This window comes from Hyperoodon ampullatus (genome assembly GCF_949752795.1).
Source record: "Hyperoodon ampullatus genome assembly, chromosome: X".
Classification (NCBI taxonomy): Eukaryota; Metazoa; Chordata; class Mammalia; order Artiodactyla; family Ziphiidae; genus Hyperoodon; species Hyperoodon ampullatus.
In genome coordinates this window covers 55,251,863-55,323,951 of record NC_136913.1, presented here as the reverse complement: position 1 = coordinate 55,323,951, position 72,089 = coordinate 55,251,863, and the positions used below count along the sequence as shown (strand labels likewise).

The 72,089-nt window shown below is 38.5% G+C and overlaps 1 protein-coding gene across 1 annotated transcript; it reads left to right on the top strand.

Annotated features, from left to right (window-relative positions):
• Positions 1–13,854: 13,854 nt before the first annotated feature.
• Positions 13,855–67,727, top strand: EDA2R (ectodysplasin A2 receptor; the record flags this gene model as incomplete). Its single annotated transcript, XM_079727393.1, has 5 exons — positions 13,855–13,941; positions 61,915–62,093; positions 62,646–62,731; positions 64,367–64,531; positions 67,336–67,727. The coding sequence occupies 5 exons, from the start codon at positions 13,855–13,857 to the stop codon at positions 67,725–67,727; spliced, it is 909 nt and encodes a 302-aa protein (XP_079583519.1).
• Between the last annotated feature and the right edge of the window lie 4,362 nt (positions 67,728–72,089).

The following is a 72,089-nucleotide window of genomic DNA, read 5'->3' as shown; positions in this document are numbered from 1 at the left end:
TTGTAATGAATTTCATCTACTGTGAGTGTAGTATGGAGACTGGGGGCTGAGAGGTGGGGGCTTGGTGGGATGTCTGGCCTGCGCTGAGGTACGTTTGTCCAGGAATTCTGTTACTGGAGCAAGATACATCCATCCATTCATTTACAGGGTAAGTGTGGGAACACCCTCTGGCATGGCAAGGTGGCTTGGACCTGTGGGGCATAGAAATGGGAGTTCAGGATCAGGTTAGGATGACACTGATAAGGTGCTACAAAGTCAGAATGGCTGGGAAAGTGTCCTGTGGCTGTCTGTCTGCTCATCCATCTATATCCAGAGAGTGCTGTGTAAGGTGCCATGGACCTGAGCTAATACCCTGATGGTCTTGGTGAGCCAGTTCCCCTGGGGTAGGCTTGTACTGGACATTTATGGTGTCTGGGAACATGCTTGGACCCGCCCAAACACCCTGAGTATCTCCAGTTAGGAGATAAGGAAGAGAAAAGAGAAGGAGGCTAGGAGCTTAGGGGAGGGAGGGAGGAGTTGGATCAGATTTGTGAAGCATCCTGAGGGACGTTGAGCTGCTGGCCTACCCACTTGGCCCCTGGGCAAGTCGGGGCTTGTGTAAAGAGACTGCAAGTTCTATTTGGGGGCTTTCAGTCTCACCCTCCCAGCTGGGTTTCACTTGATCCCTCACTCCAGGAAACTGAGCCCAGGGCAGTGATATTTTGATCCTGCTTTACATCAAACATTGGCCAAAAGGCCGAGGCAGCTGTGAGAACTGGGGGACAAGTAGAGACCTGCCAGAAACTAGGCTGGGGAAGCAGAGACTGCAAGGTCTTGTTTGGACAGGTGTTGGCAGTGCTGACCAGTATCACACCATTGCAGGGTGGCTAAGGCAGGAGAGTATGGGCATCTTCCCCTACATAACTCTCCTGTCCCCTTTTTCACCCCAACATACCTTCAATTCAACATAACAGACTCACTGTGCACCTACTCTGTGCCACCACTGTGTGAGACAGACAGATGCCTAAGACATAGTCTATGCCCACTGGGACTTCATTATGGGTATAAGAACAAATAAATATAACACAAGATAGCTTTAAATGTCCACTTAAATTATGCTTTGGTATTGTCAGGTAAGGATCACACCTAGTTGAACCAGAGTAAATCAGAAAGTGCTTTTTTGATTGTTTGTGTTTTGACACTGTATCATCTTTCAGGGCTCCAGAGCCAGACTACTTGAGTTCAAATCCCATCCCTACCATTTATTAACTTGTGTGACATTAGACAAGCATAATTACTTTCCCCTGTCTGAATTCTGTTTTAATCTAGTCTAAAATGGAGATAATAATAGAGCTTACTTTATCAAGGTTTCGTGAGGATTAAATTAGATAATCCATGTGAAATACTTGCATACACTTAGCACAGTGTCTTGACCAAAATAAGCACTCAATAAATGTTAACTATTATTATTATTTAAGATGGGCCATGAAACACAGATAGGATTTCAACAGGTGGAGGCAGGAGAGAAGGCAGTCCAAGCCAGAAAAAAAGCAGAAACAACTGTTTGGAGGCAGGGAAGCTCAAGGCATGTGAAAAGAACACCAGCTGAACTGGATTTTAGAGTACAATTACGTGGAAAGTGAAAGTTAAAGTTGCCATGGTAGGTTGATGACAAACTGTGGAAGACTTTTGGATGCTAGATTTTCTGTTCAATTCGTCACACTGTGGAAAATCATTCAAAGTTTCTGAGCTAAAGAGAAAAGATAAATCTGTGTTTCAGGAAGAATAATCTGGTAAACATGAGTTAACTGAATTGGAATAGGAAAACATGAGATGTGGATAAACCAGATGCAGAGAAGAAATGAGACCCTGAACTGAGGTGGTGACTATGGGAATAGAAAGGAGGCAATGAATTTAACAACACATCACAGAAGTTGAATCTGCAGAACTTAGAAGTTGATAAATTATATGAGATTGAAAAGAGAGGAATATGAGAGAATCCCTATCTCTTGGGATTGGTTTAGACTTTAAAATGTTGTGTATTCCAATCCCAATTCCATCCATTTCTGTGGGTGGTACAAATAGAAAGGATATCTACTTTCTGAGTTAGACACAGCTTATTCAAGTCCTGGGTCTGCTACTTACCTGCTGTTTGTGATCCTAAGCATATTATTTATCCATCATTCCCAACCAGGATCAATACGATATCCATAGGGCATTTAGAAATATGTGGTGAGAGTGTGATTTTTTGCACAAAGAATGAAGTACTACTGAATTTAGTACCAACCAGGTTGAGACAGCAAAGTATTGTTCTTCCCACCCACTTTTTTTTTAACATCTTTATTGGAGTATAATTGCTTTGCAATGGTGTGTTAGTTTCTGCTTTACAACATAGTGAATCAGCTATACATTTACATATATCCCCATATCCCCTGCCTCTTGTGTCTCCCTCCCACCCTCCCTATCCCACCCCTCTAGGTCGTCACAAAGCACCGAGCTGATCTCCCTGTGCTATGTGGCTGCTTCCCACTAGCTATCTATTTTACATTTGGTAGTGTATATATGTCCATGCCACTCACTCACTTCGTCCCAGCTTACCCTTCCCCCTCCCCATGTCCTCAAGTCCATTCTCTATGTCAGCATCTTTATTCCTGTCCTGTCCCTAGGTTCTTCATAACCTTTATTTTTTATATTCTGTATATATGTCTTAGCATACGGTATTTGTTTTTCTCATTCTGACCTACTTCACTCTGTATGACAGACTCTAGGTCCATCCACCTCACTACAAATAACTCAATTTTGTTTCCTTTTATGGTTGAGTAATATCCCATTGTATATATGTGCCATATCTTCTTTATTCATTCATCTGTCGATGGACACTTAGGTTGCTTCCATGTCCTGAATATTGTAAATTGAGCTGCAATGTACATTGTGGTACATGACTCTTTTTGAATTATGGTTTTCTCAGGGTATATGCTCAGTAGTGGGATTGCTGTGTCGTATGGTAATTCTATTTTTAGTTTTTTAAGGAACCTCCATACTGTTCTCCATAGTGGCTGTATCAATTTACATCCCCACCAACCGTGCAAGAGAGTTCCCTTTTCTCCACACCCTCTCCAGCATTTATTGTTTGTAGATTTTTTGATGATGGCCATTCTGACTGGTATGAGGTGATACCTCATTTTAGTTTTGATATGCATTTCTCTACTGATTACTGATGTTGAGCCCCACCCACTTATAATACCAGTAGTAACCCCAGTGAGAAATACTGAACGTCTCCAAAACTCAGTCTGAAGGGAGAATAGTAGACATGTCATAGTTTTGTTGGAAGGATTAAAAGAAATAACCCCTGTGAAGTATCTAGCACAATATCTGATGCATATTAGGTAGAAAATTCATAGTAGAAAGTTCATGAATCATAATTTTCTTTCACCCCAATTGACTTCACCTTATAACATCTTTTGTAGTCTCTTCCTGAATATTTTCAAAGGAAATGTACTTACTGATCTCTGAGAGAGTCCATTCCCTTCATAGAAAGCCTTGACTCTGCAAAAGTTCTTCCTTTTGTTAAACTGAACTCAGTCTCCCTTTGGTTTCCAGCGGTTCTAGTCATTCTCCCTGGGGCCACTCAGAGGAGTCTGCTCATTCTCTTCCATGATAGTTCCTCAGAGATCTGAAAACCAAAAAACAGATCCCCATTCATCTTTCATTCCCAGGTCAAACAGCCCAGCTCTTCCATCATTTCCCTTATAGCATGCTGTCAAGTCAAATAAGACTCTGAGGCTTTGAGATATATAAGTTGGGGTGATGGTGGTACCTTCAAAGTGATTGGAAACACTAAAAGTAACAGGATGTGTGAATGTGACAAGTTCCTCTGTAAATTATTTCTTAAGTTCCCACTGTGTGCCAGGTACTTTCAAATCCATAATCCCACTGACTCTTCACCCCAACTAGGGAAGGTCCATGTCCTCTTTTCTTAATTGTACAGGTAGCCAAATAGGCTCAAAGAATATGAAACTTGCTAGAGATCATTTAGTTAGTAAGTGTCTGAACAAAACTAGAAACCAGATTTTTGTTACTCCGAGGTCAGTATTGTTTTGTTTTTTTAATTTTGGCACTGGGCCCTAAATTTGGAGACTTTGGATTCTAGTCCTGGCTCTGTGCCGACCAACTATGTGAATTGGGGGAAATTTTATCCCTTCTAGAGGGGCCTCAGTCTCCCCATATGGATCATCAAGGGAATGAGGTTAGGTTGTCTTGAAGAATCATTTTGGGATTCCATGAGAATATGTTTCCAATTATCTGATGGTTTGAAGTTTTAGCCAGTTACCAAAGAGGAGAAAAAAAAAAATAAACCATAATGAAATGTGCTGTCGTATGAGTACTGAGGTGTCTGTTACTCTACTTGAGGTGAGCTCAAGTAAATATGGATGATATTTCTTTATTGGGCAACAGGCAGCTGGGACTAAGATGAGTTTTAAGCTCCTATCTAAGATTGTACAATTCTGAAAATTGTTTTATAGAATGTGCATTTATGTATGCAATTATAGGCTTCTTGTTGTATCAGTTTCATCCTTTCCCCACTAGCCCGCCACCTTTCTTTTTCTTAGGAAGGCTAAAAATAAAAGGAAAGAAATATTTTGGCATCAATATCTCATCCTGTACAGACAGGCTTCATTCTATGGACTGATTCTCCCATTCAGATTGGAAGGATAAGTAGTCCTGAGCTGTGCTTGCAAATGCTCATCAGTTTGTATGTCTGTTTCTTTAGGATATTTCTGGCCTATGAGGAAGGGATAGTGTACATGATAGAATTTACATTGCTGTGGGAGAAAAGGCACTGTTCTTATTTACATATTCAGAGAGATACAACTATTCCAGATAGTTGGTAAACTGGACAGGGTGGAGAGAATGTGGGGCAAGACCAAAGAACATTAATAAAAATCAGAAATGAGAGCACTTGACTGAGTTTTATCCAGCTCCTAGCCCTGTAAAGAAATCATACCATGAATCCAGTTTTCAGCTGGGAGAACTCAGTCGAAAGCATATCCTCTGTGGAAAATCACCTAGTACTGCTGGCGATGTAACTAATTTTTGATGATACCACTAATTTCATTGTATCTTGTGGTGGTCAGTACATGAATGTGACTCACTTTGGCTAGGGACACTGTGGAACAAAATCGGGGGTTTTGGGTATTGGTTGTTTGGCCTGTAGCCTCTCTCCAATGTCCTTTGCTCCCAAACTCTGGGTGGAATAGAAACAACACTCATAGCAACCCCTCACATGTGTAGCACAATTTGGAGTTTCCAGAGCACTCTCACATACATTATCTCATTTTTCCCTTGAATATCATCCAGCGTAGTTTCTGTACCTTTGCTCCCACTTGGGAAGACTCTTTCAGCAATCATTAAAGTGATATTTTCCTCTCATAATCAGCCCAAAGATTGCTGGTCTTAATTATATCACCATATTCTTGGCTACACAGTTCTTTTCTCCCCTCCCTTTAACAACTTTTTTCAGCAGTGCCAGACACTAACTAAATATTTATATATTTTTTTAGCTTTTTCTCCCCCTCAATTTACAGTCTTTTAAGTTACGTTCATCTATTTTAGATTTGTGCTTTTTTGTTGTGGATGTGTGTGCTTCCACATGTTTTGAAGGAGAAAGATTTTAACTCACATGGTTAACATTTGCTTTTGGCTGAATTGAAATGGTCCAACTGGATATTAATTCTATCTGTACAGTGACAATTGTTTTTAATAAAATTTTCCTTATTTTTCTACTCCAGCATCTTTATTCTTGCTGAGCCATTATCTGTTGCTCTGTACACCAGAATAAAGAACAAGATAAATAGGTGTGACTTCTTTAATTTTGCACAGCTTCCTTCATTCTCGTCTGTTGATATACTAATCCTGACATTACTGGACCAAATGTTGCTATCACTAACAGTTGAATTTCTTCAGCCACTTTGGAAATGGAAAGAGAAGCTTGTTAAAAACTGTAACAACCACCTGTGGTCTCTGAATTATTTCTATTCCATGCACATATTGTGATATACTTGAATATTAAGACAATTTACTTTTGTCGCAAACCAACAAAATAATGTATTTCCAGTCCTGATGCTCCTTCACCTCCCTTTACCAACAGCTGACACTGCTGCTCATCTTTTACTTCTTAAAACTTTGTCCTGTACTGTCCCATCTGAGTTATATTCTTTCTTCTATGGATTCCCCTTCTTGGTTGCTACTGCCTAATCTTCCTCTTCCAGCTTCACATATGGATGTCCCTTAGCGTTTTGTGCTTAGCATTTTTCTTTGCTCATCTAAGCCTCTGCCATGATTTACCTAGGCCAATGGTGCTCTACCTTCCGAAGATTTTATTTAGTTGGTCTAGGGAATAGGTATGTTTTAAAGTACCCCAGACGATTCTGATGTGCATCCATAAGCTGGTATTTTTATGCATTTGACTTATCGCTAGCCCCAACCTATGTTCTACATATTTTAATTGTCTGCTAGACACCACAACTGACGTGGTCCTTTGTCCCCTCAAACATTCCATACTTAAAACAGTTTGAAAAACTGAGTGTATTGTCTCTTTTTTTCCTAACAAGCAACTCCCCTTTCACACATTTTGCACCCTGAGGTTCTCCTGGTTTCCCAGGCAGAAACCCTCAGAATCTTCTCTGACTTATGCCTGTCTCTTGGCTCTCACATCCATGTCATTGTAAGGTCCTATGGACTTACTTCGTAAGATCTGTATCTCCCATCATCACTTCCTTCCTGTTCCTATTGCTACCATCTTTGTCCTGGCCCTTGTCTCCTAGGGCTTGAGCAGAAACCCTGTCTAGCCATTCTTTAAAGCACAGATTAGTATTCAGAAAATACCTTTGTCCCAACCTAAAAGATTGCTGATGAAATAGTAAATTTAAGTGACAGCCTGGGAGGACCTCCATTCCCTATTTTAGAGTTAAATACTGCCTTGGAAAGCATGCCAAACTCATGAGTCTTAAATCACCTGTGAGTTCTGGCTTTATTTAATGATAGTTAAATAAATTTAGAGGCATTTTTTTTTCTTTAAGCCACAGTTTTTAAAATCTATGAATTGGTGATAATAATCCATGGCTTATTCTCAGTGTTACTGGAAGGAAATATTGAGCTAACTGATATGAAACCCTTTCAAACTGTGAAACCTTTCACTCAGACAGAAGACTGTTACCATTATTTTGTAATTTTTTACCAATTACTCATCCAACAAATATTTATTTAGTGCCTATTGTATGCCAGGCACTGTTCTAAGCATGGGGGGTGAAGTAGTGACAACAACAGGGCCATGATTTCATGGTGTTTACATTCTAGTTGGGCTAGAAACAGGCAATAAAGAAGTAAATAAGATATAAAGTGTGTCAGATGGTCACAAGTGCTACTGAGAAGAATGAAACAGGAGAAGGGATAGGAAATATGGAGGGAACTTGCAATTTTGAAACAGTGGTCAAGAAGCCTCACTAAGAAGATAGTTTATGATCAAAGAACTGAAGAAGATGAGGAAGGTAGCCATGTGGATATCTGGGGGAAAACATGCCTGAATAAGGGAACAGCGAGTGTCAAGGCCTTAAGGTGGAAGCATTTCCTGGTTAGTTTGAGGAAGAGCAAAGAGTTTGGCATGGCTGGAGTTAAGGAAACAATAGGAAGAATAGTAGATCATGGAGTCAAAGAGGTGATGGGGCGGTAGGCAGATCATCTAAAACCTCATTGACCATTTTAAGGACTTTATTGAGTGAGGTGGAGAGGCATTGATGGATTTTGAGGTTGGGAATGACATGATCTAACATGTTTTAAAAGAACCATTCCACCCTCAGCCCTTTTAACTCTATCACCCATTCTTTCCAGAAAAAAAAAATGGGTAGGCCCCAGGTTACTCCCTCACCAAGTTCCCTCTGAATATGGGGGAACAGAAAGACTTTTTTCTGACTGCACCTTATATTCAGGTGAAACATATAAGAGTCAAAAAGAGCCCTTAAAACAATGATTTTCAAAGTTGGCCGCACATGAGAATCATCTGGTGAATTTTTAAAATTCCAAATACATCAGTATCTCAAGAATGTGACCCAGGTATAAGTGTTTTTTTGAAGCTCCCAAGGTGCAGCCTATACTGAGAACCACTAGTCAAAGAGATTGACCAAATCCCCATGATATGATTGGGACCTTGAGTTTGGCAATGGGGAGGATCATGCTTCTGATGGCAGAGCTGGACCTGGGACCACTCACCATTCTGAGGAATGCAGAATTCACAAATACTTGGGCAGGAGGAAGATAAGATGTTTGATAGTTTGGAAGCAGATTATGGGCAAGAGAAAGCTGAGATAGGAGATAGGAGCCCTGGGCCAGGCCAGGAAGGAGAAGGCTGAGAGCCAGCACCAAATGATAAAGCAACATCTGAATTATAGGCCAAACATCTGGAAATGATGAGGGCACTGCACAGATTAGAAGCTTGATTTTCAAAGATAGTACTGTTCTCACGGCCAGACTGAGCAACTACTTTGATTTTTGCCAGTCCTCTGCATGTGGGTGACTGGGCAGGCTCACAAGGAGAGGAATGGGCAGGGCATGGACCAGCTGCTGTCTTCCTCATCCTCTTTAATCCCACACCTCCTGCACTTCCCAGGAAAAGCAAATATCTTCCATGAAGTCCTGAGTTCTTAATTTAGACCTGCCATCTTGTTCTGCCCACCCGTCCTAGAGACAGAATGTTTCATCCCACAGGCATGTGCAAGTTGAGAAGAGCAGCAATTGTAAGCTGTGGCCAGAGGCAGCTGCACTGGCAGTAGTCTGAGTACCTAACATCCAGGAGAAACTTAGCCAAAATCAATTTTTAAGACACAATGAGCTTATGTGGGAATTATTATTAATGTCAGCCTCATTACTTCTCCTTTTCCCTGTCAGGTTGAATTCTTATTTTTCTAGTTTATTTTTTTTCGGGGGGGGAGGGGATCAGGACAGGGGGATGGACAGAGTGAGCAGTCACATGACAGAGACAGACAAAATAAACAGATACTCTAGTCATCTTGCCACTTGTCAGCACCTCAGGTTAAACCCAATCAATATACCCAAATAGTACTTACTAGATAAATTTGGGTAAAAAAAAATCATTTGGAGGCATATATAAGAATATTCATAGTAGCTTTTTAAAATTTTAATTTGGGGAATAACTTAAGCAATGTCTATTAGAATGATACAGGGTAGTTCACAGTGTTAAAGAAAAAGCTGAAGAACTAGGTTTTTTAAAAAATTGAAACATAATTCACATACCATAAAATTCACTTTTTAAAGTGTATAATTCACTGTTTTTTAACATATTCACCAAGTTGTACAACCATCACTACTATCTAGTTCCAAACCATTTCATCACCCCGAAATGAAACTCATATCCATTAAGTAGCTATGTCCTATTCTCTCCTTTCCCCAGCCCCTGGCAACTACTAACCTACTTTCTGTCTCTATGAATTGCCTATTCTGAACATTTCATATAAATGGAATCATATAGTTTTCCTTTTGTGTGGCTTCTTTCACTTAGCATAATATTTTCAAGTTTAATCCATGTTGTAGTCCTCATCGAGTATTTCATTCCTTTTCCTGGCTGAATAATATTTAATAGTATTGATAGACCACATTTTGTTTATCCACTTAGTTAATTTACATTTGAGTTGTTTCTACACTTTTGGCTATTATGTGCAATGCTGCTAGGAACATTCATGTACAAATTTTTGTGTAGATATATATTTTCAGTACTTTTGGGTATATACCAAATATTGGAATTGCTGGATCACGTGGTAACTTTATGTTTAATATTTTTAGGAACTGCAAAACCATTTTCCAAAGGGACTGCACCACTTTACATTCTCACCAGCAATGTATGAGGTTTGCAATTTATCCACATCCTTGCCAACACTTAATCATCCCCTTTTTTATTATAGCCACCTTAGTGGGTATGAAGTGGGATTTCATGGTGATTTTGATTTGCAATCCCCTAATTGCTAATGACGTTGAGCATCTTTAAATATCCTTATTGGCCATTTTTATATCTTCTTGGAGCAATGTATATTCAAGTACTTTGCCCATATTTAATTAGGTTATTCGCATTTTTATTGTTGAGTTGTAAGATTTCTCTAATATATATATATATATATATATATATATATATAAATATATATATATATATAAAATCAGTTCTCTATAATTTATAGGTTTTCTTCTCCCATTATGTGGGTTGTCTTTTTCTTTTCTTTTTTTTTTTTTTTTTTTGCGGTACGCGGGCCTCTCACTGTTGTGGCCTCTCCCATTGCGGAGCACAGGCTCCAGATGCGCAGGCTCAGCGGCCATGGCTTACGGGCCCAGCTGCTCCGCGGCATGTGGGATCTTCCCGGACCAGGGCACGAACCCGTGTCCCCTGCATCGGCAGGCGGACTCTCAACCACTGCACCACCAAGGAAGCCCTATTTTCTTGATATTGTCCTTGAAGCACAAAAGTTTTAAATTTTGATTAAGTAAAATTTATCATTTTATTCTGTCTCGTTGCTTTCCTTTTGGTGTTGTATCTAAGAAACCATAGCCTAATCAAAGGTCACAAATATTTATACCTATATTTTCTTATAAGAAAGAAATATTTAATTATAAACATTTTTATGTTTTCTTATAAAGTTCTTTTAAGAGTTTTATAGGTTTATATCTTTCATTTAGAGGTTTGGTCCATTTTTAGTTAATTTTATATATGGTGTGAGGTAAGGGTCCAATTTGATTATTTTTTATGTGGGCACCCAGTTGTCACTATGCCTTTTTTTGAAAAGCCTGTTCCTTTCCCATTGAACTGTCTTGGCACTCTTTTTGAAAATCAATTCACCATAGTATAGCAACTTTATTATAAATGGCTACAAATTAGAAACAGCTCAATGTCCATCAACCAAAAAAAATGCATAAATAAATTGTGGCATATCCATACAATGGGGTACTACACAGCAATGGTAAGGAATGACTATTGCTACATACAGTGTAATGGATAAATCTCACAGACATTACATTGAGCAAAGAAAGCCAGAAACAAAAAAAAGTGCTCTTTTTTTGAAATACTTATTTATGTATTTATTTGGCTGTGCAGGGTCTTAGTTGTGGCACCTGGGATCTTCTTTTGCCACGTGTGGGATCTTTTAGTTGTGGCATGTGGGATATTTAGTTGCAGCATGTGGGATCTAGTTCCCTGACCAGGGATCAAAACCGGGCCCCCTGCATTGGGGGCACAGAGTCTTAGCCACTGGATGACAAGGGAAGTCCCAAGAGTGCTCTTATATGAATCCAATTTATATGAAGTTCAAGGACAGGTTAAACTAATAATTGTGATAGAAGCCAGAATAGAAATTACCTGGGAGAAGGGGATGGCACTGACTGGGAAGGGGCATGAAAGGGTCTACTGAGGTAATGGAAAGGTTTTGTATTTGTATCTTTATCTGGATAGTGTTTGTATGAGTATATACATATGTCAAAATCTTATAGGTCTGTCTATATTGCTGACTTATACAGCAGTTTGGAAGATTCAGATATATCTTCTGTGACATTTTAGAAGAGTGTTAGCTGCAGTTATAGGATGCTTCAGAGTAGCTCTGATTTTATTAAAGCCTAATTATTCTCTCCCACCTTCTCTTAAACTAAAAAGGCAGTACATCTACCACAGGACACTGCTGACCACAGGGAAGAACTTTACATAAGGTCTGAGTTTGTCCCTGGGTAATAATTTAACCATTATTAGACAATTTTACGCATATGCCCTGACTTCTTCAGAACAGATCAGAGTCTATGTGACTTTCTTCTCTTTTAAAAAAGCAATTTGTTAAATTTATAATGAAAGACAGTTTAATTTGTATGCTTTGGATAAACAGTTTGACAAAAGAGGGGGAAAAAGTCCTTTGTTTATCCCCTGGGACCTGATATGGGGATTTGGCAATATGCCTGACTTGCCTAGACACAGGTCTCAAAGCCAAAGTTAGAGGGACATGTTAAAATTCATGCCACATGATGTTTATTGCATGGGAGGGGCTCTGGATACCAAACAGAATAGGGAGTCTCAGACACCCAAAGACCAGAAACAGCTGCTGTGGAGATTTTAGATGCCTATATCAGGAGCTTATCTCAAGGGCAGGACTGCTCTTTGGCTCCTGACAATGTTTTTCTGTTTTTGTGGGCAAGAGAAGGATACAGGGGAGTTGTCCAGACAAGTATGCTGGCCCTGTGCCCATGACACTTAATTCCCTTGTCATGAGGGCTGTGAGACCACTGATGGTTTTTGTTCTTAATGAGAAGATGGGGTAGGGAGGGGAGCGTGCATACTAAGGGTGACATTATGGGCCAGTAATCGAAACAACATAGGAGGGAGCATCTTCAGCTTGTGCAAAAATGGATTTTGTAGCCCACTTTCTTCTGAATGAATGCATGGGAAAGAATGGCCCAGTTGATGGTGGGAAAAGGTGCATTCAAGCAAAAATGCCAGACAGGATGACTTACCCCATCGCTATTGGGGACTTCTGAAGGGAGGAGTGATGGTCTCTCAAGGTGTACATTCACACTCTCCTCTCTTCTGACTGGAAGTACATACTTAGGACTTTCAGTACTTTGAGAAGCCACCTGAAGTTCACCTTGGCATAAGGTCAAGGAGTGCACAAAGAATCTCATCCCACCTTTCTCTTTGAGCAGTGAAAGCCCCATGTATCAGTTACTTACATTAAAATTCACCTTTGTAGAAAACTCTCTCTCTACATACTTAACTCTGTCTTATTTTGTATAGCTTTTCAAATCCTTCAGAATGCTTTGATGGACCTTAGCTCATTTAATCATCCCAAGAGCTATATAAGGTAGGTGAGGAATATACTTCCCCCTTTCTTCAAATTAAGTAACTAAGGCCAGAAAAAATAAAGTGAATCATCCAGGGTCATAGGTTGAAAGAAGAAGAGCCAAGTAAGTTGACCAACCATCCCAATTTACCTGAGACTGTCCCAGTTTTAACACTGAAAGTCCCATGTCCTGAGGAAGCTTCTTAGTCCTAAGTGAACCTGGATGATTGGTTACCCTATATCCAGGATAGAACCCATATCTCCCAACACTCTGACCAATGCTAGTGCCACTGCCCTATGCCATTTTTATTATGAGAACTGTTATCTGACTAGTGTTTCCTTTTCTCTACACCTTAGTGTACCAGCACATTTATTCATGCTGGGCCATTCTCCCTTCTACCCAGACAAGGACAGAACCAATGACAGCTAGTTCTCCTCAAAGTTAAAGACAGTTTTGGCAAAAGGGAACCATGTTTCAGCTTTCTCATCCACAAAAGAAGGATGATAATCTCTATATTGCTTACCTCACATGGATGTTGTATGGATCAAATATAATGGGTATTAAAGTGCTTTCTAAACTGTTAATAGCTGGTAACATGTGAAAGATTGTGGTTATTCTCTACTCCCTAGGCAGAAGCCAGCTCCTTGTCTTATTCTCTTTCCAGTTCAGCAAGTGTTATAGCCACTAACTGTGTGAACTTTGGTGAATCCCTTGGTCTCTGTGCTTCATTTTCCTCATATGCAAAATTAGGCTAATAATTCTTGATATGGTTGTTTTAAAGGTTGAATTATTACTTGTAAACCACTTAAGAGTTCTTGGCACATGGTCAGTGCTATATATGCATTAGCTGTTTTGGGTTGGCTTTCTCAACCCTTATAACCCAGGACCAGAGACTAGATTAAGAGGCCCATAAACCAATTGACATGGAAGCCACAACTTACATTGAAATCCCTTTCCACTAGTTCCCTAATTGTTGTGTGCTGTGCCCATAGCATTCCCACCATGGATTGCCAAGAAAATGAGCACTGGGACCAATCGGGACGGTGTGTCGCTTGCCAACTCTGTGGGCCTGGACAAGAGCTCTCCAAGGTAAGTCCCCCTGGTCAGGATACTTATTTCTGTCACATCTTAGGAACCAGACTGGCAACCAAGAGAGTCCAAGATTAGGAGAGACATCCCCATCCGTGTCTAATCAGTTTAGTAGATAAAACAAACCAAAGATTATGACAGGGGACTTCTCTGGTGGTCCAGTGGTTAAGACTTCACCTTCCAATGCAGGGGGTGCGGGTTCCATCCCTGGTCGGGGAGCTAAGATCCCACATGCCTCAAGGCCAAAAAAAACAAAACATAAATCAGAAGCAATATTGTAATAAATTCAGTAGACTTTAAAAAAAATGGTCCACATCAAAAAAACCAGAAAACAAAGATTATGACAATAGCAGTCACAGCTCCATTAAGAAGTCAACCTGGCAGCATCAGGGGTAGGGGAGGATTCCATAAGACAGTGGGGTATTTCAAGAGTAAATGTGTAATGCAAAGGCCTAGGAAGGCTGTTTGGTATTAGGGACATATTTCAACTAAAGCAGGGCCCACTCGTTTGGGGTTCAGGAGCCAGATATCAGGTCTTGGGAATGGGAAAGAGAGAAGAACTGAGTAGTCTGAAATGTGGCCTCTGTCTAGAGGGACTGGGCCACTGAGGAAACTGCAAGACAGGCTTCATTGATGGGGAACTAGGGAGGGTCTAGAATCCTAATTAGTGGTAAGGGTCAGAACAAAACCACCTACAAAGCAGGGATTTTATACACAGCCCTGTCTTGCAGAGCTGGGGCTGCTTAATTGTTCCTGCTTTACGTCCCTGTTGGTCCCAGAACCTGGGGGTGGTATTAAATTTAGGCTGCAGCTGGGAACACAAAGGCTGGGAACAGACAGCTGGCAGATTTTTTTTTCCACACTCACATATTTTATGAAGTCATTCATTAATTCAACAATCACTTATTGAACACCTACAAAGTAGCAGGCATGGTTGTAGCCACTGTGGGTATGGTAAAACAGACAAAATTATTTGCCTTCATGAACATTACCTTTTAATTAGTGGAGCAAACAATGAACAAGATACATACATAGATATGGAAGTATGGCAAGAATTATTTACAGTGACCTGATACAGAGTAACTGGGTGGCTGCTTAGATCAGGTAGCAAGGGAAGGCCTCTCTAAGGAGGGGCCTTTTGGGGAGAGAATACAGCTAGTGCACAGTTCCAAGGTGAGAATGAGCTAGGCATGTTCAAGAAAGAGGAAGAAGGTAAGTGCAGCTGATGATTGGTGAGTGAGAGGTAGAGTAGTACATAATGAGGTCACAGAGGGAGGTATTGGCCAAACCATGGGAATCTTTAAGTTTATGATGAGAAATATTAATTTTTTAAAAAGCACACTAGGAACACTTTGGATGGTTTTAGTTAGGAGAGTGACATGATACTCTGACTGAAACAAAAGGTATCAATTATTTAGCCCGCCTCCTTCCTACCTCCCTATTTCACAAATGAAGAGACTAAGGCCCAGGGATATTAACAGACAAGCACTAACTCTAATTTTAACTCTTTACACATAGCATTCTATATCACAGTGGGGTGCCCACATGGTTAATAGGGGATCCCAAGACCAAGGAAAAGTCTTCAGAAGTTAGGTCATGGTAGACATTAGGGTGGACCCAATGGAATAAGCTACTTAGCTTGAAAAAATCTATTTTAAATATCACATTCATCTTCATGATCAAAAGTCTCGGCACTCCTATAAGAACAACCTCTGAGAAATGTTCCTGTCATGTACATGGCCATTACCTTTAAAACCATCCATATTTACAAACCTGAACTTCTCCAAGGGAGAAAAATACGTCTTTCTGTTAAAATGCTGTTACCAAATTCTCAAAAAGTGGCTCATGATGAAGTGTGCATTTGTCTAAGCACCTGTTTTGTTGTCATTTATTTCAGCACCACTAGAAAGCTCAGAAAAAATGAATGAACTGCAGTATTGTGTTCCTGCAACTGCTTTATGTAAAAACAGCTTGTACTTGTAGAGCAGTCTGTACTTTGTAAAGAGCTTTCATGTGCATTATCTCATTTGGCTCTCGAGTCTCACCAAGAAGGTATTTTGAGCCCCATTTTAGATGTTGAAACTGAGACTCAGAGAACGTATGCGACTTGCTCAAAGTCACAGTGGTTCAGTGAAAATTGGATATACATTTGTTTGAGTCCCAGATTTGCTGTGGGCAAATTAGTTAATCTTTGATTAAATTAGGATGTACTAAGTTAAAGGTAACATAAAACTTACCAGTGACTTGAACCATAAACACATTTATTTATGTAATGAAATTTGGAAGCAGGGATCCTTGTGGTTGGGTGGGCAGATCAACAATATCGTCAAGGACCCAGGCTCTTTTTATCCTACATCCTGGGCACCTTGCTATTTTTTCCTCATGCTTGTGGCCTCCTGGTTAACATAACTCAAAGCATTACATCTTCACATCAGAGTCAAAGTCAGGAAGAAGGGGCAGAGACAAAGTAGCGTGACATTGTTAGTGAAGAAGTATTTTCCTAGAAGCTCCCCAACAGATTTCCCTTTGTATGTTATGGGCCAGAGTTGTGCATTATAAGTATCTCAAAACTGCTGGGAGTGCTAGGACATGAGTCCTAGCAAACAAAAATGGAATTTCCGTAATGGACTAAGACCAATCAAGAATCACTTCTTGGACTTCCCTGGTGGTGCACTGGTTAAGAATCCGCCTGCCAATGCAGAGGACATGGGTTCCAGCCCTGGTCCGGGAAGATCCCACATGTCACAGAACAACCAAGCCCGTGTGCCACAACTACTGAGCCTGCACTCTAGAGCCCACAAGCCACAACTACCGAAGCCCATGTGCCTAGAGCTCATGCTCTGCAACAACAGAAGCCACCACAATGAGAAGCCCACACACCACAATGAAGAGGAGCCCCACCTCGAGGCAACTAGAGAAAGCCCTCACACAGCAACAAAGACCCAATGCAGCCAGAAAGGAAGGAAGGGAGGGAGGGAGAGTCAGTTCTTAAGGTTGGTCACTTTGCCACCCAGAATGAAATCAGTGTTCTGTTAGTAAGGAAGAAAATGGGCAATGACGTTTGGATAAGGAGTTAACAGCATCTGACACAGTCTTGTTTTTATAATTTATTTTATTTAGTTTTAAAGTTCACTCATATGAACCATAAACATCACTGTAAATAAATATTTAAAGAAAATCAACACTCTTTCCTCAGGACACATTTTTAGATGTATAATTGTCAAGCTAAATAATGCATACAGTTTTAAGATTCCTGTAATATATTAGCAGATAGCAATTGTGATTTTTTTTTTACTAATTTCCACTATAATTACATTTATTTTCAACAGTTCATGGAATTCTTATATCCCAGAAGCCTAACCACACATAAATAATGTGTGTTTCTATAATCTATTAATTTTGTCTTCTTTTGTAACATTAAATTACTAACATATGAGGACTTTATGTTAATTTCTTTTTTACTTTTTTCTATTTGATAGGGGAAAATATCACCTTTTGGTGTTTGTTTATTTGCAGTTTTGTGAACCGTTTCTGTTTGCTTGTTTTTTCTCTTCTATTCATTGTTTATTGTTCATTCTTCACTCATGTAAGGCACCTGAGTAGAAAAACAGACAGAATAATATGGGGTATTTTAAAAATCATTTATATAATGTGTAATACTTTTAAAAATCAGAAATGGTTTTGAATTTTATTTCATTTTATCATTCATTATCTCTTGACTATTTTATGTATGTCCCTTTGATATATAAATTTGATGACATATATTAATAAATTCCAAAATTAATGTATCTTGCATCCCGAGGATAATTTTATTGTGATTTTTGATTAAATGCCCTCTTATGTTTTATAAGTTAACATTTTACTTATAATAAATAAGTACTCAGCACTATCAGCATCAAAACTTATATAACAACTGTGCTAGCTTGGTAAAATTAATTAAGAAGATCAATGTTTTTCTGGTTATAAAACTGGTTAGTAGCAAAAGGGTTTTTGGGGACTTGATCATTTGAACAAATTTTCTTTGCTTCCTCATTAGAAAAGAAAAAAATTTCAATATAAATTTTTCATGATAATTTCTTCCTTTTTAATTTCTTAAGAAATGAAACATCTATTTATTCAAGGAATTCTTGTTGAGGACAATTTGATAGTGTTTATCCACAATGCCAATCTCTGCTTTTAATTGGTGTACTTAAACCATTTATATTTAAAGTAATTGTTGATATGTTAGACCATTTTATCATTTTAGATTTTTCTGTTTCTTGTTCTTCCATTTGTCTTTTCTTGACCCCCTGTGGGTTACTTGAACATTTTTTTTTAGGATTCCATCTTGATATATTTGTAGGGTTTTTGTACAGTTTCCTTGAAATCATTCTGGGTACAGTAAGTCCCCTACAAAGTTTAAGTTGTGAACTTTCAAAGATGTGAAAATGCATTCCATCAACATCAGGCGTGAGTGAAATTGAAGCTTGCCTTCCGTCTCCTATTGCTGACGATCCTTCAGCTCTACCATCTCCCACCTCCTCTCCCTCCTCCAGTCAGTAACTCTTCTTGCCTGTTCACTCAATGCCAGCCCCTGTATGCCAGCTGTTGTACTGTACTACTATACTTTTCAAGGTACTATACTGTAAGATTCAAATTTTTTCTTTATTCTGTGTTTGTTTGTTATGTATTATTTGTGTGAAAAGTATTATAAACCTATTACAGCACAGTACTATATAGTCGATTGTATTAGTTGGGTACCTAGGCTAACTTTGTTGGACTTACAAAAAAACTGGACTTAATGAACACGCTCTCAGAGTGGAACTCGTTTGTATATAGAGGACTTACTGTATTACAATATACACATGAGACTTACCACTCTCCAATGTTATCAACATTTTACCATTTTTAGTACAGTATGGAAACAGTACTTCTACTTTGGTTCCTTTACTTTCCTTACTTCCAAATATCATTGCTTTGACTATTAGACAATTTTATGTTTTTTTTTTGTGTGTGTGGTATGCGGACCTCTTACTGTTGTGGTCTCTCCCATTGTGGAGCACAGGCTCTGGACGCACAGGCCCAGCGGCCATGGCTCACAGGCCCAGCTGCTCCACGGCATGTGGGATCTTCCCGGACCGGGGCACGAACCCGTGTCCCCTTCATCGGCAGGCGGACTCTCAACCACTGCGCCACCAGGGAAGCCCTATGATTTTTCTTTTAATCATTAAAAAATATATAAAACTGATGAGAAGTACAGTTTATTGTATATAGCCATATTTTTGTTCTTCCAATGTTCTTTTTTTCCTTCCTGATGCTCCAAAATTCCTTCTTCTATCATTTTATCATCTCCTTTCTGTTTGGAATTTTCTTTCTTTTGAAGAACTCCTTTTAGCCATTCTTTAAGGGTACATCTACTAGCAACAAATTCTTTTAGTTTTCCTTTGCCTTAGAATGTCTTTATTTCATGTTAATTCCTGAAGGATGGTTTCAACGGATATAGAATTTGAACTTGTGGCAGTTCTTTTCTTTCAGCACTTGAAAAACATTGACCACTTCATTCTGGCCTCCATGGCTTCAGATAGAAACCTGCTGTCATTCCTATTGGTATGGTCTTTAATTAATGTCAATTATTTTGTAGCTACTTCCAAGATTTTTTCTTTGTCTTTAGTTTTTAGAACTTTCATTACAATGTGTACTGGTGTTCATTTCTTTGACTTTCTTCTATTTGAGAATTTCTCATCCTCTTGAATCTGTAGATCTTTTGCCAAATTTGTGAAGTATTCAACATTTATTTCTTTGAAAGTATTTTTAGACACATATTTTCCTTTTCTTTTCATGAGACTCTGATAATATAATTGTTTGATCTTTCATTGTTGTCCCACAGGTCCATGATAGCATACATTCTATTTTTGTGTCCTCAAGTTCAGTGATTCTATTATCTGTCATCTCCTCCCTACTATTGAGTTCATACAGTGAGATTTATATTTTATTTTTATAATTTCTATCTAAAATTACATATTTTTATAATTCCTATTTCTTTTTCGAGATTTTTTATTTCTTCTTTTGTTTCAAGATGATGTGTGATTGCTTGTTGAAACATTTTATGATGCCTGCCTTAAAATCCTTGTCAGATCATTCCAACATCTGTTTCATCTAAGTGTTGGTGTCAGTTGATTGCTTTTTCTTAGTCATGTTGTAGTTCCCTGATTCTTGTTATGACAGGATATTTTTCTTTCATATTTTGGACATTTTTGTCAATTATATTAGGAAACTCAGGGTTCCAGTTAAATCTTTTATGTTAGCAGGCAGTTACCTGTTTAGGTTTATCACACAGGTCCTTGCCTACTTTTGTGAGTCTGGTTCTAACAACAATTTAATTTTCAGGGTCTTTGTGGTTGTGATTTTGGTCTGTGTGGTTTATCTGGTGCTGCTATGGCTCTCACTACTCTCTGCTGGTGCTGCCTAAGGGGTGTAAGGAATTGGGCCAGGTCACTGGTGCATCTAGATTAGAGGAAGGAAGTCTCTGAGTTGTGGGAGAAAGGATATTTCTCAGGCCAGACCACTTCTTGTGGTAGGATACCACTGCAATGCACCATGGCCACATGTCTCTAGATGAGGGAGAAGTCTCAGAACCACAGGACAAAGAGGCCTCTTGGACTGGATATGTGTTGTTTTGAAATCCCCCTTTCACCCACTGCAGCCTGGTGTCTCTGGTTATGGAAGAAGTTTCCCAGAATGGGTCACTTGTTGTGATACATCATTATACCTCAAGCCTGCTTATATGTGAAACATAGATGATAATGCACAGTTTACAGAGTTTTGTGAAGAATAAACAAGAATATAAGACCATGAGAGCAGGAATTTGTCTGGTTGATTCAATTTAGTCACAACATCCAGAATAGCATCCTGACACATAGTAGTCACTCATTAAGTATTTTCTGAATTAATGAATTGATGAATAAAATAAAAAGGCATGGCTGACACATGGTTATTCTCAATAAATGCTAGCTAGCTAGTTCTCATCATTCTCTTCTCTAGCAAGTGAACAAGGGAAGAGTGAGGCTCATGTCTTTTTACTCCAATGATCTTTTTCTTTTTTTATGATTGGAGTAGGGGCCCATCCAACTCCAATATAACCTCATGTTAACTAATACATCTGCAGTGACCTATTTCCAAATAAAGTCACATTCTTAGCTACTGGGGTTTAGAATTTTAACTTTTGAATTTTGGGAGGGACACAATTTAACCTGTAGCACTACCTCACTAAAGTGCTGTGTGAGGATTTGCTGTAATTATTACTAGTAAGTAGACATATGAAAGAATTACAATATAAATAATTATTATTACTATTTGAGGCCCTACTATGTGTCAGGGACTATATTGTTATACTTCCTTTTTTTTTTTTTTTTTTTTTTTTTTTTTGCTGTACACGGACCCCTCACTGTTGTGGCCTCTCCCGTTGCAGAGCACAGGCTCTGGACATGCAGGCTCAGTGGCCATGGCTCACGGGCCCAGCCACTCCGCGGCATGTGGGATCTTCCTGGACCGGGGCACAAACCCGTGTCGCCTGCATCGGCAGGCGGACTCTCAACCACTGCACCACCAGGGAAGCCCTGTATGACAGTCTTTAGATTCATCCACGTCTCTACAAATAATCCAATTTCGTTCCTCTTTATGGCTGAGTAATATTCCATTATATATATGTACCACATCTTCTTTATCCAGTCCTCTGTTGATGAATGTTTAGGTTGCTTCCATGTCCTGGCTATTGTAAATAGAGCTGCAGTGAATATTGTGGTACATGAGTCTTTTTGAATTATGACTTTCTCAGGTTACATGCCCAGGAGTGGGATTGCTGGGTCATATGGTAGTTCTATTTTTAATCTTTAAGGAACCTCCATACTGTTCTCCATAGATACTGTACCAATGTACATTCCTATCAACAGTGTAGGAGTGTTCCCTTTTCTTTACATCCTCTTCAGCATTTATTGTTTATAGATTTTCTGATGATGTACATTCTGACCAGTGTGAGATGATACTTCATTGTAGTTTTGATTCACATTTCTCTAATAATTAATGATGTTGAGCAGCTTCTCATGTGTTTGTTGGCCATCTGTATGTCTCCTTGGGAAAAATGTCATTTTAGGCATTCCATCCACTTTTGGACTGGGTTCTTTGTTTTCATGATAGTGAGCTGCATGACCTGTTTGTATACTTTGGCAATTAATCCATTTTCAATTCTTTCATTTGCAAATATTTGGTTGGCCAAAATGTTCATTCGTGGTTTTCTGTACCATCTTATGGAAATCCCTGAACTGACATTTTGGCCAATCCAATTTTTTTTGTCCCATTCTGAGGGTTGTCTTTTCATTTTGTCTATGGTTACCTTTGGGGTACAAAAACTTTTAAGTTTAATTAGGTCCCGTTTGTTTTTGTCCTTTTTTTCATTACTCTATGTGGTAGGTCAAAAAAGATCTTACTGTGATTTACAACAAGCAGTGTTCTGCCTGTTTTCCTCTAAGAGTTTTACAGGGTCTAGCCTTACATTCAGGTCTTTAATCCATTTTGAGTTTATTTTTGTGTATGGTGTTAGGGAGTGTTCTAATTTTATTCTTTTACATGTAGCTATTCAGTTTTCTCAGCACCACTCTTTGAAGAGACTCCCTTCTCTCCATTGAATATTCTTGCTGCTTTGTCATCTATTAGGTGACCATAGGTGTGTGGGTTTAACTCTGGGCTGCCTATCCTGCTCCACTCATCTATAGTTTTGTTTTTGTGCCAGAACCATACTGTCTTGATGACCATGGCTCTATAGCATGCTCTGAAGTCAGGGAACCTGTTTCCTCCAACTTCGTTTTTCCTTCTGAAGATTGATTTGGCTCTTCGGGGTATTTTGTGTTTCCATACAAATTGTAAAATTTTTGAGCTAATTCAGTAAAAAATGCCATCGGTTATTTGATAGGAAATGTGCTGAATGTGTAGATTGCTTTGTGTAGTATAGTTATTTTCACAGTATTGATTCTTCAAATCAAAGAACATGGTATATCTCTCCATCTGTTTGTGTTGTCTTGGATTACTTTCATCAGTATCTTATAGATTTCTGAGTACAGGTCTTTTGCCTCCTTAGGTAGGTTTATTCCTAGTTATTTTATTATATTTGTTGTGACGGTAAATGAGATTGTTTCCTTAATTCCTCTTTCTGATCTTTTATTGTTAGTGTATAGGAAAGCAAGAGATTTCTGTGTATTAATTTTGTATCCTACAACTTTACCAAATTCATTGATGAGCTGTAGTAGTTTTCCTGTAGCATATTTATGAGTTTCAATGCATAGTATCATGTCATCAGCAAACAGGGACAGTTTTAATTCTTATTCTCCAATTTGGATTCCTTTTACTTCTTTCTTCTATGATTGCAATGGTTAGGGCTTCCCAAACTATGTTGAATAATAGTGGCATAAGTGGACATCTCCGTCTTGTTCCTGATCCTGGAGGAAATGTTACAGTTTTTAACCACTGAAAATAAGGTTTGCTGTGGGTTTTTTTGTATATGGCCTTTATTATGTTGAATTAGGTTCCCTCTTTGCCAACTTTCCGGAAAGTTTTTATATAAATGGGTGTTGAGGAGGACCTTCAAGATGGCAGAGGAGTAAGAAGTGGAGATCACCTTCCTCCCAACAAATACATCAAAAATACATCTACATGTGGAAAAACTCCTACAGAACACCTACTGGATGCTGGCAGAAGTCCTCAGACTTCCCAAAAGGCAAGAAACTCCCCACGTACCTGGGTAAGGCAAAAGGTAAAAGGAAAAACAGAGACAAAAGAATAGGGATGGGACCTGCATTTCTGGGAGGGAGTTGTGAAGGAGCAAAAGTTTCCACACACAAGGAAACCCCTTCACCGGTGGAGACGAGAGGTGGAGGGGTGTGAGTGTCGAGGCATGGAGGAGAGCACAATAACAGGGGTGCAGAGGGCAAAGCAGAGAGATTCCCACACAGAAGATTGGAACTGACAAGCACTCACCAGCCTGCAAGGCTTGTCTGCTCACCCAGCAGGGCTGGTGGGGGCTGGGAGCTGAGGCACAGAGTTCGGATTTCAGACCCCAGGGAGTGGACTGGGGTTGGCTACATGAACACAGCCTGAAGGGGGCTAGTGCACCACAGCTAGCTGGGAGGGAGTCCAGGAAAAAGTCTGGAACTGCCTAAGAGGCAAGAGACCATTGTTTTTGGGTGTACAAGGAGAGGGGATTCAGAGCACATCCTAAAAGAGCTCCAGAGACAGGCGCGAGTTGCAGCTATCAGCACCAGATATCAAACACCGGAGAAGGGCATGAAATGCTAAGGCTGCTGTTGCAGCCACCAATTAGCCTGTGTGCAAGCACAGGTCACTATCCACAACTCCATTCCCAGAGCCTGTGCAGCCCGACATGCCATGGTCCCATGATCCAGGGACAACTTCCCTGGGAGAACACATGGCGTGCCTCAGGCTGTTGCAATATCATACTGGCCTCTGCTTCCCCAGGCTCGTACCGCATTCCATACCCCTCCCTCCACCCAGCTCAAGTGAGTCAGAGCCCCCTAATCAGCTGCTACTTTTACCCCTTCCTGTCTTGGGGGGAGAACAAACACCCTCAGGTGATCTTCACACAGAGGTGGGGAGAAATCCAAAGCTGAAACCCAAGATATGTGCAAACAAAGAAGAGAAAGGGAAATTTCTCCCAGAAGCTTCAGGAACACCAGAGTAAATCTCCACAATCAACTTCATGTACCCAGTTTCTCTGGAATACCAGAATAAACATTGAAGCATCCCAAAATTCAGGGGGTGGACTTTGGGAGCAAATGTAGACTGGGGGTTTGCATTCTGCTTCTAATTTGTTTCTGGTTTTATGTTTATCTTAGTTTAATACTTAGAGCTTATTATTACTTGTACATTTGTTTATTGATTTCTTTGCTCTCTATCTTTATATATATATATATATATAAATATATATAAATATATATATATATATATAAATATATATTATTTTTCTTTTTCCCTTTCGGTGAGGTGTATGTGCATGCTTCTTTGTATGATTTTGTCTATACAGCTTTATTTTGCCATTTCTCCTAGGGTTCTCTCTTTCCTTTTGTTTGTTTAGTATTTTTTGTTCATATAGTCTTTAGCACTTGTTGTCACTGGTGGATTTGCTTTTTGGTTTGGTTGCTCTGTTTCTTTTTTTAATTAGTTTTTTTTAATATTGTTTGAATTTTAATAATTTTATTTCTTTTCTTTTCTTTCTTTCCTTCTTTCTTTTTTCTTCTCCATTTTCTTCTGAGCCATGTGGCTGACAGGGTCTTGATGGTCCAAATGGGTGTCAGGGCTGAGCTTCAGAGGTTGGAGAGATAAGTTCAGGATACTGGTCCACAAGCGAACTCTGGCCCCATGTAATATCAAATGGCAAGAGCTTTCCCAGAGATCTCCATCTCAACACTAAAACTCAGCTCCAGTCGTTGACCAGCAAACTACAGTGATGGACACCCTATGCCAAACAACTAGCAAGACAAGAACACAACACCACCCAATAGCAGAGAGGATGCCTAAAATCACAGTGCACAGACACACCAAAACACACCACCAGACGTGGTCATACCCACCAGAAAGACAAGATCCAGTCTCATCCACCAGAAAACAGGCACCTGTCCCCTCCACCAGGAAGGGTACACAACACACTAAACCAATATTAGCCACTGGGGACAGACACCAAGACCAACGGGAACTATGAATGCACAGCCTGTGAAAAGGAGACCCCAAACACGGTAAGTTAAATAAAAGGAGAAGATAAATATGCAGCAGATGAAGGAGCAATGTAAAAACCCACCAGAACAAACAAATGAATAAGAAATAGGCAGTCTACCTGAAACAGAATATAGAGTAATGATAGTAAAGATGATCCAAAATCTTGGAAATAGATGGAGAAAATACATGAAACGTTTAACAAGGACCTAGAAGAACTAAAGAGCAAACAAACAATAAAGAATGACAAAATAAATGAAATTAAATATTCTCCAGAAGGAATCAATAGAAGAATAACTGAGGCAGAAGAACAGATAAGTGACCTGGAAGATAAGATGGTGGAAATAACTACTGTAGAGCAGAATAAAGGAAAGAGAATGAAAATAATTGAGGAAAGTCTCAGAGACTGCTGGAACAAGATTAAACACACACAGGTTTGAATTATAGGGGTCCTGGAAGAAGAAGAGAAAAAAAACAGGACTGAGAAAGTATTTGAAGAGATTATAGTTGAAACCTTCCCTAATATGGGAAAGGAAATAGTCAAATCCAGGAAGCGCAGAGAGTCCCATACAGGATAAATCCAAGGAGAAACAAGCCAAGACACATATTAATCAAACTATAAAAAATTAAATATAAAGAAAAGAATATTTAAAGCAGCAAGGAAAAGGCAACAATTAACATACAAGGGAATTCCCATAAGGTTAACAGCTGATCTTTCACCAGAAACTCTGCCAGCCAGAAGGGAGTGGCAGGACATATTTAAAGTGATAAAAGGGAAATGCCCACCACCAAGATTACTCTAACCAGCAAGGATCTCACTCAGATTCGATGGAGAAATTAAAAGCTTTTCAAACAAGCCAAAGCTAAGGGAATTCATCATCACCAATCCAGCCTTACATCAAATGCTAAAGGAACTTCTCTAGGCAGGAAACACAAGTAAAGTGAAAGACTTACAATAACAAACCTAAAACAATTAAGAAAATGGTAATAGCATATGTATATGTATAGCTGATTCACTTTGTTATAAAGCAGAAATTAACACACAATTGTAAAGCAATTATGCTTCAATAAAGATGTTTTAAAAAAAAAGAAAATGGTAATAGGAACATACATTGATAATTACTTTAAATGTAAATGGATTAAATGCTCCAACCAAAAGACCTAGACTAGCTGAATGGATAAAAAAACAAGACCTATACATATGCTATCTACAAGAGACCCACTTTTATCCTAGGGACACATACAGCCTGAAAGTGAGAGGATGGAAAAAGATATTCCATGAAAATGGAAATCAAAAGACAGGTGGAGGAGCAATTCTCATATCAGACAAAATAGACTTTAAAATAAAGACTATTACAAGAGACAAACAAGGACACTACATAATGATCAAGGGATCAATCCAAGAAGAAGATATAACAATTGTAAATATTTATGCATCCAACACAGGAGCACTTCACTACATAAGGCAAATGCTAACAGCCATAAAAGGGGAAATCAAAAGTAACACAATGATAGTAGGGGACTTTAAGTTCCCACTTTCACCAAAAGACAGATCATCCAAAATGAAAATAAATAAGGAAACACGAGCTTTAAATGATACATTAAGCAAGATGGGCTTAATTGATGATTATAGGACATTCCATCCAAAAACAGGAGATTACACTTTCTTCTCAAGTGCTCATGGAACATTCTCCAGGATAGATCATATAGTGGATTACAAATCAAGCCTTGGTAAATTTAACAAAATTGAAATCATATCAAATATATTTTCTGAACCACAACTCTATGAGACTAGATATCAATTACCGGAAAAAAAAAAACTTTAAAAGATACAAACATGTGGAGGTTAAACAATACACTACTTAATAACCAACAGGTCACTGAAGAAATAAAAGAGGAAATCAAAAAAATAAGTACAAACAAATGACAATGAAAACACGAAGACCCAAAACCTATGGGATGCACCGAAAGCAGTTCTAAGAGGGAAGTTTACAGCATTAAAAACCTACCTCAAGAAAAAGAAACATCTCAAGTAAACAAGCTGACTTTACACCTAAAACAATTAGAGAATAACAAAAAAAAAAAACCCAATGTTAGCAGAAGAAAAGAAATCATAAATATCAGATCAGAAATAAATGATAAAGAAATGAAGGAAATGATAGCAAAGATCAATAAAACTAAAAGCTGGTTCTTTGAGAAGATAACCAAAATTGATAAACCCTTACCCAGACTCATCACGAAAAAAAGAGAGAAGACTCAAATCAACAGAATTAGAAAAGAAAAAGGAGAAGTAACAACTAACACTGCAGAAATACAAAGGACCATGAGAGATTACTACAAGTAACTCTATGCCAATAAAATGGACAACCGGGAAGAAATGGACAAATTCTTAGAAAAGCACAACCTTCCGAGACTGAACCAGGAAGAAATAGAAAATATAAACAGACCAATCACAAGCACTGAAATTGAGACTGTGACTAAAAATCTTCCAACAAACAAAAGCCCAGGATCAGGTGGCTTCATAGGCGAATTCTATCAAACAATAAGAGAAGAGCTGACAATCCTTCTCAAACTCTTCCAAAATATACAAGAGGGAGGAACACTCCGAAACTCATTTTGTGAGGCCACCATCACCCTGATACCAAAACCAGACAATGATGCCACAAAAAAAGAAAACCACAAGCCAATATCCCTGATGAACATAGATGCAAAAATCATCAACAAAATACTAGCAAACAGAATCCAACAGCACATTAATGGATCATACACCATGATCAAGTGGGGTTTATTCCAGGAATGCAAGGATTCTTCAATATACACAAATCAGTCAAAGTGATAAACCATATTAACAAATTGAAGGAGAAGAACCCTATTACCCTCTCAATAGATGCAGAAAAAGCTTTTGACATAATTCAACACCTAGGTATGATAAAGACCTTGCAGAAAGTAGGCATAGAGGGAACTTACCTCAATATAATAAAGGCCATATATGACAAACCCACAGCCAATATCGTCCTCAATGGTGAAAAACTGAAACCATTTCCACTAAGATCAGGAACAAGACAAGGCTGCCCACTCTCGCCACTCTTATTCAACATACTTTTGGAAGTTTTAGCCACAGCAATCAGAGAAGAAAAGGAAATAAAAGGAATCCAAATTGGAAAAGAAGAAGTAAAGCTGTCACTGTTTGCAGATGACATGATACTATACATAGAGAATCCTAAAGATGCTACCAGAAAACTACTAGAGCTAATCAATGAATTTGGTAAAGTAGCAGGATACAAAATTAATGCACAGAAATCTCTGGCATTCCTGTACACTAATGATGAAAAATCTGAAAATGAAATCAAGAAAACACTCCCATTTACCATTGCAACAAAAAGAATAAAATATCTAGGGGTAAACCTACCTAAGGAGACAAAAGACCTGTATGCAGAAAATTATAAGACACTGATGAAAGAAATTAAAGAGGATACAAATAGATGGAGAGATATACCATGTTCCTGGATTGGAAGAATCAATATTGTGAAAATGACTCTACTACCGAAAGCAATCTACAGATTCAATGCAATCCCTATCAAACTACCACTGGCATTTTTCACAGAACTAGAACAAAAAATTTCAAAATTTGTTTGGAAAAACAAAAGACCCCGAATAGCCAAAGCAATCTTGAGAACGAAAAATGGAGCTGGAGGAATCAAGCTCCCTGACTTCAGACTATACTACAAAGCTACAGTAATTAAGACAGTGTGGTACTGGCACAAAAACAGAAAGATAGATCAATGGAACAGGATAGAAAGCCCAGAGATAAACCCACGCACATATGGCCAACTTATCTTTGATAAAGGAGACAGGAATGTACAGTGGAGAAAGGACAGGCTCTTCAATAAGTGGTGCTGGGAAAGCTAGACAGGGACATGTAAAAGTATGAGATTAGATCATTCCCTAACACCATACATAAAAATAAGCTCAAAATGGATTAAAGACCTAAATGAAAGGCCAGAAACTATCAAACTCTTAGAGGAAAACATAGGCAGAACACTCTATGACATAAATCACAGCAAGATCCTTTTGGACCCACCTCTTAGAGAAATGGAAATAAAAACAAACAAAAAAAAACAAAACAAATGGGACCTAATGGAACTTCAAAGCTTTTGCACAGCAAAGGAAACCATAAACAAGACCACAAGACAACCCTCAGAATGGGAGAAAATATTTGCAAATGAAGCAACAGCCAAAGATTAATCTCCAAAATTTATAAACAGCTCATGCAGCTCAATAGCAAAAAAACAAACAACCCAATCCAAAAATGGGCAGAAGACCTAAATAGACATTTCTCCAAAGAAGATATGCAGACTGCCAACAAACACATGAAAGAATGCTCAACATTAATCATTAGAGAAATGCAAATCAAAACTACAATGAGATATCATCTCACACCAGTCAGAATGGCCATCATCAAGAAATCTAGAAACAATAAATGCTGGAGAGGGTGTGGAGAAAAGGGAACACTCTTGCACTGCTGGTGGGAATGTGAATTGGTACAGCCACTATGGAGAATAGTATGGAGGTTCCTTAAAAAACTAAAAATAGAACTACCATATGACCCAGCAATCCCACTACTAGGTATATACCCTGAGAAAACCATAATTCAAAAAGAGACATGTACCAAAATGTCCATTGCAGCTCTATTCAAAATAGCCCAGAGATGGAAACAACCTAAGTGTCCATCATCAGATGAATGGATAAAGAAGATGTGGCACATATATACAATGGAATATTACTCAGCCATAAAAAGAAACAAAATTGAGCTATTTGTAATGAGGTGGATAGACCTAGAGTCTGTCATACAGAGTGAAGTAAGTCAGAAAGAGAAAGACAAATACCGTATGCTAATACATATATATGGAATTTAAGAAAAAAAATGTCATGAAGAACCTAGGGGTAAGACGGGAATAAAGACACAGACCTACTTGAGAATGGACTTGAGGATATGGGGAGGGTGAAGGGTAAGCTGTGACAAAGCAAGAGAGAGGCATGGACATATATACAGTACCAAACGTAAGGTAGATAGATAGTGGGAAGCAGCCACATAGCACAGGGAGATCAGCTCGGTGCTTTGTGACCGCCTGGAGGGGTGGGATAGCGAGGGTGGGAGGGAGGGAGACGCAAGAGGGAAGGGGTGTGGGAGCAGATGTATATGTATGACTGATTCACATTGTTATAAAGCAGAAACTAATAACAAAAATAAAGGCCATATATGATAAACCCACAGCCACCATTGTTCTCAATGGTGAAAAACTGAAACCCTTTCCACTAAAGCTCCCATTCTGAGGGTTGTCTTTTTGTCTTCTTTATGGTATCCTATGCTGTGCAAAATCTTTTAAGTTTCCTTGTGTCCTGTTTATTTATTTTTGTTATTTCCATTTCTCTAGGAGGTGGGTCAAAAATATCTTGCCGTGATTTATGTCATGGAGTGTTCTGCGTATGTTTTCCTCTAAGAGTTTTTTAGTGTGTGTCCTTACATTTATGTCTTTAATCCATTTTGAGTTTATTTTTGTGTATGGTGTTAGGGAGTGTTCTAATTTCATTCTTTTATATGTAGCTGTCAAGTTTTCCGAGCACCGCTTATTGAAGAAGCTGTCTTTTCTCCATTGTATATTCTTGCCTCCTTTATCAAAGAAAAGGTGACCATAGGTGTGTGGGTTCATCTCTGGGATTTCTTTCCTGTTCCATTTTTGTTTTTCTGTCAGTACCAAACTGTCTTCATTACTATAGCTTTTTAGTATAGTCTGAAGTCCAGGAGCCTGATTTCTCCAGCTCCATTTTTATTTCTCAACTTTGCTTTGTCTATTTGGGGTCTTTTGTGTTTCCATACAAATTGTGAACTTTTTTGTTCTAGTTCTCTGAAAAATGGCATTGGTAGTTTGATAGGCATTGCATTGAATCTGTAGATTGCTTTGGGTAGTATAGTCATTTTCCCAATGTTGATTCTACCAATCAAAGAACATGGTATGTCTCTCCATCTGTTTGCATCATCTTATTTCTTTCATCAGTGTCTTATAATTTTCTGCATATAGGTCTTTTGTCTCCTTGGGTAGGTTTATTCCAATGTGTTTTATTCTTTTTTGTTGCAATGGCAAATGGGAGTGTTTCCTTAATTTCTCTTTCAGATTTTTCATCACATTAGTGTATATGCATGCAAGAGACTTATGTGCATTAATTTTGTGTCCTGCTACTTTGCCAAATTCACTGATTATCTCTAGTAGTTTTCTGGTAGCGTCTTTCGGATTCTCTATGTATAATGTCATGTCATCTGCAAACAGAGTTTTTCTTCTTTTCGGACTTGGATTCCTTTTATTTATTTTTCTTCTCTGATTGCTATGATTAAAACTTCCAAAAGTATGTTGAATAATAGTGGTGAGAGTGGACAACCTTGTCTTGTTCCTGATCTCAGTGGAAATGGTTTCAATTTTTTACCATTGACATCGATGTTGGCTGTGGGTTTGTCACATATGGCCTTTATTATGGTGAGCTAAGTTCCCTCTGTGCCTACTTCCTGGAGTGTTTTTTATAAAAATTGAGTGTTGAATTTTGTGGAAGGATTTTTCTGCATCTACTGCAATGGTCTTGTGGTTTTTCTCCTTCAATTTGTTAATATGGTTTATCACATTGGTTGATTTGGTATATTGCAGAATCCTTGCATTCCTGGGATAAAACCCACATGATCATGGTGTATTATCCTTTTGATGTGCTGTTGGATTCTGTTTGCTAGTATTTTGTTGAGGATTTTTGCATCTATGTTCATCAGTAATATTGGCCTGTAGTTTCTTTTTTGGGTCATCTTTGTCTGGTTTTGGTATCAAGGTGATGGTGGCCTCGTAGAATGAGTTTGGGAGTGTTCCTCCCTCTGCTACATTTTGGAAGAGTTTGAGAATTATAGGTGTGAGCTCTTCTCTAAGTGTTTGGTAGAATTCACCTGTCAAGTCAACTGGTGCTCTGCTTTTGTTTGCTGGAATATTTTTAATCAGTTTCAATTTCAGTGCTTGTGATTGGTCTTTTTATATTTTCTATTTCTTACTGGCTCAGTCTCAGAAGGCTGTGCTTTTTTAAAAATTAGTGCATTTTTTCCAGGTCATCTATTTTATTGGCATATAGTTGCTAGTAATAATCTTTCATGATCCTTTGTATTTCTGCAATGACAGTTGTTGCCTCTCCTTTTTCATTTCTACTTCTATTGATTTGAGTCTTCTCACTTTTATTCATAATGATTCTGGCTAATGGTTTATCAGTTTTGTTTATCTTCTCAAAGAACCAGCTATTAGTTTTATTGGTCTTTGCTATCCTTCCCTTCATTTCTTTTTCATTTCTTTCTGATCTGATCTTTATGATTTCTTTCCTTCTGCTAACTTTGGGTTTTTTATTTTTTGTTCTTCTTTCTCTATTTCCTTTATGTGTATGGTTAGGTTGTTTATTTGTGATGTTTCTTGTTTCTTGAGGTAAGATTTTATTGTATAACCTTCCCTCTTAGAACTGCTTCTGCTGCATCCCATAGGTTTGGGACCGTTGTGTTTTCATTGTCATTTGTTGCTAGGTATTTTCTGATTTCCTCATTGATTTCTTCAGTGATCTCTTGGTTATTTAGTAAAGTATTGTTTAGCCTCCATGTTTTTGTATTTTTTACATATGTTTTTTCCTGTAATTGATATCTAGGCTCATAGCGTTGTGGTCAGAAAAGATACTTTATACAATTTCAAATTTCCTAAAATTACCAAGGCTTCTTTTGTGACCCAGGATATAATCTGTCCTGGAGAATGTTCTATGAGCCCTTGACAAGAAAGTTTAATCTTCAGTTTCTGGTTGGAATGTCCTATAAACATCAACTAAGTCCATTTTGTTTAATGTATCATTTAAGGCTTGTGTTTCCTTATTTATTTTCCTTTTGGATGATCTGTCCATTGGTGAATTTGGTGTGTTAATATCCCCTACTATTATTGTGTTACTGTCATTTTCCCCTTTTATGGCTGTTAGCACTTGTCTTATGTATTGAGGTGCTTCTATGTTTGGTGCATAAATATTTACAATTTTTATATCTTTTTCTTGGATTGATCCCTTGGTCATTATATAGTTTCCTTCTTTACCTCTTGTAATAGTCTTTATTTTAAAGTCTATTTTGTCTGATATGAGATTTGCTACTCCAGCTGTCTTTTGATTTCCATTTTCATGGAATATCTTTTTCCATCCCCTCAGTTTCAGTGTGTATGTGTCCCTAGGACTAAAGTGGGTCTCTTGTAGACAGCATATGTACAGGTCTTGTTTTTGTATCCATTCAGCCAGTCTATCTATTTCTGTGGGACCATTTAATCTATTTATATTTATGGTAGTTATCAATATATATGCTCCTATTACCATTTTCTTAATTGTTTTGTGTTTGTTATTGTAATTCATTTCCTTCCCTTGTGTTTCCTGCCTAGAGAAGTTCCTTTAGCATTTGTTGTAGAGCTCGTTTGGTGTTGCTGAATTCTCTTAGCTTTTGCTTGTCTCTAAATTTTTTAATTTTTCCTTCAAATCTGAATGATATCCTTGCTGTTTTGAGAAATCTTGGCTGTAGGTTGTTCTCTTTCATCTCTTTAAATATGTCCTACCACTCCTTTCTAGCTTGCATAGTTTTTGCTGAAAGTTTCTCTGTTTACCTTATGGGAATTCCCTTGTATGTTAATTGTTGCTTTTCCCTTGCTGCTAGTAATATTTTTTCTTTGTATTTAATTTTTGATAGTTTGATTAATATGCATCTTGGTTTGGTTCTCCTTGGATTTATCCTGTATTGACTCTCTCCACTTCCTGGACTTGACTGACTATTTCCTTACCTATACTGGGGAATTTTTCAAGAATAATCTCCTCAAATATTTTCTCAGTCCCTTTTTTTTTCTCTTCTTCTTCTGGGACCCCTATAATTCGAATATTGGCATATTTCATGTTGTCACAAAAGTCTCTGTGCTTGTCATCAATTCTTTTTATTCCTTTTTCTTTATTCTGCTCTGCAGTAGTTATTTCCACTATTTTATCTTCCAAGTCACTTACCCGTTCTTTTACCTCAGTTATTCTGCTATTGATTCCTTCTAGAGAATTTTTAATTTCATTTATTGTGTTGTTCCTCTTTGTTTGTTTGCTCTTTAGTTCTTCTCCATCCTTGTTAAATGTTTCTGTATTTTCTCCATTCTATTTACAAGATTTTGGATCATCTTTTTTACCATTATTCTGAATTCTTTTTCTGGTAGACTGCCTATTTCCTGTTTATTTGTTTGGTCTATTGGGTTTTTACCTTGCTCCTTCATCTGCTGTGAATTTCTCTGTCTTCTCATTTTGCATAACTTACTGCGTTTGGGGTCTCCGTTTTGCAGGCTGCAGGTTCATTACTTCCCATTGTTTTTGGTGTCTACTCCTAGTGGGTAAAGTTGGTTCACTGGGTTGTGTAGGCTTTCTGGTGGAGGGGAGTGGTGCCTGTGTTCTGGTGGATGAATCTGGATCTTTTCTTTCTGGTGGGCAGGAACACGTCCTGTGGTGTGTTTGGGGGAGTTTGTGACCTTTTTATGATTTTAGGCAGCCTCTCTTTTAATGGGTGGGTTTGTGTTCCAGTCTTGCTAGTTGTTTGGAATAGGGTGTCCTGCACTGTACCTTGCTGGTTATTGAGTGGAGCTGGGTTTTAGCGTTGAGAAGGAGATCTCTTGGAGAGCTTTCACCATTTTATATTATGTGGGGCCACGTGGTCTCTGGTGGACCAGTGTCCTGAACTCGCCTCTTCCACCTCAGAGGCTCAGGCCTGACCCCCTACCAGAGCACCAAGACACTGTCAGCCACACAGGTCAGAAGAAAAAGGAGAAAAAAAGAAAGAAAGAAAGAAAGAAAGAAAGAAAGAAAGAAAGAAAGAAAGAAAGAAAGAAAGAAAAGAAAATAAAGTTATTAAAATATAAAATAATTATTAAAAATAAAAAAGAGGGCTTCCCTGGTGGTGCAGTGGTTGAGAGTCCATCTGCCGATGCAGGGGACATGGGTTCGTGCCCCGGTCTGGGAAGATCCCACGTGCCGTTGAGTGGCTGGGCCCGTGAGCCATGGCCGCTGCTCCTGGGTATCCAGAGCCTGTGCTCCACAACGGGAGAGGACACAACAGTGATAAGCCCGTGTACCACAAAAAAAAATAAAAAATAAAAAATAATAATAATAAATAAATAAATAAAAAAGAAAGAGAAAGAAAGAAGAGAGCAACCACAACAAAGAAACAAATCCTCCAATGATAACAAGCGCTAGAAACTACACTAAAAAGAAAAAAAATAAATAAAAATAATGGACAGTCAGAACCCTAGTACAAATGTCAAAAGAAAAGCTTTTGGGAAGTCTGAGGTCTTCTGCCAGCATTAATTCGGTGTTCTATAGGAGTTGTTCCACATGTAGTTGTAATTTTTATGTATTTGTGGGGAGGAAGGTGATCTCCATGTCTTACTCCTCTGCCATATTGAAGGCTCCTTCTTCAAATCCAAACACAGCCTCTCTGCACATTCCGAGCTTGTATACTGCAGAGAGGCATTCCCTGTTCCTGGTATCTGTGCCCCTTTTCATGTTTTCTCTTTTTTAATAAAGCAGATAAATGCTGGGTGATAAGAAAAAAAAATATTTGGAATTCAATTTTAACAGTAGCCAGCTAACCCAATAAAACCTTATAACTTACACTTAGTTTTAGGTTTTGGGAATCTCAGGATTCCATAAAGCCTACATAGATCTAAATGTAGTCCTTGTTCAGAGATCAGGTGCCCTAAATATCCAACCTGAGTTTAAGCAAACTGATATTTTTCTTTGGAGACTTTATGGTTCCTTTAAGACCAAAAGTTTTAACAGATGGGTGCTGTCTTCGTGTGAAGAGGTTTGAGCAGGAGAGCATAGAAGCAAATCATCTATATATTGTAACAACTTTGAACCTGTAGAAAACTTTGTATAATCCACATCAGTTTTCAAGATTTGTGAAAATTAAGAGGGACTTACTGGGAATTCCCTGGTTGTCCAGTGGTTAGGACTCCATGCTTTCACTGCTGAGGGCATGGGTTCAATCACTGGTCCAGGAAATAAGATTCCACAAGCCACATGGTGTGGCCACAAAAAGAAAAACAAACAAACAAAAAAAGGAAACCCTGGGGCATTACTGTCCAGATGTATTGTCATCCTTCCCAGGTGAAGGCAGAAACATATTGGCTAGCCTTATCAACTGGAATACTGAAAAATGTACTGCATAGATCAATTATGGTGAAAAATTTGCCTTCTGTTAGAATGGATGTTAGTAATGTATGGGGGTAGGAACAACAGGGTGTTGAGCGATAATGTTGTTTATTGCTCAGAGATCCTGGACATACCTCCTTGGGTTTTCTCAAAAGCAAAATATGAGTATTACAGAAACTAGTACAAGGGATAATGAGGCCCCGAGCCTTGCAATCTTCTTTTATGGGCTTTATACCTTGAAGTGCTTCTTTACTTATAGGGTATTAATTAATCCTGGGGAGAGGTTTTGAGGGATCTATGTGAGTCTTGATGGGAGGTACACTGTGTATTTTGGCAATATCAGTTGGATATTTTGCCCATAAGAAGGGTTGGAATTGGCTCAATAAAGACAAATTATCAATATTTCCAGAACCAGCTCAAGTACTACCAGAGAAAGAGAAAATGAAAGATGTTGAAGGGTCATTTAATTTATCTGGTTGGGTATTTTCATTGCTACTGTCAAATTCTAGAATTATTTCCCCCTTCTGGTAGAAAGAAATTCCAGCATGATACTTTTCTAAGAAGTCTCACCTGATAAATGGATAAGGGTGGGGGGACTAAGTAAACAGTGGTTATCTCTCAATGGGCCTAATCAAGATGGAATGAGTTCAGAGACAGGAACATTTTGTGGTTCACTAGAAATCTTCCTTATTTGAACTATTTTAGTATTATGAGGGAGGAGCTGCTTTATAGCAGCGTGGTTGAACACTGACAGTGTGACTCCAGTTTCAATAAGGACAGTAAGAGATTCATTCCCAATATGGAGAGTTGTTTATCTGAGCCAAGTAAGAGGAAGGATTGGGAGGAGCTCCTGTAGATCCGTGGAGCCCCAATTTTTCAGAAATGGGAGGGCACTGGAAATTCTGGTTAGAGGGCTGAAGACACCTAAAGTGCTAAATTTTGTGATAATCTTTTTGCCAATGTCCTGGCTCTTTGCAGTAATAGCTGAAACTAAGAGGTTTTTTTGTTTGTTTGTTTGTTTTGTTTTGTTTAGGGTCCTTCATTTGTCAGAGTTGAAAATTAAGAATTTTAGCAGTTTTTCATTTAGTGACACATCTAGGGTGCAAGCAAGCTGATTTGCCAGATTAACCTAATCTAAGGTAGACATAGTTTCCCATTCCACCCTGATCCTTTTAACTAAAAGTGAAAGATCCTGTTTCAGCCCTTAGTAAACACACAGTTAAAGCCTACCCAACTATATTTAACACCTGAAAGAAGCCCAGAATTTCCTTTGAAAATAGTCTTAAGTAAATTGTAATAGTCATGAACACGTTCACTAGATTTTTGTCTGCAACCCTGAATTTTGTTTCAGTCAATAGGCTTAGGGAAAGCTACTGTAATTGCTCACTGGAGTTCTCCAGCAAATATTTTAGCCTCTTGCCAAAAGTTAAGGGCTTACTTTTCTAAATCCTTTTCAAGATTTTACGATCCGGCAAGTTTATCCAGTGTTTGGTTTGACCCTCACCAACAAGCATGTGGACTAACTGATACAAATCTGAAAAACCAGGTTAGTAAGTTTGAATAACTATGTTAAATTCATCAGCAAACCTGGGGGGTTTTTTGGATCAGAAAACTTAGGAAAAGTATGTTTGGGGAGTTCAAAAATCCCCCATAATGGCCATCGGTGTTCTAAATTAAGTTGATCCATTTAGTTAGAAATGCACATGAGGAGGGACTGCAGTTTTTAAACATTAAACTGGCTAGGATCCCTGGAGTAGGGGCATACTCAAAGCATTATATGAATGGAATCCCATTTCGTAGAGATGTTTTTTTCTCTAAAGCAAAGGGGAAAAAATCCTAAACAGCACAGTTCTAATAGGAAAAACAGCCCAGTTCCAAAGGAACTGGACCAAAGGTTTAGCAGCACAGTTCCAATAGGAACAGACTGGTTCCAAAAGGAATTAGAACAAAAGCTAGCACAGTTCCATTATGGACAGCCTGATTTCAAATAGTCAATCCAAAGTGCCAAACAAGTGCTAACAGAATGGCCAAAACCTTTAACAGAAAAATCAGAGCTTTCAACAAATATTTCTGTATAGTAATTTTGTATCCTGCAACTTTACTGAATTTATTGATGAGCTCTAATAGTTTTTTGGCGGCATATTTAATATTATATATATATATATATATATATATATATATATATGTTATCATGTCATTTGTATGCAGTGATAGTTTTACTTCTTCCTTTCCAGTTTTATTTCTTTTTCTTTTCTGATTGCTGTGTATAGGACTTCCAATACTATGTTGAATAAAAGGAGTGAGAGTGAGCATCCCTGTGTTGTTCCTGATCTTAGAGGAAAAGTTTTCAGTTTTCACCACTGAGTATGATGTTAGCTGTGGGCTTATCATATATCACCTTAATTGTGTTGAGGTATGTTCCCTCTCTACTCATCTTGTTGATTTTTTTTCATAAATGGATGTTTAATTTGTCAAAATGTTCTTCTGCATCTATTGAGATGATCATATGATTTTTATTCAATTTGTTACAGTGTTGTATCACAGTGATTGATTTGTGGATACTGAACAATCCTTGCATCTTGGAATAAATCCCACTTTATCACAGAGTATGATCCTTTGAATGTATTATTGGATTCAGCTTACTAATATTTTGTTGATGATTTTTGCATCTATGTTCACCAGTGATATTGGCCTGTGATTTTCTTATTTTGTGTGATATCTTTGTCAAGTTTTTGTATCAGGGTGAGTTTGGCAGCGTTCCTTCTTCTACAGTTTTTTTTTATTTTTTTTAATTTCATTACTGGTAATTGGTCTGCTCATATTTTCTATTTCTTCCTGGTTTGGTCTTGAGGGATTGTAAATTTCTAAGAATTTGTCCATTTCTACTAGGTTGTCCATTTTATTGGGATATAGTTTTTCATAGTCATCTCTTATGATTCTTTATATTTTTATAGTGTGGGTTGTAAATTCTGCTACTCCATTTCTGATTTTATTGATTTAGGCCTTTTCTCTTTTTTCTTGATGAGTCTGGTTTATCAATTTCGTTTATCTTTTCAAACAACCATCTCTTAGTTTCATTGATCTTGTCTAATAGTTTAGTCTCTATTTCGTTTATTTCTGCTCTGATCTTTATGATTTCTTTCCTTCTACTAACACTGTTTTTTTAAATTAATTAATTAATTAATTTTATTTTTGGCTGCATTGGGTCTTCGTTGCTGTGCATGGGCTTTCTCTAGTTGCAGCGAGCAGGGACTACTCTTCATTGTGGTGCAGAAGCTTCTCATTGTGGTGGCTTCTCTTTGTTGTGGAGCACAGGCTCTAGGCACATGGGCTTCAGTAGTTGTGGCTCACAGGCTCTAGAGAAGAGGCTCAGTAGTTGTGGTGCACGGGCTTAGTTGCTCCACAGCATGTGGGATCATCCCAGACCAGGGCTCAAACACTTGTCCCCTGCATTGGCAGGTGGATTCTTAACCACTGTACCACCAGGGAAGTCCCAACATTGGGTTTTGTTTGTTTTTCTTTTTCTAGTTCCTTTAGGTGTAAAGTTAAGTTGTTTACTTGAGATTTTTCTTGTTCCCTGAGGTAAGCTTGTATCACTATAAACTTCCTCCTGAGAACTGATTTTGCCACATCCTGTAGATTTTGGATCATTGTGTTTCTGTTTTTATTTGTCTCCAGGTATTTTTTGATTTCCTCTGATTTCTTCAGTGGCCCATTGGTTGTTTAGTAGCATATTGTTTATCCTCCACACATTTGTGGGTTTTGCAGTTTTTATCTTGTAGTTGTTTTCTAGTCTCATAGTGTTGTGGTTGGAAAAGTTGCTTGATATGATTTTAATTTTCTTAAATTTACCAGGGCTTGTTTAGTAGCCTAGCATGTGATCAGCCCTAGAGAATGTTCCATATGCACTTGAAAAGGATGTGCACTCTGTTGCTTTTGGGTGGAATGTTCTATATAGATTTATTACATTCATTTGGTGTAATGTGTTGTTTAGGCCCAGTGTTTCCTTATTGATTTTCTCTCTGGATGATATGTCCATATATGTATGTTGGGTGTTGAAGTGCCCTACTCTTTCTTTGTTACTGTCGATTTTTCTCTGTACTTCTGTTAATATTTCCATTATGTATTTAGTGTCTCCTATGTTAGGTTCATATATATTTTCATTATATCTCTTGGATTGATCCCTTAATCATTTTGTAATGTCCTTCTTCATCTGTGCTATAGTCTTTGTTTTAAAGTCTATTTTGTGTGATATAAGTATCACTACCCTGGCTTTCTTTTCATTTCCCTTTTCATGGAATACTTTTTTCTATCCCCTCACTTACAGTCTCTGTGTGTCTTTAGATCTGAAATGAGTGTTGTGAAACCAGCATATATATGGGTATTTTTGTATTCATTCAGCCACTCTATGTCTTTCAAATAGAGCATTTAGTCAATTTAAATTTGAAGGGTAAGCTGTGACAAAGTGAGAGAGTGACATGGACATATATATACTACCAAAGGTAAAATAGATAGCTAGTGGGAAGCAGCTGCATAGCACAGGGAGACCAGCTCGGTAGTTTGTGACCACCTAGAGGGGTGGGATAGGGAGGGTGGGAGGGAGGGAGATGCAAGAGGGAAGAGATATGGGAACATATGTATATGTATAACTGATTCACTTTGTTATAAAACAGAAACTAACACACCATTGTAAAGCAATTATACTCCAATAAAGATGTTTAAAAAATAAATAAATTTGCAGTAACTACTGACAAGTGTATAATTATTTTCATTTTGTTAATTGATTTGGTGTTCTTTTCATATTTCTTTTTTTTCCCTTTCTTCTTCTTTTGCACTCTTCCCTTGTGATTTGATGACTATCTTTAGTGTTATGTTTGGATTCCTTTCTCTCTTTTTCTGTCTGTGTTCTATTATAGATTTTTGGTTTGTGGTTACCATGAGGTTAACAGATAGAATTTGCTATATATACATAATTATTTTAAGCTACTGATCTCTTAATTTCAAATGCTTTTAAACAACACTGCATTTTTACTACACTCCTCCCACATCAACTATTTTTCACATATTTTACATTTCTTTTTGTTTGTGTCTCTTAATTACTCATTGTGAATATAGTTGATTTTACTCTTTAATCTTTCTACTAGCTTTTTGTGTTGTTGATTTACTACTACATTTACAGTATATTTGCCTTTACCAATGAGATTTTTCTGTTCCTGTTTTTCATATTTCTAGTTGTGGCCTTTTTTGTTTAAAATTAGAGAATGCCCTTTAACATTTCTTGTAAAGCTGGCTTGCTGTGGATGAACTTTTAGCTTTTGCTTGTCTGTAAAAGTTTTGGTAACCCTATTAAATTTGAATTAAATCCTTACCAGGTATAACATTCTTAGTTATAGTTTTTTTTTTTTCCTTTCATCATTTTAAATATATTTTGTCACTCCCTTCTGGCCTGCAGTTTCTGCTTAAAAGGCAGCTGATAGCCTTGTGGGATTTCCCTTGTACACAACTTGTTGATTTCCATCTCTGCTTTTAATATTCTCTCTGTACATTGAATTTTTGCTACTTTAATTGAAGAGTGTCGTGGTGTGGTCCTCTTTGGATTGAACTTCTTGGGAACTCTCTGTGCTTCATGGACCTAGATGTCTGTTATATATTACCTCTTCATATTTTCTCAGGTCCTTTCTCTCTCGCTCTCTTTTCCTTCTGGGAGCCGTATAATGAGAATGTTAGTGTGTTTAATATCATCCCAGAGGTCTCTTAGACTGTCCTAATTTCTTTTCATTCTTCTTTCTTTATTCTTTTCCATGGCAGTGATTTCCACCATCTGTCTTCCAGGTCACTTATCCATTCTGTTCTTCTGCCTCAGTTACTCTACTATTGATTTCTTCTAGTGTATTTTTTATTTCAGTTATTGTATTATTTATCTCTGTTTGTTTGTTCTTTAGTTCTTCGAGGTCTTTCTTAAACACTTCTTGCATCTTCTCAATCCTTCCCTCCATTCTTTTTCTGAGGTCTTTGATCATCTTCACTACTATTATTCTGAACTCTTTTTCTGGCAGGTTGCCTATCTCCACTTCAGTTAATGGTTCTTCTGGAGTTTTATCTAGTTCCTTCATCTGGGACATGTTTGTCTGCAATCTCATTTTACCTGACTTTCTGTGATTGTGGTTTCTGTTCCATAGGCTGTAGGATTGTAATTCTTCTTGCTTCTGCTGTTTGCCCTCTGATGGATGAGGCAGTGGAGGGACTCCACTAGTGGGTGGAGCTGGGTTTTCTCCCTCTGGTGGGCAGGGCCATGCTCAGGAAAACTTTAAGCAGCTTATGCTGATGGGTGCAGCTGTCTTCCCACCTTGCTGGTTGTTTGCCCTGAAGCATCCCAGCACTGGAGCCAACAGGCTGTTGGGTGGGACTAATGGCAGCCTCTGGGAGGGCTCACACCAATGAGTACTTCCTAGAACTGCTGCTGCCATTTTCGTTGTCCCCACAGTGAGCCACAGCCAGCCCCCACCTCTTCAGGAGACCCTCTAATGCTAGCAGGTAGGTCTTGCCCAGTTTCTTATGAGGTCACTGCTTTTTTCCCCTGGATTCTGGTGCTCATGGGACCTTGTGTGCACCCTCCAAGAGTGGGTCTCTGTTTCCCCCAGTCCCATGGATTTCCTGTGATCAAACACTGCTGGCTTTAAAGCCAGATTCTCTGGGGGCTTCTCCTCCCAATGCTGGACCCCTGGCTGGGAAGCCTGACATGGGGCTCATGACCTTCACTCCTTTGGGAGGGCCTCTGTGGTACAATTGCTCTCCAGTCCATGGGTTGCCCTCCTGGCAGGTATGAGGTTTGATCTTATCATGATTGCACCCCTCATACTGTCTCATTTTGGCTTCTTCTTTGTCTTTGGCTGTAGGGTATCTTTTTTGATAGGTTTCAGTGTTTTTCTGTCATTGTTTGTTCAGAATTTACTAGTAATTTATTTTTTTCTGTAAGAAGGGGTGAGCCTACGTCCTTCTACTCCACCATCTCGAGCTCAAGCTTGTCTCCTTTTTTCTTTTTAATTCTTTTTTTTTTCTTTTTTCTGTTCAGTTTCAGTGATTTCCACTGCTTTGTCTTCCAGGTCACTGATCTGTTCTTCTGTGTCATGTAATCTACTGTTCACCCCTTCTATTGTATTTTTCACTTTGGTTGTTTCATTTTTCATCTCCTTTGTTGTTCTTTATATTTTCTAACTCTCTTTTAAAAACTTTTTAACTTCTCACTCTGTTTATACCATTTTCTCCTGAGTTCTTTGAGCATCTTTATGAACATTACCTCAAACTCTTTATTGGGTAGATTGTCTATGTCCACTTCACTTAGTTCTTCTGTAGTTTTATCTTGTTCCTTCATTTGGAACATATTTATTTTGCCTAATTTTCTCTTCATTTCTATGTGTTTGGTAGGTTGTTTATGTTGGAGAAATGACCTTTTGTGGGAAATGTCCTATGCAGCCCAGCATTGCACTCCTTTCTGGATATCAGAGCTAGGGTTGTCCCCCATGTGGGTTTGGTGGGACCTTCTGTAGTGGCAAGATGACTACTGTGGGTGGTCTGGGGGGGCTGTCTCACCCCCATTCCAGTAGGTGGCTAGGCCCTCCCTTGTGAAGAGGCTGACTGCCACTGATGGGTAGGGCCAGGTCACCAGGTATCTGGCTGCAGAGGCCCCCTTTTTCCCAAGGCTAGTGCTGGCCCCCTGGTGGGTGGAGTCAGGTTCTGCATTGGGTGACTGCAGGGCGAGGGTTCAAGATCTATTGTTGTTCTGCTGCCAGGCCAGACCAGATCCTGACATAACTGGGTGTTGCGTCTGGCATGTCCGAAAGCTGGTGCTGGCCCACTGGTGAGTGGATCTACCTCATGGGTCACCTGGCTAAGGGTCCAAGGTATCTGGGCAGTTTCCCACCTACTGGTGGGTGAACTTATGTCCTGGGGCTAGTGCTGGCCCACTGGTGGACAGAACTGTGTCCTGAGGCCTCTGGCTACAGGGCCCAGCCATCCCAGAACTGGTGTTAGCCTTCTGGTGGGCATGGCTGAGGCGCAGGAGTTCTCAGGGCTAGTGTCAGCTCAATGGTGGTGGAGCTGGGCACCAGGTTCTCTGGCTGCAGGACACTAGGGATCCTAGTGTTGGTGTTTCAGATTGCTGGTGGGCAGGGCTGGGACTCAGTGGGTCCTGGGACTGGTTTCTGTCAACTGGTGGGTGAAGCTGATCTCAGAGCTAATGTCGGTCCAGTGGTGAACATAGACAGATTCCAGCATCTTTGGCTGCAAGGTCCTTGGGTTCCCAGGTCTAATGCTGGTGCACTGGTGTGCAGGCCAGAGTCCTAGGCCCTCTGGTGGACTGAGTTGGGTTTCAGGTTGTCTGTGGGCTCAAGGGATCTTAAGGCAGCCATCCTGCTCATCAGTGGGTCTGTGTCTCTCCCTGGTGGGTAGTTGCTTGGCTGTAGGTGTCCCAATACTGGTGCTGACAGCCTGACAGGCAGGGCTGGCTCCCTGCACTAATAAGCTAGAAGGAGGATTCCAAAATGTCACTTACCAGCATCAGCATCTTCATGGTAGAAGCAGCTCACAAAAAATTACTGCAACTAGTGTCTATATCCCCAGGGTGAGCTCCAGTTGCCTGTGGTCTCTCCAGCAGACTATCCAAGACCAGCAGGTGGGCCTGACCCAGGCTCCTATCAAATTACTGCTTCTGCCCTGGGTCCTGGAGTGTGTAAGATTTTGTGTGCACCCTTTAAGAGTGGTGTCTTTATTTTTCACAACCCTCTAGCTCTCTTGAAATTAAGCCCAGCTGGCCTTCAAAGCCAAACGTTCTGGGGACACATGTTTCCAGTTTAGGACCCCCAGGCTGGAGACCCCATCGTGGGGCTCTGTCCCCTCGCTCCTTGGGGAGAACCTCTGCAATTGTAATCATCCTCCCACTTGTGCATCACCCACGTTGGGGTATGGGTCTTGATGATACCCATTTCAGTCCCTCCTACCTGTTTGTTGTGGTTCCTTCTTTATCTTTAGCTGTTGAAGGTCTTTTCTTCTAATCTTCCAGCCTTTCTCATCTATAGTTGCTCTGTAAATAACTGTAATATTGATGTGCCCATGGCAGAAGATGAGCTCATATTCTTCTTATTCTACCATTTTGGACACTCCCCTCTTCAGTTAAATTTATTTCCAGATATTTTATGAATTTAGGTACTATGAAATATAATGGATTTTTAATCTCCTTTTTGGATTGTTTCTTGCTGGTATATGGAAACACACCAGACTTTTGTGTGTTTACCTTGTATCCTGAAACTTTTCTGACTTTGTATATGTATTACTTTGCTAGGGCTGCTATAACTATAACTACAGGTATAACTATAACTATAAATATAAATATAAATATATGTATATATATATACATACATATATATATATATATATATATACATATATATAGTGAAATTTTACTTTCTAAAAGTTCTTGAGGTTAGAATACTGAGATCAAGGTGTAGACTGTCTTTTGTTCCTTCTGAGGCCCTCTTTGGCTTGCATATGTCTGCCTTCTTGCTGTGTGTTCACATGGTTGTCTCTCTATGCATGTATAAGCACGTGTCTGGTCTTCCCCTTTCTCTATGTCCTAATCTCTTCTTCTTGTAAGGATACTGTCATATTGGATTAGGACCCACCCTAACTATCCCATTTTAATTTAATTACCTTTGTAATGATTCTGTCTCTGAAATACAGCCACTTTCTGAGGTACCAAGAGTTATGGCTTCAACATATGATTTAGGGGTGGGAGATAATTCAGCCCATAAAAATTTATTTCCTCTACTAGCTTTCATGTGGAGTAATTAGGATATTTTCTACATAAGAATATGTTATCTATGAATATAGTTTTACTTGTTTGTTTTTTTGGCCATGCTTTGCAGCATGTGAGATCTTAGTTCCCCAACTAGGGATCAAACCTGCACCCACTGTATTGGAAGTGCAGCGTCTTAACTACTGATCTGCCAGGGAAGTCCCTAGTTTTACTTCTTTATTTCCAATTTGTATCCGTTTTATTTCTTTGCCTTCTGTAATAGCTCTGGCTAGGATTTCCAGTAAGATGTTGAATTGCAGTGGTGAAAGTGGCCATGCTTTTTTTTTTTTTTTCCTAATCATAGGGGGAAAGGTGTCAGTCTTTTACCATTAAGTATGATGTTAGCTGTGGATTTTTCCTATATGTTTTTTACCATGTCATAGAAGTTCCCTTTTATTCCTAGATTTCTTTGACAATTGATATGAGCATGTGTTTTTTTCCCTTTATTCTATCAGTGAGCTATATTAACATTGAATTTCTTATGTTAAATCATCCTTGCATTCTTATGATAAACTCCTCTTGGTGTAAAATCCTTTTAATATGCTATAGGATTCATTATGTTTGTATTTTGTTGAAGAATTTTACATGAATATACATGAGGGATATTGGTGTGTAATTTTCTTTTCTTGTGATGTATTTTTTATCAGGTTATTGCTGACCTCATAACATGAGTTAGGTATTAAATAATTTTTTTTTGGTAAATTTTGAAAAGATTAGGAGTAATTATTTTAAGGTTTGTTAGAATTCACCAGAGAAGCCATCTCTTCCTGGATTTTTCTTCATTGAGAGATTTATGATTACTGATTCAATCTCTTTACTTGGTATAAGTCTGCTGATATTGTCTATTTCTTCTTGACTCAGCTTAGGTAATTTGTGGATTTATAGGAATTTATCCATTTCATCTAGATTATCTAATTTGTTGTTATATAATTGTTCAAACATTCTTTTATAATTTTATTTAATTTCTGTAAGGTTGTTAGTAATATCCCCACATTCATTTCTTTTTTATTAATATTTATTTTATATTGGAGTATAGTTGATTTACAATGTTGTGTTAGTTTCATGTGTACAGGAAAGTGGTTCAGTTATACATATACATACATACATATATATATATATATATATATATATATATATATATATATATATATATATATTCTGTTTTAGATAATTTTCCCAAATAGGTTATTACAGATTACTGAGTAGAGTTCCCTGTGCTATACAGTAGGTTCTTGTTGATTATCTATTTTATATATACTAGTGTGTATCTGTTAATCCCAACCTCCTAATTTATCCCTCCACCCACCATCCCCCTTTGGTAACCATAAGTTTGTTTTCTAAGTCTGTGAGTCTCTTTCTGTTTTGTGAATAAGTTCATTTATATCATTTTTTAGATTCCACATATAAATGATATCATATGATATTTGTCTTTCTCTGTCTGATTTACCTCACTTAGTATGATAATCTCTAGGTCCCTCCATGTTGCTGCAAATGGCATTATTTCAATCTTTTTATGGCTGAGCAATATTTCATTATATACATGTACCACATCTTCTTTATACTTTCATCTGTCAGTGGACATTTAGGCTGCTTCCATGTCTTGGCAATTGTAAATAGTGCTGCAGTGAATACTGGGGTGCAGGTATCTTTCCAAGGTATGGTTTTCTCCAGATACATGCCCGGTATTGGGATTGCTGGATCATATGTTAGCTGTACTTTTAGGTATTTTAAAGAACTTACATTCTGCTCTCCATAGTGTTCTGTACTAATTTATATATCCACCAATAGTGTAGGAAGTTTCCCTTTTCTCCACATCCTCTCCAGCATTTATTGTTTCTAAATTTTTCGATGATAGCCATTCTGACTGGTGTGAGGTGATACCTCATTTTAGTTTTGACTTGCAATTTTGTAATAAATAGTGATGTTGAGTTAATGTGCTTTATGGCCATCTGTATGTCTTCTTTGGAGAAATGTCTACTTTGATTGGGTTGCTAGGGATTTTTTGATACTGAGCTATTTGTATATTTTGGAGATAATCCCTTGTCCACTGCATCATTTGCAAATATTTTCTCCCATTCTGTGGGTTGCCTTTTCTTTTTGTTTATAGTTTCCATTGCTGTGCAAAAGCTTTTACGTTTAATTAGGTCCCATTTGTTTATATTTGTTTCTATTTTATTACTCTAGGATGTGGATCTAAAAAGATATTGCTACAATTTATGTCAAACTGTGTCCTGCTTATGTTTTCCTCTAAGTTTTATAGTATCTGATCTTACATTTAGGTCCTTAATCCATTTTGAGTTTATTTTTGTGTATCGTGTAAGAGAAGGTTGTAATTCTATTTTTTTTTACATGCAGTTGGACAGTTTTCCCAGCACCATTTATTGAAGAGACTGTCTTTTCTCTATTGTATATTTTTGTCTCATTTGTCATAGATTAATTGACCACACGTGTATGGGTTTATTTCTAAGCTTTCTATCCTGTTCCATTAATCTATAAGTCTATCTTTGTGCCAGTACCATATGTTTTTGATTACTGTAGCTTTATAGTATAGTCTGAAGTCAGAGAACTTGACTCCTTCAGCTCCGTTTTCTTTCTCTCAAGATTGCTTTGACTATTCAGGGACTTTTGTGTTTCCATACAAATTTTAAGATTTTGGTTCTAGATCTGAAAAAAATAAAGCCATTGGCAATTTGATAGGGATTGCATTGGATCTGTATATCATCTTGGTTAGTATAGTCATTTTGACAGTATTTTTTCTTCCAATCCAAGAACATGGTATATCTTTCCATTTGTTTGTGTCATCTTTGATTTCTTTCATCACCGTCTTATAATTTTCAAAGTACATGTCTTTTGTCTCCTTAGGTAGATTTATTGCTAGGTATTTTATTCTTTTTGATGCAATGGTAAATGTTATTGTTTCCTTAATTTCTCTTTCTGATCTTTCTTTGTTAGCATATTGGGATGCAACAAATTACTGCATATTCATTTTGTATCCTGTAACTTCACCAAATTCATTGGTGACCTGTAATAGTTTTCTGGTGGCATCTTTAGGACTTTCTATGTATAGTGTCATGTCATCTGCAGACATTGACAGTTTTACTTCTTCTTTTTCATTTTGGATTCCTTTTATTACTTTTTCTTCTCTGATTTCCATAGCTAGGACTTCCAAAACTATATTGAGTAAAAGTATTGAGAGTGGACATCCTTGTCTTGTTCCTGATCTTAGAGAAAATTATTTCAGCTTTTCACTGTTGAGTATGATGTTAGTTGTGGGATTGTCATATATGGCCTTCATTATGTCAAGCTAGGTTCCCTCTATGCCCACCTTCTGGAGAGCTTTTATCCTAAGTATGTGTTGAACTTTATCAAAAGCTTTTTCTGCATCTATTGAGATGATCATATGGTTTTATTCTTCAATTTGTTAACGTGATGTATCACACTGATTGATTTGTGGATATTGAAAACTCCTTGCATCCCTGGGATAAATCCCACTTGATCATGTATGTATGATTTTTAAAAATATATTCTTTGACTTGGTTGCTAGTACTGTGTTGAGGATTTTTGTCCCTATATTCGTCAGTGACATTGGCCTGTAATTTTCTTTTTTGTGTGCTATCTTTGTCTGGTTTTGGTATCAGGGTGATGGTGACCTCATAGAATGAATTCTGAAGTGTTCCTGCCTCTGCAATTTTTTGGAAGAGTTTCAGAAGGATAGGTATTAGAAGGATAGTTGTTAACTCTTCTCTAAATGTTTGATAGAATTCACTTGTGAAGTCATATGGTCCTGGCTTTTGTTTATTGTGTTTCTTTAATCACACTTTCAATTTCAGTACTCGTGATTGGTCTGTTCATATTTTCTTTTTCTTCCTGGTTCAGTCTTGGGAGATCGTACGTTTCTAAGAATTTGTCCATTTCTTCTTGGTTGTCCGTTTTTTGGCATATAGTTGCTTGTAGTAGTCTCTTATGATCTTTTGTATTTCTGTGGCATCAGTCTTAACTTCTTTTTCACTTCTAATTTCATTGACTTGGACCCTCTCCCTTTTTATCTTGATGTGCCTGTTTAAAGGTTTATCAATTTTGCTTATCTTTCAAATAACCAGCTTTCATCTTCATTGACCTTTTTCTACTTTTTTTTAGTCTTTTGCATTTATTACTGCTCTGATCATTATTTCTTTCCTTCTACTAACTTTGGGGTTTGTTTGTTCTTCTTTCTCTAGTTGCTTTAGGTGTAAGATTAGGTTGTTTACTTGTGATTTTAATTGTTTCCTGAGGTATGATTGCATTGCTGTAAACTTCCCTCTTAGCATTGCATATGCTGCATCCCATAATTTTTGGATCATCATGTTTTCATTTTCATTTGTCTCTAGGTACTTTTTGATTTGCTTGTTGGTTTCTTCAGTGATACATTGTTTAGTACCATGTTGTTTAGCCTCCAATTTTTTTTTACAACTTTTTTTCTTGTAGTTGATTTCTAATTTCACAGCATTGTGGTTGAAAAATATGCTTGATATGATTTCAGTTTACTGAAATTTATATTGAAGCTTCTTTATGGCCCAGCATGCTATCCATCCTGGGAAATATTCCATGTGCACTTGAGAAGAATGTGTGTTCTGCTACTTTTTGTTGGAATGCCCTATAGATATCAGTTAAGTCCACCTAGTCTAACGTGTCATTTAAAGCCTGTGTTTCCTTATTGATTTTCTGTCTGGATGCTCACTGATGTAATTGAGGTGTTAAATTGCCCCAATATTATTGTGTTACTATTTCTCCTTTTACGGCTGTTAGCATACACTTTATATATACGGGTGCTCCTATGTTGGGTGCATATATATTTACAATTGTTATATCTTCTTCTTGGATTGATACCTTTTTTTAAATTTTATTTTATTTTTAACATTTTTATTGGAGTATAACTGCTTTACAATGGTGTGTTAGTTTCTGCTTTATAACATAGTGAATCAGCTATACATATACATATATATGTATACATATATATATCCCCAAATCTCCTTCCTCTTGCATCTTCCTCCCACCCTCCCTATCCCACACATCTAGGTGGTCACCAAGCACCGTGCTGATGTCCCCGTGCTATGTGGCTGCTTCCCACTAGCTATCTGTTTTACATTTGGTAGTATATATAAGTCCATGTCACTCTCTCAGTTCATCCCAGCTTACCCTTACCCTTCCCTGTGTCCTCAAGTCCATTTTCTACATCTTCATCTTTATTCATGTCCTGCCCTGAGGTTCATCATAACCGTTTTTTTTTTAGATTCCATATATATGTGTTAGCATACAGTATTTGTTTTTCTCTTTCTGACTTACTTCGCTCTGTATGACAGATTATAGGTCCATCCACCTCACTACAAATAACTCAATTTCGCTTCTGTTTATGGCTGAGTAATATTCCATTGTATATATGTGCCACATCTTCTTTATCCATTCATCTGTCGATGGACACTTAGGTTGCTTCCATGCCCTGGCTATTGTAAATAGAGCTGCAATGAACATTGTGGTACATGACTCTTTTTGAATTATGGTTTTCTCAGGGTATATGCCTAGTCGTGAGATTGCTGGGTCATATGGTAGTTCTACTTTTGGTTTTTTAAGGAACCTCCATTCTGTTCTCCATAGTGGCTGTATCAATTTACATTCCCACCAACAGTGCAAGAGGGTTCCCTTTTGTCCACACACTCTCCAGCAGTTCTAAGAGGGAAGTTCATAGCAGTACAATCCTACCTCAAGAAACAAGAAACATCTCAAATAAACCACCTAACCTTACACCTAAAGCAATTAGAGAAAGAAGAAAAAAAAAAACAAAGTTAGCAGAAGGAAAGAAATCATAAAGATCAGATCAGAAATAAATGAAAAATAAATGAAGGAAACAGTAGCAACTATCAATAAAACTAAAAGCTGGTTCTTTGGGAAGATAAACAAAATTTATAAACCATTAGCCAGACTCATCACAAAAAAAAAACGGAGAAAACTCAAATCAATAGAATTAGAAATGGATTGTTACCTTGATCATTATGTAGTGTCCTTCTTTGTCTCTTGTAACAGTCTTTATTTTAAAATATATTTTTCTGATGTAAGTATTGCTACTCCAACTTTCTTTTGATTTCCATTGGCATGGAATAACTTTTTCTATCCCCTCACTTTCTGTATGTGTCCCTAGATTTGAATTGGGTCTCTTGTAGACAGCATATATATAGGTCTTGTTTTTGTATCCATTCAGCCAGTCTATGTCTTTTGCTTGGAGCATTTAATCCTTTTACATTTAACATACTCACTGATATTTATGTATTAATGCTATATTGTTAATTTTTTGGATTTGCTTTTTAGGTCTTTTTTCTTTCCTTCCACTTTTGTTCTCTTCTCTAGGTATTTGATATGTATCTTTAAAGTTCTCTTTGGATTACTTTTTCCCTTTTTTCTGTATATCTATTGCAGATTTTTGTTTTGTGGTTCCCATGAAGTGTTGGCATGCACCCTATATATATACAAGATTGTTGTAAGTTGCTGGTCTATTAATTTCAAATGCATTTCCAATATCCTACATTTGTATTCTCCTCTTCTCATCATTGCTGGTTTTGATAATATGTTTGTGTGTGCATGATTTCCTTCCTTTTCTGTATGTTTACATTTACCATTGAGCTTTCCCATTTCATAATTTTCTTGTTTCTAATTGTGGCCTTTTATTTTCTGCCTATAGAAGCTCCTTCAGCATCTGTTGTAAAGCTCATTTGGTGGTATTCAATTCTCTTAGCCTTTGCTTGTCTGTCAAGCTTTTGATTTCTCCCTCAAATCTGAATGAGAGCCTTGGTGTGTAGAGTATTCTTTGTTGTAAGTTTCTCCCTTTCATCACTTTAAATATACAGTATACTGCTACTCCTTTCTGGCCTGCAGAGTTTCTGGTGAAAACTCAACTGATAACCTTATTGGGATTTACTTGTATGTTATTTGTTGCTTTTAATATTTTCTCTTTGTGATTTTTGTCAGTTTTATTACTGTGTGTTTCAGTGTGTTCCTCCTTGGGTTTATCATGTATGAGACTCTCTGTGATTCCTGGACTTGGGTGATTGTTTAATTTCCCCTGTTAGGGTAGGGAATTTTTCAGCTATTATGTCTTCAATTATTTTCTCATGCCTTTTATCTCTCTCTTCTCTTTCTGGGACACCTATAATGTGAATGTTCGTGTGTCTCAGAGGTCTCTGAGATTGTCTTCATTTCTTTTCATTCTTTTTTCTTTATTCTGTTCCTTGGCAATAATTTCCACCATTCTTTCTTCAGGTCACTTATCCGTTCTTCTGCCTCATTTATTCTGCTATTGGTTCCTTCTAGTGTATTTTTCATTTTCGCTATTTTATTCTTCAACTCTGTTTGGTTATTCTTTGTATTTTCTAACTTTGTTAAAAACTTCTTGTAATTTCTCACTCTGTGCATTCATTCTTTTCATATCTTCTTGGATCATCTCTACAGTCATTACTCTGAATTCTTTGTTGGGTAGATTGCCTATTTCCACTTCACTTAGTTGTTCTGGGGTTTTATCTTGTTTCTTCATCTACATATTGTTCTGCTATCTCATTTTGCCTAACTTTCAGTGTTTGTGATCCCACAGGCTGCAGGATTTTAGTTCCTCTTGTTTCTTGTGTCTGCCCTCTGTTGGGTGAGTCTGGTCTAAGGGGCTTGTGCAGGCTTCCTTGTTAGAGTGACTGGTGCCTGCCCACTGGTGAGTAGAGCTGGGTCATGTCCCTCTGGCTGGCAGGGCTGTGTCAAGGGGTGTATTTAAAGGTGGCTGTGTTCTCAGGAAAACTTTAAGCAGTCTGTCTTCTGATGGTTGGTGCTGTGTTCCCGCCCTGTTTGTTTTTTGGCCTTAGGCATCCTAGCACTGGAGTCTAAGGGCTATTGTGTGGGACCAAGTCTTTGTGTCAAAATGGCAGCCTCAGACAGCTCAAACTAATGAGTACTCCCTAGTACGTCTTCCACCAGTGTCCTTGTCCCTGAAGTGAGCCACAGCCAGCCCCCTCCACAGGAGATCCTCCAGGACCAGCAGGTAGGTCTGACCCAGGCTGCTATGAAGTCACTTCTTTTCCCCCTAAGTCCCAGTTTGTACGAACCTTGTGTGTGTCCTCTAAGAATATTCCTTCTATTTCCCCAAGTCTTGTGGAGTTCGTGCCATCAAGCCCCACTGGTCTTCAAAGCCAAATGCTCTGGGGGCTCCTCCTCCTGATACCAGACCAGCAGACTAGGGAGCCTGATGTGGGGCTCAGAACTCTCACTCCTGTGGGAGAACCTCTGCAGTATAATTATTTTAAAGTTTGTTGGTTGCCCGCCTGGCGGGTACAGGATCCTATCATCTCATTGTGACTTCTTTGTCTTTGGATGTAAAATATATTTTTTGGTAGTTTCCAGTCCTTTTTTGTCAATGGTTGTTCAGAAGGTACTCGTGATTTTGTTGTTTTTGTGAGAAGAGGTGAGCTCAGGTCCTCCTACTCTGCCATTCTGTCAGGAATCCCCCACTTTCCTTTCTGATTTTAGTCATCTTCATCTTCTCTCTTTTTTCTTTGTCAGTATAGCTGAAGGATTAGAAGGATTGCCAATTTTGTTCATCTTTTCAAAGAATCTACTTTTTATTGATTTTACTGTTTTACTAGTCTATTTATCTCCACTCTAATCTATTATTTCCTCCCTTCTGCTAGCTTTGGGCTTACTTTGTTATGTTTTTTCTAGTTCCTTGTGGTATAAATTTAGATTATTTATTTGAAATATCTTTTCTTTTTTAATATAGGCATTTACAGGTATAAATTTTCCTCAGACTCCTACTGCCTTGCTGTATCCCATACATTTTGGTATGTGGTGTTTTTATTTTCATTCAGCTTTAAGTAATTTACAGTTTCACTTAACATTTTTTCTTTGGCCCACTAGTTTTTTAAGAATGTGGTATTTAATTCCACATGTTTGTGTATTTTCCAATTTTCTTTCTGTTATTGATTTATATCATCATTGTCTTGTGGTCAGAAAAGACACTTTGTATGATTTCAGTCTTTTAAAATTTATTGAAACTCGTTTAATAACCTAATGTATGTGGTCTAACTTACAGAATGTTTCATATGTAATGGAGAAGAATGTATATTCTTCTTTTATTAGGTGTAGTGTTCTATAAATGTCAGTTATGTCTAGTTGTTTTATAGTGTTGTTAAAGCTCTCTACATTGTTATTGACATTCTGTCTAGATATCCAATCTCTTGTTGAAGTTGGTATTCAAGTCTCCAACTATTTTTTAGAACCATTATTACTCACTTAAATTTTGTCAATGCTGCATAGATTTGGGGGGATTTGTTATTGGGTGTATGTATGTTCAGAGTTGTTATATCTTCTTGATGTATTGACCATTTATAAATATATAATATCCTTCCCTTTCCCTTGTAAAAGTTTTAACTTAAAGTCTATTTTGTCTGATATCAGTATAGACACCCCAATTCTCTTCTCAGTACTATTTGCATGGAATATGTTTACTTTCTTTTACTTTCAACCCATTTGTGTCTTTGGATATAAATGAATCTTTTCATATAGTATATAAGTGGATTATGTTCCTTTTATCCAATCCATCAATCTGTACCTTTGGAGAGTTTAATCCATATACATAAAGATTAGTACTGATAAGAGAGTATTTCTGACATTGTATTATTAGTTTTATGTATTTCTTATGCCATTTTTGTTCATTTTCTTCCACATTGCCATTTTTGTGTTAGTTGATCTTTTGCAGTGAAAAGTTTTAATTCCCTTATCATTTATTTTGTGTGTGGGGTTTTCTTTTAATATATTTTCTTTGAGGTTACCATGTGGATTCCCTTTAACATACTAAATTTTATTTATTTTTTTTTTTAAATATTGGAGTATAGTTGATTTACTATGTTGTGCTAGTTTCAGGTGTACAGCAAAATGAATCAGTTATATATATACATATATCCACTCTTTTATAGATTCTTTTCCCACATAGGCCATTACAGAGTATTGAGTAGAGTTCCCTGTGCTATACAGTAGGTCCTTACCAATTATCTATTTTATATATTACATACTAAATTTTAACAATATATTTTGAATTAATACCAAGTTAATTTCAATAACATACAAAAACTCGACAGTTATACAGTTTGATATCACCTTCCTCTATGTTATTTTTGTCACTTTGGTTTTTATCTTAATCATTGTATGTGCAATAACATAGATTTATTATTATTTTTGTTACTATTTTATTAATTTTTCTTTTAAATAATATAGGAAATAAAAGGCAGAGTACCAAACCAAATATTCAATAATGCTGTCTTCTGTATTTGCCCATGTATTTAACTTCACCAGAGATATTGACTTCTTTTTATGGCTTTGAGTTACTATCTAGGGTCCTTTCATTTTAACCTGAAGGACTCCCTTTAACGTTTACTGAAGTACAAGTCTAATAGTACCAAACTCCTTTAGCTTCTTTTATTTATCTAGGAATATTTTAATTTCTCCCTCATTTTTGAAGGATTTTTTGCTGGGTATAAAATTCTTGGTTAATAGTTTATTTCTTTTGACACTTAAATATGTTATCTTATTGCCTTCCAGCTTCCAGGTTCTGAAGAGAAATCAACTTTGCATCTTATTGAGAATCACTTGTACTTGACAGATTTTTTCTCTCCTTCTGCTTCAAGATTTTCATTTTGTCTTTGGCTATCCACATCTTGTTTATGTCTCATATGAGTCTTTTTGAGTTTTTCCAACTCGAAGTTTGTTGAGCATCATGGATGTGTTATTCATGTCTTTTGTCAATTTTGAGAAATTTCAGCCATTATTTATTCAAATATTCTTTCTGCTTCTTTATCTTTCTCTCTCTCTTACTTCTGTGACTCACATAATGTGTATATTGGTCCATTTGATGGTGTCTCTTAGGTTTTGTTTACTTACTTCATTCTTTTTAAATTTCTGCTCCTCAGACTTAATAATTTCAACTGTCATGTTTCAAGTTTCATCATTTGTTCTTCCACCTGCTCAGATCTGCTGTTGAACTCTTCTAGTGATTTTTAATTTCAGTTATTTTACTTTTCAATTCTAGTATTTCTGTTTAGTTCCTTTTTACAATTTTTCTTTTTTTATATCCCTTTTTTTAATACATTTATTTTCTTATATTCTTTATATTCTTTAGTTCTTTGTCTATGTTTTTCTTTGAACATATTTAATACAGTACTTTTTTGTCTTTGTCTAGTAAGTCTGATGTCTGGACTTCCTCAGGAACAGTTTGTCAATTTTACTTGTTACTTTAAGTGGGCCATACATTCCTGTTTATTTTTATGTCTTGTGTTTTTGTTGTTATTGTTTTTGAAAACTGTTTTAATTATAATGTGGTAACTGGAAATCAGATTCTCCCCCTTCCCCATATTTAGCTGTTTTCTGTTGTTGTTACTTTATTTGATGATGGCTATAGTAGTCCATTTGTTTAGGTGTTTTAACCAAACTATTTGTGCAAAGACTGTATTCTTTGTCATATTGATCACTGAAGTCTGTGTGGATCTTGTTCAGCTAATATTTTGACAGGAATTTCCTTGAGTGCCAGCAGTTAAAAGTAAACAACAACAGTAGCAACCAAGAAACCCACATATCTCTCCCAATCTTTGAACATTGGCTCTGTGCTGAAGCACTCCTTTTTTTTTTTTTTTTTTAACACTTAACCAAACTGGCACTTAGCCTATGTATCAGTCCGGTGTGTTAGCTTTGGATCTTCTCCATATTTTTCTAGTCATGTGTCTTGCCCTGGACATACATGGGCCTTTCTAAACTGCCCGCATATATATTGGTGCTTTTGAATGTCCTAATTTCCCAAAGAATCTTCTCCAGCTTTTGCTCCAGACTTAAGCAGTCTATTATATGTCTCCGGCCATAATTTATTGTCCCAGGCATCTCTAGTTTATTAGTTTGCTTTGCAAAATTTTTAACAAGTGCCCACCCATTTTCCAGCCTGCATTCTGAATTGAGTGAAACAGAGATGAGCACCTGGTATCTGTCCTTCAGATAACAGGTTAAAATAGACATACACAATAATTTTTGAATAAGTTTTGCTTAGCTCACTCTGGAACTAGGGGTGAGGGTTTCACACTAGGAACTCAGGCTGCTGCTACTTTAAGACTGCCTTCACTTTAGGACTGTTGCTTGGGAGAGGGGTGCAGTAAGGGCTAGTAAAAATGGCACAAAACTTTCCTATCATTTTCAAGATGCCTTTTTCTTGGTTCAGCATTTGCTTCATTGTTGTAAATGTTTGACTGTTTCCCAGAGTTCTGACAACATTGATTCTGACAGTTTCTGTTTGTGTTGCTACACTTCTGTGAGAGAATGAAAGCTCAGAGCTGCTGCCTCCTCCATATCCCTGATGTCCTCTGTCGTTTTTAATATATTGATTCCAATATCTCTCTGGGTGTCCCTGTGCACCAGAAGATCAAAGCATAAAGAAAATTAAGGATATTTTAATTATAAAATAAGTATAAAGAAAAAAATACAGTTTTTTTTTTGTTGTTGAGCCAGGCCTGAGAGATGCATACATCATTTTATCCATATTCCATTGGCTAGAAATTAGGCAAATGTCCCTACAGACTTGTGTTGGGTTAGAAAATGTTGACAAGTGGTATTCCCAGGAAGAAAGGTGAATGAGTTTAGTGAACAACCAGCCAACTTCTTCCACAGCAAACAAATAATTAATATCCCTTGTTAAGTAGAATTGTGTCTTTGACAAAGAGCTATGCTATAACAGGCAGGAGCTTTGTTCCTAGGTTAGAATGCCAGAGCTGGAAGAATATTTAGAGACCATTTATTTTAATATCCTCAGGTGTTGGGGACTCTGATGTTTGGAAATGGAGAGGGGCTAGCTAGAGTCACACTGAGTCAATACCAGACCTGAGACAATATTCAGCTGGATCACTCATCTCTCCTCTATACCATCTTTATTCAAACATGTTTGAGCATTTCCAAGAGTAAGATTCAATCTTAAAAGATTGTATATTTCTAGAAATTTATCCATTTTTTCTAGGTTGTCCAATTTGTTGGCATATAATTGTTCACAGTATTCTCATGATTATTTGTATTTCTGTGATATTGTCTGTAACTTGCACAGCAAAGCACATCGACAAAATAAAAAGGTAACTTACTGAATAGAAGAATATATTTGCAAATGACATATCCACTAAGAGGTTAATATCCAAAATATACAAATAACTCATAACAGTTAACATCAAAATAACACAAACAACCCAATTAAAAATGGGCAGAGGACCAGAATAGACATTTTTCCAAAGAAGACATATAGATGGCCAACAGACACATGAAAAGATTTTCAACATCACTAATCATCAGGGAAATGCAAATCAAAGTCACAATGAGGTATCACCTCACACCTGTCAGAATGGCTATCATCAAAAAGACAAGAAATAACAAATGTTGGAGAGGATGTGGAGAAAAGGGAACCCTCATGCACTGTTGGTAGGAATACAATTTGGTAAAACCATTATGGAAAACAATATAAAGGTTCCTCAAAAACTTAAAAATATTACTACCATTTGAAACAGCAATTCCACTCCTGGGTATTTATCTAAAGAAAATGAAAACACTAATTCAAAAAGTTATATGCATCCCAGTGTTCATTGAAGCATTATTTATAGTAGCAAAGATGTAGAAGCAACCTAAGTGTCCATCAACAGATGAATGGATAAAGAAGATGTGGTATATATATATATATATATATATATATATATATATATATATATATATACATACATACATACATACATACACACACAATGAAATATTACTCAGCCATAAACAATAATGTAATCTTGTCATTTACAACAACATGGATGTGTCTAGATGGTATTATGATAAGTGAAATAAGTCAGAGAGAAAGACAAATACAGTATGTCTTCACTTATATGTGGAATCTAAAAATACAAAACAAACAAATAAATGTAACAAAACAGAGACAATCACAGATGTAGAGACCAAACTAATAGTTGCCAGAGAGGAGAGGGGTGGAGTAATAGGTGAAATCAGACAGGGAAAAACAAATGCTGTATGTTTTCACTTATATGTGGAATCTGAAAAACAAATAAACAAATAAAACCAAACAGAAACAGGCTCACAGATACAGAGAACAAACTAGTGGTTGGCAGAGGAGAGGAGGGTACGGGTAGGGGCAAAATATTGGATTGGCCAAAAAGTTCGTTCAAGTTTTTCCTAACATCCTGCAGAAAAACCCAAGCGAACTTTTTGGACAGCCCAATAGGTGAAGAAAATTAAGAGGTACAAACTGCCAGTTATAAAAATGAATACACCACAGAGATGTAGTGTATATCACAGGGATTACAGTCAATAATATACTTTGTATGATGTGTTATCTATAAAATTTTTGAATCACCGTGTTGTACTCTGAAACTAATATAATGTTGTGGGTCAATTATAGTTCAGTAAAATGTAAGAAATAAATTTTTCATCACAACCCAACACATACTTACATATTTCATCTGTAAAAGTTCTACAAAACAATACTAAGATAGGTAGTGATTAGTGTTCATTGTCAAATATTTCCAGTTCCTCAGCTCTGGCACACTATAGAATTATACTTTCTTTTACTTCTGTAGTTACTAATGATCAGGTGATGTGTGTGGTGAAGGACGTGAGCAAAATGAAATGAGTTATTTCTGGGGGAAGAATTTAAGAGCCAGTGCACAGATCACAATATTCTCTTTTCTCTGATGCTCCAATCATGGTAGCACAAAGATGAAGCCTCCATCACTCTGGGTAACCCAGCAAGTATAATGTAAAACAGAGCCCCCAGGAAATCTCTGGTAAGCAAAATAGTGTGAGTGAGAAATACATTTTTGTTCTTTTAAGACACTGAGGTTTGGAGTTTACTTTTTTACCATAGCATAACCTAACCTATGCTGACTGTAAATTGATGTCATGACTCAGTAATGTGTTGCAACTTGCAGTTTGTAAAATGCTACTCTGTACAATGTCCACTTGTCCCATAGCTAATCTTCTCTCCAAGTTTCTGTAGAGTAATGTTAGTGACTCCCATTTCACTGAAGGATTGTGGTTATGGAGAAGGTGGAGATGCATACTGCACAGCCTGCCCTCCCCGCAGATACAAAAGCAGCTGGGGCCACCATAGATGTCAGACTTGCATCACCTGTGCTGTCATCAATCGTATCCAGAAGGAGAACTGTACAGCTACCTCTAATGCCGTCTGTGGGGACTGTCTGCCCAGGTGAGCCTGCTATATAAGGCCAAGCTCTTCTGGGCATTCTCTAGCCCTTGGAGATCTCCCTCATCCTTACCTCTCAGGGCCTAGTTGAAGTATTCTAACTGTCCATATCATGATGAGTTTAAGCTCCCATGAGGGAGAAGCAGTATTTTTTCAAGATCCTCTTATAAAGTACTTAGCACACAGTCAATTACAGATGAGTACTAACAGCTGTTTTATCATGCTGGCATGCTTAGCTCAGGCCCAAGTTTCAAGGTAAATCTCACTGTAGACCTAGAAGAGATTAGGAAGCGGTTGGTGTCAAAGCAGTGTTTCCTTCTCTTGTGAGACTAGTTCCCCTTTTGGTTATAGGGTTTGGTGAATGGGGGAAGAGGTGGAGCATCTGGGACTCTGAGTCAGAGTCAGACATAGAGGCAGAGAACTCACGAGGGGTCAGAGTGAGTGATGGCTTCCTGGAGGACAAGACTCTTAGAAGTTGCCTATGGTTCAAGAAGGACCAATCCAAGTACATTGCTTGTTTGATCATCTTGCCATTTCTTATTGCTCTGACTACAGGTTCTACCAAAAGACACGTATTGGAGGCCTGCAGGATCAAGAGTGTATCCCGTGCACGAAGCAGACCCCCACCTCTGAGGTTCAGTGTGTGTATCCAGTTCTCTTCTCCCCTTTCTTCCCCAATCCATTGAGTGACAGCAAGACAGCATAGTAAAGACTTCCCCTACTCCCTCATACTCCCTCCTATAGGGTAGATTGGCAAGGGAATTGGTTAGATTTGAGTAATAGTTTTGCAATATATTATCTGTGTAACCTTCTATAAATTATTGAATCTCATTGAACGTCATTTCCCTCACCTGAAAAAAATGTAAGTCATGAAAATCATTGTTCTTCATACCTTATGGGATGCTGCCTAGTTCTAGTGAAATAAGAGGTTAGAAAGCATTTTGTAAATTATAACATTTGTACACTTGTGGATTATTTATTTGAAGTTTATAGGAGTCCCTAATGCTTAGGACTAGTAAAAGGCTAAATGAAGTACTAGGATCTAGTCTATGCCCATATCACTATGCATTTATCTGTCTATCATTTTTGTCTATCTACCAACTATATGTCTACTCACTTATTATTTTTTTAATTTATTGATATCTTTTTAAAACATGAAGTATTTCAAATATGTAGAAATTTTTAAATGCAGAAAAATATAAAAATAAAAATGCTCAGTTACACAGCATCAATAATTAATAAATCTTAAAATTTTGCATATTTGCTTCAGATATTTTTTTTAAATGAAGATTCCACAGGTTTAATGGAATTTGTGTTTTGATCCTTTCTGAGTTCCATTCTCTCCTTACCTCCCCAGAGGCAACCACTATCACGAAATTGTGTGTATCTTGTTGGTAGGCTATGCTACAGTAACAAACCCCCAAATCTCAGTGATTTCATGAAAACTTTATTTTTCATATGCAAAGATCTTACTCTATCTTGTAACTATACCATCAAACCATGTGGCTTCCAGGTTGATGGGACAGGGTAAGAGATAGAGGAGACGTACTGGCTTTTAATTACTTCAGTCTGCAAGTGACACACATTACTTCCACTCACAGTCCTTTGGCCAGAAGTACTCTTATGGCCTTACTACAAGGGTGTATGGGAAATGCAGAGAAGCATGTGGATAACTGGTGAGCACTATGACTCTGCCATACTCTCCACCCATGTTTTGATACTTGTATTTTATATATATATATATTTATATATATATATATATATATTCATAAGCAATATATTCTATATGATATGTTTTTATATTTTATAACATTTTATATAAATGATATCAAGTTATATACTCTCTTTCTCCAATTTGCTTTTCCTCTCTGGATTATTTATATTGATCCATACAGGTCTTTTATTTTAAATGCTATATAATAATATTACATCATATAATTATATCATGATTTATTTATCCTGTGCCCTACTGATGAACATTTTAGTTTGTTTCTATTTGTCTAGGTTATATAACTGAATGTGACATGGAAAGACCACAGGATATGTGCATCTTCAAATAACTATACTAATTTATACCATACCAGCAGTATATGCTAGTTCTTCCACTTTGTTCTTTATACTTTTCCCTGCTCTACAAAGAAGTAGAACCCGTTTAGCAGCCCTAGTTAAGGAAGACCCTGGGGATATGGTGCTGGCCTGAGGAAGTCCAGGCCCAGTGTCAGGGTGACTATTGACTACCTACAGTGACTGACCTCCCCCACTTTCTTGTCTCACAGGTGCCTTCCAGTTGAGCTTAGTGAAGGCAGATGTACCCACAGTAACCCCTCAGGAGGTCACACTTGTTGCACTGGTGAGCAGTCTGCTCATGGTGTTTACCCTGGCCTTCCTGGGGCTCTTCTTCCTCTACTGCAAGCAGTTCTTCAACAGAAATTGCCAGCGTGGTAAGGGTAGCTGCTTCACGTATTACATGAATCAGGAACAAGGTTCTAACTAGCAGAAGAGAGGAATTTCTTGGGGTTGAGAGTTAATGGACATTCCCTACAGTGCTGAAATATCTGGGGTGGCAATCGAATGCACAGGACTTCAGAGATGATTGAGGCTGACCCTATGAGTTTATAGGACCTGGTTCATTAAGGTGTGGTGATTCATAAAGGGCTACAACATTATGGGAAAACCCTTGGGAAAGGCATCTGAAGTCCTAGTCCAATCTACCTCTAAATCACTGTGTAACTTTAGACAAGTCATCTAGCTTCTTTGGGCCTCTTTCTCCTTAATCTTTAAAATGAGAGATGGAGTTGATTTCTAAGTTCTTTTCCAATTAGTTATATCTACTAATAGGTATAGATTCTGGAGTATGTCAGGAAAGGAGGAAGGCTGGCTGGAATGAGACATGACTATAATAAAAGTGGGTGAGTTCTCAGGCAATGGTTATCAGTATAGTAGTATACCAAATGTGGGTAACTGAGAGCCCAATGTCCAGAGGAATTGGCAAACTTAGACATTTTTCCTCAGACAATAATAATAACCAGAGGTCTGGCCCAGCCCATAGGAGATGGCCATGTGAAATTTTAGATGGAAGGTCATATTTAAAATCAGGAGTAACATCATGATCTATTTTCAGCACAAGTCCAGCCATTAGCCAAGAATATGAGACAAGAATTCCAGGTCACCGAGGGCAGATATAGGGGAGGTGGGATGGTGGTTAGCCAAGACCAGAAAAGGGTTTAGATCTTTAGTCAAGAGTACTGAAGTTCAGTGCAGCTTCAGTGCCATCAAGGGAGCTGAGAGCTAGACAGAAGCACCAAAATAGGAACCCAGGCTAGTAACTGGAGTTGATTTAGTAAGGAAAGAGGAGGATACATTCTACTAGATACACAGGTGCTAAGGACTCCTCCTCAGCCCACTGGATATTGGGCCCAAAGCAACACAACTTTTTTCAACCTCTCTGTGTGGAAAGATTCTGCTTCTATAGGCCTACCTTGGTCACTTTGGATCTAGGGTCTGCCAGATGATCTTCAAAAAGCCTAGAAGATATGTTTGGCTCTCCCTCTTACTTAAGTGGAGGTGAATCTAGGATTCCAGGGGATGCAGGGCACAAGGGCAACACTGTTATCCCTTTATGACCCTTCTCAAACTCTAATTCTCTCTCCTCTACTCTCTGGTGTCTCCTGGAACATTGTGGCTGAGGGTGGATCATCCTGTCTCTGACTTTGGAGGCCAGTTTCTCAGATAAGAGCTGTTGCCCAGTCCCTGGGCATGGGCATGAAACATGGGAAATGAAGCATTTGGGCCCCAGGGCCCGGAAAGAAGAAGATGAGGCAACATCTGAGAGCTGCCTGTCTCCCTCCTCCTGCCTCAGGAGAAGAGAAATGGGTAACGCTTCTCTGCCCCTCCTCTGTCCTCAAGATAATAATGCAGTACCCTTTTCTGGGGATATGAGGGCAAGCAACTCCCTCAGGGTCTCCACAGGGGAAATAAGATTAGACATTTTCTCATGTATCAGGAGGTGTTTATCAGAAGTCACTGACTTACATGCATACTAGGGTTGTATAAGGGAGATTAATATGTGAATTGGATCCAATATAAGGTTCATTAGAGAGGAGTAGAGACGGTGGCAAACTGAATAGTTCATCCCCTGTCTAAAGAGGAATCTACTACTCAGCTTCAGCTGTTTGTTACCATGTAGGAATATTCAATGTTTCAAGATCTTCTGAATTTTCAAGAGAAGCCAAAACTCTGGATTTTTATATGAAGTAGTTTTAAGTTATGACAATGAGTTATAATTAAAAACTACCACAACCACAGTGCAGGGGTCAAACAAACACACACCCCATAGGCGCTCAGTTTGTAACCTGATGTTGAATCAGACTTATGCATGAAAGGTGTTTTAATTTTCTATCACTGCCACAACAAATTATGGCAAATTTAATGGCTTAAAACAGCACCCATTTATTATCTCACCATTGCCATAGATCAGAAGCTTTGTAAGCTTGGCTGGATCTTGACTCAGAGTCTCACTAGGCTAAAATCAAGGTGTTGCCAAGGCTGCATTCCTTTCTGGAAGATCAAGAGGTGAATCAATTTCCTTGATCATTCAGAAAGGTGGAATAATTCAGTTCCTTGCAGTTATAACGTTGAGGTTCCATTTCCTTGCTGACTGTCTGCTGAGGACCATTCCAAGTTTCTAGACACCACCCACTCTTTGACTTATGACCCATTCCATTTTCAAAACTAGCAATGGTGGTCAAGTACTTTTCCTTTCACATATCTGATACTCTCTCTGACTCCTCTGCCTCCATCTTCCCCTTTTAAGGACACATGTGATTACATTGGGCCCACCTGGGTAATCCAGGATAATCTACCTATTTTAAGGTCCATAATCTTAATTCCACCTGCAAAGTGCCTTTTGCCATATAGCACAACATATACACAGGCATAACACCAGGGAATAAAGATCATGTCTGGTGTGGGGGTTGTTAAAATCCTGCTTCCCACAAAGGATTTCTCTTTCTCTGGAGAAATTGACAGTTTTCCCTGATCCACCACCAGGTAGCCTCAATCTGATACCCCAATGTAAATATGTTTCTCAACTGTGTCACCTCAGCCTGGTGCTAGGTGCTCTGGTCCCCAGGGATGGGAGGGGGAGCACTAGTTCCCAGATCTTTCCTGATTTTGTGCTCAGGACCAGGTGCCCCGCTGAGAGGAGCCCCTATCTTTGGGTGACACAGTGACTTTCTGCTTCAAGTTTCAGGAGGTTCGCTGCAGTATGAGGCTGACGAGGCAGCGGAGGAGGAATCTCTCTTCCCCATGCCACCTGGCCAGGAGACCAGTCTTGAGTTTCCACTGAGTGAAAGCATCTTTGAGACCCAGGCACTTAACCCCATCCTGGATGACAACTGCAGCTCGGCTCGTGGCCTCCCCACACAGGAGTCTTTTACCTTGGCCTCCTGTGCCTCAGAGAGCCACTCCCACTGGGTCCACACTCCCATCGAATGCACAGAGCTGGACCTGCGAAAGTTTTCCAGTTCTGCTTCCCATGCTAGAGCTGAGACCTTGAGGCGGAACACAGCTGAAAGCTCTGGAGACAGACTGGAGCTCACTGTACCCTTTGAAGTACCCAGCCTTTCACTCTACTGAGGTGAGCTGGAAAGGTAGGGTAGAAAGACCAGAAATTGGGGACCACCCCCAAAAGGAATTATCCCTTGGAGTACTGTTGTTCAGTAGGGCTAGTGTCAGAGGAACAGCAAGCTAGGAACACTGGTGGATGGAGGGACAACTGTGATAATGTTAATCTTTTGAGCCAGTCAGTCATACATCATATATCTGGGCCTACAGTTGTCAAGAAACTGGCCAGGTTGACATGACACCAGTTTTTCTATCTTGACCTTTTGCAATCTCTCTCAGGGCCCCACTGTCTAATAGTTATATTCAGTTATCTCCCATCATGTATTCAAGCGCCAAGGTACAGTGAGAAAATATACAAACCTTGGCATCTGGAAGCCTTATATTTCAAATCTACCTCCATTCCTTAATATCTTTGTGAAGCTTGTGTAAATCCCTTCACCTCCCTGAGTCTCAGGTCCCTAATCTGTGAAAAGTAGGAAATACTATTCATCTTATATTGTGAGAGTTGAATGAGAAATGCATGTGCAAGTGCCTTTTACAGTTTCTAATGCATGAGAGGTTTTTAAACCATGTTAGTTTGTCTTTGCCCCCAGTCATAATTTATATTGGGTTGGCCAAAAAGTTTGTTCGGGTTTTTCCATAACATCTTATGGAAAAACCCAAATGAACTTTTTGGCCAACCCAATACATCCTTACATATACAACTACACTCGTCTGGTCTTCATAACATACCTTTGTGGTAAGTAGGTTAGGGTTTGTTAGCTTCACTTTATAGAGGCAGGAACTGAGACACAGAGAGGGGAAGTGATTTGCTTAAAGTCACAGAGCATTTCAGTGGCAGAACTGGTTTAGAGTCCAGGTTTTGGAGCTCCAAGTAAGTAACAAGGGGCAGTATGAAGCATGAGGGTGGATTCCTATTTTTCAGCTAACCAATTACTTTCACCACCCATTTTCATATTTCTCCAGCTATGATATTGTCCCGGTCCCCCAATGACTCCCCCTCCCTACATCTTACCTAAGAAAATATAAACAATATGTAGGTGAAAGCCAAGACTCCTGTTAAACCAGTCAGCCTAGATACCTTCAAGGTCATCTAGGCCAACCTCCCTTCCAACTCTTCCAATCCATGCTTGAGTCCCTTTTATAATATCCCCAAGAAGTGTTTGTGTCATCCTTGCTCGCATACTTACAGTATCAGAGAGCTCACTACTGCCCAACATGTATTGCAGCTATGACTGGTGGATTTGAGCTCAATGTAAAGAAAAACTTTCTGTCTTCTTATAGTAACCACCCTTGGGTCCTGCTCTGCTCCTCGGGCCACACAGACCTCGTCTGCTTCCTGTGTCTTGTGATAGCCCTGAAGAAGTCTAAAGATAGCATCTCCTCTCTTGAAAGTACCACTTTGGGTTCCTTTAAAGTATGGGGGTTTTAAAACTGAACCCAGTTTCATGAGGAATTGTCTCATCAACATAGAGTAGGGTAGAACTGTCATCATGTCCACCCCACACAAGTGATGTTTTTTCTGCTATTATACCCTAACCACTGGCCTAAACTACTTTTTGAGGGATGGGAAGAGGAAGGAGCTAGTGAGATTGCCCCATAGGTTTCTAACTTGCTCTGCTCCCTCCCTAGGTCTCTAGGGCTCCTGGCAGCCCAGTCGTTCTCCCTGGACTCTCCTGCCTTGTTCCTATACCACGACAGCAGCAGGGGCATAGGATGTGGTATCCACAACAACCTGTACTCTACAGATGGGGCACATCCTATCCCATCCCACCAAAGGATTGATTCTTCATCATTTTCCCAAGACTGACCAGCAGCATTTTTTGCTTTCCTATCCTAGATAGCCTGGAGAGCCAGATTCCCCAGTCATGGGACTACCAGACATGTTCCTAGCTCAGCTTGATTATAGAGAGGAGGGGAGGGGATGGCAATGAATGGGGTAGAGTTTTACTGCCTGCATCTTTGGTCAGGTGAACCTGAAGGAGGAGCCTCTCAGTACCCTATTGATACATCTACCTAGCACTTTAGGGACAAAATCAAACTCTTCCCCCTTTCACTCCTCTGCACTGCCCCCCCCCCAGTACACACACACACACACCTACACACATGTTAGGGGAGGCCTGAAACCTTGATTCCCCACACATCTCTTAGACTTCTGTGGCTGTGGCAATCATGGAGCTAACACCTTTGCCCCCTGGGGTCTTCCTCTCCACATATAGGTTTCTTACCTTCTTTAGTGGGAATCCAGCTAAGCATCTTTTTGACTTTTAAAATGGTACTTCCTAAAGTTCCTTTTATCTTTTTTTTTTTTTTTTTTTTTTTTTTTTGTGGTACGCGGGCCTCTCACTGTTGTGGCCTCTCCCGCTGCGGAGCTCAGGCTCCGGACGCGCAGGCTCAGCGGCCATGGCTCACGGGCCCAGCGGCCCCGCGGCATGTGGCATCTTCCCGGACTGGGGCACGAACCCGTGTCCCCTGCATCGGCAGGTGGACTCTCAACCACTGCGCCACCAGGGAAGCCCTCCTTTTATCTTATGTCTCTTCTTTTCTTGCCTCTTTTGTCCCTTCCTGGTACCTTGTCTTCTTAAGCCCAAGGCTGAGCCTCTAGATCCCCAGGGCCAAACTCAGAGCTCAGAACTTTCATCTTTGAGGTGGCCATGAAATCCCTGAGATCTAGGGGGGGGGACACTTAGGAGCTAAGGTTTTCAATGAAGCCTGACCTAGGGCTGCTCAGGGACCACTGGTGCTTTCTTGGTTTAGAGAAAACCAGTCAATTGCTGAGCCCTCACCACCAGTTTCACATGCTTCTCAGAATAAAGTGAAACTTCTCTCTCCATGGCTGATGCCACAGGGCAGATGAGAACATCAAGGCTCAGAGTGGACACCATGGATTGTTTTTAAGTCTCCCTTATGTCCATAATGGGCTACTTGGGCTGATACCCACTCCCTCACTGTGGGTCAGATTTTGAAAGAAAAATTGCCCAGATGAGTAGAGCAACTATCTCCTTTGTTTGGGAGCAACCTATATACTTCAGAATGTTGGATGTGACTTAATTTGTGAAAACCAAGACTGTATCTTAGAGTGGGAATGCTGGAATTTACTACGTGTACGTGCTACATTTTACAGTTTGCAGTGTGCATTCACAGCAATCATCTCATTGGATCTTCATACACACCCTGAGGTGGGCAGGGCAAGGATTACCATCCCCAGGTTGCAGATGATGAAACTGAGGCTCAGAAATGGAAGGTGACTGCACTTAGTAATTTATGAGGTAATTATCAAGGCTAGGGTCCTCTCCAATATCTTGAACTCTTCATTTTCTAGAAGACAGTGTTTTAAAGTAGTAGCTTTTCTGGCATATCTGTTCCAGAAAACAACTCTTTTGGGAAGCAAAAGGGGTGGAGGGACAAATAAGGCCCTTATGCCTGAATGTGAATGAGGTAATATCCTTGCCTACAATACCAAACCTATTCTCTGCCCCTCCCATCAGCTCCCCTACTCCCACCTTGTAGCCAACCTGGATGTATATTCTCTGCCAGATCTGACCCCAGTGGAAAGGTAAGAGGCTTTCCATTCAGCACTGTCTCTCAAGAGATCAAAAAGTGAGAAGAGCTTCAAGGTCAGACAAAACTCTTTCTATCTGTCTATCTTACCTCCTTTTGCCACTGGGGGTAAGAAAGAAGGTATAAAGGTTTGAGCCAGTAGGAGTATCCATCCTACTTGTGCTCCCTCCTATATTCCTCTGTTCAATTTAAGAGTCTCTGATCTTAGTTTGGGCAATGACTTGAGACTTTAACTTTAGAGGTGGCAGGGGGGGCAAATATCCCATCTTTAAAAGCCTCACCCAGGTAGATTGCAGATATTTAAGCAAATCTGTCAATTATAACACTTTAGTGTTTTACAGTCTAAAAAAAGTTCATTCATACATGCCTAATTTAAAGATGAGGAACCTGAGTCCTAGACAGGAGTAGTAACTTACCCAAAGCAATTCATATTTTGGAAAGGCAGCGTGCTCCACACTCCCACCCCCAGACTGAAGTGTGGATTCCATGGCTGAGAATAGAGCCAGGGAAGGACAGTTAAAGCAGAAACTGCTCTTGGTTATGGCAGAAGGACAGGCAGAGGTGTTGGAGGGCACTAGTAATTTCTATCCACTAGACACTGCCTAAATAACCTTTAAAATATCATTAAGGAACATAGGGAAGAGACAGGAGATTGAATAAGGCAATTCATCTCCACCACCAGAAAAAACAGCTGGCCCCATAGTCTAAGTGCTATGGAGTCAGCAGTGTAGTCTTCCACTGAAAAATAGCACATGACTTCATCCACATCCAGGATGGAGAGGGTTTCTTTGTTTTTTTGTTTGTTTGTTTGGG